This window comes from Metopolophium dirhodum, chromosome 6, assembly GCF_019925205.1.
Source record: "Metopolophium dirhodum isolate CAU chromosome 6, ASM1992520v1, whole genome shotgun sequence".
Classification (NCBI taxonomy): Eukaryota; Metazoa; Arthropoda; class Insecta; order Hemiptera; family Aphididae; genus Metopolophium; species Metopolophium dirhodum.
Window position 1 is genome coordinate 31,320,907 of NC_083565.1, and position 72,089 is coordinate 31,392,995.

At 28.5% G+C, this 72,089-nt stretch overlaps 6 protein-coding genes and 2 long non-coding RNA genes across 9 annotated transcripts; 2 read left to right on the forward strand and 6 right to left on the reverse strand.

Annotated features, from left to right (window-relative positions):
* Positions 1 to 4,954: 4,954 nt before the first annotated feature.
* LOC132947942 (sentrin-specific protease 2-like) lies at positions 4,955 to 10,279 on the reverse strand. Of its 2 annotated transcripts, XM_061018198.1 has the most exons (5): positions 10,144 to 10,279; positions 9,343 to 9,491; positions 6,715 to 6,791; positions 6,574 to 6,646; positions 4,955 to 5,685 (listed from the first exon to the last, which is right to left on the reverse strand). In XM_061018198.1, the coding sequence occupies exon 5, from the start codon at positions 5,670 to 5,672 to the stop codon at positions 5,088 to 5,090; it is 585 nt and encodes a 194-aa protein (XP_060874181.1). In that variant the 5' UTR covers positions 5,673 to 5,685; positions 6,574 to 6,646; positions 6,715 to 6,791; positions 9,343 to 9,491; positions 10,144 to 10,279; the 3' UTR covers positions 4,955 to 5,087. The 2 variants fall into 2 exon arrangements, with proteins under 2 accessions (XP_060874181.1, XP_060874182.1); XM_061018199.1 differs by lacking the exons at positions 9,343 to 9,491; positions 10,144 to 10,279 and having other exon boundaries at positions 6,574 to 6,719.
* A 2,958-nt stretch (positions 10,280 to 13,237) lies between these two features.
* On the reverse strand, positions 13,238 to 15,118 carry LOC132947686 (uncharacterized). Its single transcript, XM_061017948.1, has 4 exons — positions 14,581 to 15,118; positions 14,420 to 14,514; positions 13,475 to 13,677; positions 13,238 to 13,397 (listed from the first exon to the last, which is right to left on the reverse strand). Exons 1-4 carry the CDS (start codon positions 15,116 to 15,118, stop codon positions 13,238 to 13,240), a joined length of 996 nt encoding a protein of 331 aa, XP_060873931.1.
* Positions 15,119 to 15,713: 595 nt separating this feature from the next.
* LOC132947688 (uncharacterized) lies at positions 15,714 to 18,001 on the reverse strand. The gene is given in 7 exon segments (XM_061017949.1): positions 15,714 to 16,015; positions 16,118 to 16,340; positions 16,403 to 16,606; positions 16,608 to 17,040; positions 17,243 to 17,332; positions 17,613 to 17,702; positions 17,782 to 18,001. Coding segments are annotated over 7 exon segments (1,449 nt in total). The 5' UTR covers positions 17,889 to 18,001.
* A 9,018-nt stretch (positions 18,002 to 27,019) lies between these two features.
* LOC132947689 (putative uncharacterized protein DDB_G0286901) lies at positions 27,020 to 28,444 on the forward strand. The gene has a single exon (XM_061017950.1). It carries the CDS (start codon positions 27,020 to 27,022, stop codon positions 28,442 to 28,444), a length of 1,425 nt encoding a protein of 474 aa, XP_060873933.1.
* A 219-nt stretch (positions 28,445 to 28,663) lies between these two features.
* LOC132947840 (uncharacterized) lies at positions 28,664 to 29,612 on the reverse strand. Its single transcript, XM_061018076.1, has 2 exons — positions 28,769 to 29,612; positions 28,664 to 28,710 (listed from the first exon to the last, which is right to left on the reverse strand). The coding sequence occupies exons 1-2, from the start codon at positions 29,568 to 29,570 to the stop codon at positions 28,706 to 28,708; spliced, it is 807 nt and encodes a 268-aa protein (XP_060874059.1). The 5' UTR covers positions 29,571 to 29,612; the 3' UTR covers positions 28,664 to 28,705.
* A 9,016-nt stretch (positions 29,613 to 38,628) lies between these two features.
* LOC132946850 (kelch-like protein 3) lies at positions 38,629 to 43,286 on the forward strand. Its single transcript, XM_061016948.1, has 10 exons — positions 38,629 to 38,889; positions 38,957 to 39,185; positions 39,259 to 39,434; positions 39,521 to 39,617; positions 41,730 to 41,886; positions 41,958 to 42,064; positions 42,125 to 42,409; positions 42,476 to 42,619; positions 42,689 to 42,962; positions 43,029 to 43,286. Exons 1-10 carry the CDS (start codon positions 38,750 to 38,752, stop codon positions 43,229 to 43,231), a joined length of 1,812 nt encoding a protein of 603 aa, XP_060872931.1. The 5' UTR covers positions 38,629 to 38,749; the 3' UTR covers positions 43,232 to 43,286.
* An 8,392-nt stretch (positions 43,287 to 51,678) lies between these two features.
* On the reverse strand, positions 51,679 to 54,571 carry LOC132946931 (uncharacterized). The gene is made up of 7 exons (XR_009664806.1): positions 54,276 to 54,571; positions 53,963 to 54,135; positions 53,627 to 53,809; positions 53,484 to 53,539; positions 53,300 to 53,368; positions 52,020 to 52,109; positions 51,679 to 51,944 (listed from the first exon to the last, which is right to left on the reverse strand). It is a non-coding gene; the product is annotated as an uncharacterized LOC132946931 (long non-coding RNA).
* Positions 54,572 to 59,184: 4,613 nt separating this feature from the next.
* LOC132946930 (uncharacterized) lies at positions 59,185 to 62,574 on the reverse strand. Its single transcript, XR_009664805.1, has 7 exons — positions 62,493 to 62,574; positions 62,180 to 62,352; positions 61,842 to 62,026; positions 61,699 to 61,754; positions 61,515 to 61,583; positions 59,592 to 59,684; positions 59,185 to 59,516 (listed from the first exon to the last, which is right to left on the reverse strand). It is a non-coding gene; the product is annotated as an uncharacterized LOC132946930 (long non-coding RNA).
* Between the last annotated feature and the right edge of the window lie 9,515 nt (positions 62,575 to 72,089).

The window sequence follows — 72,089 nt, forward strand, 5'->3', positions numbered from 1 at the left end:
CTTTACCACTTATCGTTCTACGCTTACCTACCGCTTTCGATTCAACGGTCAATATAGCAAACTGGCTCTCATTTGTTCTTGGTCCTTCATTCAGGTAATACGCAGTGGCTTTTTCTATTGTAATTTTTGATATTTTCACGATGGATTGAATAATAGTATGTATTATATAATAATTATTATTATGTTTACGCCGTTACCGATCCTACGATTATTGCGGTTTTCGGCAACGACTCGCGTATTGCGTTGTGAATGGGAGCGGGAGGGGTTGCCTGAGGTGGCTACTGAGCACGATTAGTGACTTATTTTATAATATGAGCTGACGGCGACAGCTACTGGTGGTTGTTGGTCCCTCGCTGGAACGGCGACAGCGGACAGGATGAATGTCGACGTCTCGTAGTTATTTGCCAATAGTATACATATGTACGGACGGTCAACCGGAAAGTTGGAACTCATTTTAACTGTCTTATACAGTTTTTCTAATCGTTGGTGCACTTAACCTAATAATTATTTATTTATATAACATGCAGTACCTACTGGTGAGTTTTATAATCTTAGACCACTCGCGGATTGTGTTGGGGATGGGAGCGGGAAGGAATACCCAAATAATTAAATGAATTTATCTCGTAACGACACAACAATTATTTGAAGCTCCAATCGCATAATATATATTAAATCCATACAAAACAATAATTATGATAATAAGTGGGCGCCCTACAAAAATAAATAACTATCAGGCAGTATTGAGTAAAACTCGCTCAAGTGCCTACCAATTGAGGTATACATAATAATATTAAATAATAATTGAAAATGCTAATTACGTAAACATACAATTATATAATTTTAAAATGTGGCCATTGAGCACGATTAGGGACGAGTTTTATAATATGACCTGACGGCGACAGCTACTGGTGGTTGTTGGCCCCTTGCTGGAGCGGCGACAGCGGAAGGGAAGAATGTCTTCGTCGATGTATTAATAATATAGAGTTGGAGGCTTGGCTTGGTGCAGTGGCTGAAGTGAATCACGCGACGTGATTGAGAGTAACCAACGGCCGCTGCCACTAGTTCTCGGATGGGTGACCACCTCATAATAGGGTGCCTCTTTTAGAATTGTTATTCCGACTAAATTCCAATGGGCCCTGTTATGTCTCGTTACACTACAAGTCGATCCGTTTTTTTTTAAATTTGATTTTATTAGAAAAAGTTCTGTCCGTCCTACACCACCTTCGAAACCCTTTCACCGTGGCACCACGTGCATATCATAATAAACTTTATAATAGAATTTTTTTTTGCTTATTTTTGTCATTATTATAATTAATGCGTCTTTCTTTTGAGGCTACCAAATTTATCATATTGCATATTATAATAATTATAAAATAATAATAATATATTTCCGCGAACTCTGGCATGGGTTTTGAAATATTTAAATCTACAAGTCTGTATAGTATTGTAGAAATAACACTGTTATATTCGATTTTACGAACACTTTTAAATAAGGACACTGTAAAAAATGTTGTTAAATTTCAACTAACGTCACCATGTAAATTTTCCCATGATATGTAAGTTAATTAATTTTTCATATAAAAGTAGGTAAATTTATCACAAGTATTGAAGTACATACTATTCACGCTCATTTCTGTGTAAATATCGACTGAAAGTGTTATGTAATTATACAGGAGTTATCAAAATAAATTAATTTTGTGTGTAAAATGTTAGTAAATTTGTTACAACTACATATTATGTAAATGATGTTTGTATACATTTTTGTGTATATTTCAACTAGCAGTGCCATTAAATATACACAGGTAGGTAATCAATGTAAATTATTTATACGTAAAAACATTAGTAAATTTATCATAACTATAATATATAAATAAATTATGTTTACATACACTTCTGTGTAAATTTTAACTTCCGAAATACGGTGAAACTTCACCTAACAAAACCTCTAAATAGCGGACACCTCCAAATAGTGGACAAAATGAGCTAGTGACCTAGTGACCCTAGTGTCCGATATTTAGAGGTTTTACTGTATATGCTACATAATACATAATACCTATACAGGCTTGATTATATGCGTCGGAGGGTTCGATTTTTTCAGCGAATTTCACATATTCGACGTCCAAGGGCGGCTGAGCACGTCGTCCGCTATCCGACGCGGTCGGATCGCCCTTTCGAACGTCGAGAGCTCTTTCGGAAATCGAAGGGACGGAAAAACGGTTAAAGAGTCATAGATTTTACTTCATTCCTCAAATCGATATGTAGGTAGATTTTTAAAAATCTAGATAAAGATAAAAGATAATTGCTAGAATAGTTATCTAAATGAAGATAAAAGATACATAATAATTACACTAGGTTATATTATTATTATACTTATTATTAATAATTAATTAATAATAATTTATTTTGTGATCGTTTCAAATTTTAATTGCAGTATAATACTTCGATAATCTGGGAATGTGGGCATTCTGATTGTATTAGTTGTAGTATATTACAAGTAATACTGCAGTAATAGCACACTCGTTGTTATAGTGTTATAGTTCTATAGTGTTATATTATAGAGATTTATAAAACTATGGAAAACTATGAAATTATCCTATCAGAACTAGAGATGGGGATCTTACCGTGAAATATTTTTCGGTAAATTTACGTAAAATTTTTTATACTATATAATATTTTTAATTAGTAAATTTAATATGAACTCAATAACATTTTTATGACTAATATAACCATTATATTAGATAATTTGGGCATATTTTATACTTGATAATATATCAGATGGTGTCTTATTCAATATCTATTGACGTGTTTTCATTTTTATTCAGATGAATAGATAACTCTAATAAATTTGATTTTTTAAGCGAGTAGGTATCTAATATTAATTTACAAAACGCGTTAACTGTTCTAGAAATCGAAAAAGCGTCCTTGTATAATTATTGTATTTATAAATTAATATAATTTTATAGGTACTTTAAAAGTTTCAACTACCAACAAATAATATTTTTAAATTACAACAAAACTTAAAATAGTTGTTACACTTTGTTTAATTTTTTTTGTTTAATCTAGTTCTCATACAATTTATACTAAAAAAAGTACAATAAGCATAATGCATGTTTTTTTAAATTAAATTAAGTATAATAGTTTGAGTGTCTTGAAGGAAGAAACCATACAGTGAAGGTACTTCGACAAATTGTTTAAATTAAATATCGAATATTGCCCAAATTTTTACTTAAATTATCTATAAAAAGAACTGTGTATATATTTTTAGATTTTTTCTAGGTTTCTAGATTTACTCCAGGTGCGCAAAGAGTAATATTGCATTAACCTGGTTGCCTATCTGTCACATATCGGGCGCAAAATAATACAATAAATCAGATCACATATTATATTATAATATTATTATTATTATCGTTTAATCCGGTCAACAAACAAATATTTTTTACATCACTATCACACGGACTATCTTTAATAAATACTAATAATCACTTACTACGCACACATTTAGACCATGACAAAAAGAGTTTTTCATGATTTAGACGACCCACACTCGAAACCAGTGTTGAGCATAATAAGATAAATTTATCTAGATGAATTATCTAGATAAATAGTTAATTATCTCTTATCTTATCTAGATAAATTTAAAAATGTTCATTTGATGTGCCATCTTAGATAAATAAACTCATCATCTTAACCAAATTATCTAGATAAAAAAATGTCAAATATATATTTTATTTTAATTATCATTGATAATAAATATTTATTTATAATCAATGCAACTGTATATTGTACTATTATTTTTTTTTTTTGTACATTTTAGCACTGAAAAAGATGAAACTTCTGTCACTATGAGTCAAGGGGAAGGAATTCATACTGAAACATCTGGAACTACTAACCCATCTTCAAAACGCAAAAAAAAATAGTATGGTTACATAATAATAATATGTTTATTATGGATATAAAATTACTTTTATTATATTGTTAAAATATAAAATCTTGTAAAAGAAAGTTTATAAAATATGTATTATATTTATTAGTTTTTAAGTCTCAACCTAAATCATAATAGACTCTTAGACCTTGGCACTGTTATTTGAGAATTATAATACTAATGAGTATTAATATTAAACCAAATTGAGTGCTACGCCTACCTTCCAATTTAGAATCTTTACCCTCAACAATCAACATCAATCATCTGAAAGGTTTTTGTATTGAGTTGTGGTGATATTTTAATTGTCTCTGTCGTCAACAGTTAACACATTAATGCAGTTTACAACAATAATTGTTAATTAAGTTGAAATGTAAATACTAAAGCATAAGTTTGTTAGTTGAAATTTTAAGTTGGAATATATGTTACCATACGGTTTTGATTGTTAAAAGAGCTGTCTATCCCTAGACTTGGTTGAAAACTACCGTAATTAGTACAGTTCTATAATCGCTTAAAATTTTTAAGTATTTTTTAATTTGTAACAGGTTAAAACCGGTATAAACCACAACCGTAACCGCAACCTAAATTTCATATTTTTGAAATTTATAATTAAAACCGAAACCTTAAATATATTTTTTTGAAAAACCGAAACGAAACCGAAAAAAACATAAAGTTTACAATCCCTGAAATAAATAGTATATCAAAATAAGAACCTCAAATAGTAATACAAAAACAAAAATCAGTTAACAATAATTAAATTCCAAATAAAACTATATTATGAAGTATGTTTTTTTCACAATTATTTATTTATGAAATGTATTGTAAACACACAAACAAGGATTTGACATCCGACAATCTTATGTTTTCAAAAATACTATTATCTCCTTATATAACATATTTTCCACAAAAAAAAGTACACAATAAACATGAAACAATATAAAACAAATCAGTACTTATAATATTAACTTAACATTTAAAGAAACTAATTAACAAATATACATAAATACAATCAGTCAATAGCTTATGTCTGTTATATCTACAACTTTTTACATTGATATAATTAAATCTAAAAACTTAAGACTAATATTTTATTATTTACAAATAATAGGTGATAACTAAAAATTAAATTAATAGTTAATTCAAGATTAGCAACTATACGATAAATTTCTCATTCAATTAAATCTTCGCCAACATCTACTATGACGAGTTGTTGGTTTAACAGTTCATGTAATATTAATGCTCTAAAAGATGCCATATTGCTTTGATTAAAATTAAACGAAGCATCTCTAGCGAGATACTCCGCAATTACGCACACGAAAACCCCGCAGTCCCTTCCGTTAGACTGAACGGGGTTACAACCTTTTACAATTTTCCATTCTTGTAAAGGTAGAGGATTACCCAACTTTCTTTCATGCTCCTGCTGTAAGTATTCTAATATATTTATATGAATTTCGGGTTCGTAATGATTTACAAGACTATCATAATATATGACCTGTTTTTTCTCCATATCGGCTACTATAAGGATCCAGTGAGCAAAGTTTTTTCTTATAATATTGATAGGAAAAAATACTTTTCTTTTAGAAAAAATATTGATATTTTTTGTCCAACGCTCTACTGATTTGTATTTAGATTTCCCAAATCGCTCATAAAAATAGGTATCAAAGCAATAAACGCTCGGATTTTGATTTTCGATTAACTTAAAATAATCATTGATCACCCTATCATTCAAATACATGGAGGTGTCTGAATTCATACTTGTCGACAAACTAAAATCATAAAATATAATTATTAGACGCCATTTAATCGAAATCAGTTAGACATTTTAAAGTTAAGTAACTTGGTTACACCTTACTTTTCTAACTTATAACAAAATTGCATAATTTTCAAGTGACATAACATTAAAATACAACTAGTTCCAATGTTGGTTGTAACATTTTATAATAGATTCATGTAACATAATGTTCTTATATTAAGTTTACGTGTTCAATGCTCTAGCTAATTTAATTTATATTAACTCAACAAGATTTTATCAGGCAAAGTTTATTAAGGTAAATAGATTTTTAGGCAAAACCAGTTTTTGACAAAAGGGATTCAGTTTTTTTGGTATAACACAAAAACTTATAACTGTATATACTTTAAATTTTAACGAAATCTTTGCATGTCAATTTTCAAAATATTTTATCATATGAACTGTTTACTTTGATAGTATCAATGTGATTTGGAGGTAGGAAATATCGACTAATGTATTTTTTTCATTTGAAATAGCTAAATATAATATTTTGAAATAATGTTCTCAATTTATTAATTCTCAGAAATATCCAGAATATATTTTTTAATTTTGTATTAACTATTATATTTATATTATTTTATTAGGTAGTAGGTACATAAAATTAAATTAAAACTTTTTATTGTTCTGGAGCCCATATTATTTTAAACTGTTTATACATTATTTTTATCAGCCAAATTTCCTAATTGTCTAAAATCTAAATGATTGTACCGAAATGGTATTGCGTCAGATAGCCTTATTCATATGTCCGTTTTTAATTTTACAAATTATGAATATAAACTAGAAGAGTATTTACATTGACTAAAATAAATTATTCCTCAAATAAGTTATTATTTTATAAACATAAAACCAATTATAATCAGTATACCTTAGGTCTTGAAAATTTGAATAAATTAAAGAGTGTTGATGGAAAATAAGCTTTCAATAAAGCAACAGCAGTCCTAAAAAAAAAAAATCAGCTTAAAGTTGTATAATGCATGATATAAATATATTAATACAAATTACTTACAATCCAATCCAGGCAATAAATTGCAATCTGCGAAATTGTTCAGTGTTGTAAATAAATGTTTCGAAGCATCAAATTCTCTGTGAAAAATGTTTAATACTTAGATAATATTTCATAAAAATGTACATTTTCAATTTTTGTATATATCTTTTGTATGAGTGTTATGTATTAAACGATTAAACCTATAAACATGCATTTTTCTTAATGTAGGCACTAAAATATCTTTTTAAATAATTTTTCAACTTGTTTTAAGCATTAATAGATATTTTCAATTTTCAATTTTTTTAGTTTTTCTTTTTTATAAATATCAGTAAACATTTTTCATTCAGTTGAAATGATTGAAAATTGATGGATAAATGGATAAATCTCAAGTAGTTGATGGGGTAGAATAACCAGTGTTATTGGCATCAAGTTCATTATCTCCAGCAGAACAAAAATATTCTCAGTTACACAGATAAGCGCTGGAAATAGTATTTGAATCAAAAAAATTCCATAAATATATATATATATGGTTACAAATTCACATTATGTTCAGATGCTCAAGCGTTAAGAGAAATATTTAGTCCACAGAAAGGTACAGCAGTGGTTGCAGCGTCGAGATAACAGAGATGGACTGTGTTGTCATCTATGTATGAGAATGAAGTTCAGTTTAGACCAAGTAAACAAATGGTTCATGTTGATGCGTTAAGTAGATGATTATTAAATACAGGTACTGATATAGAAGATGATATTATTAGTAATTTATGTATAACAAATGAATTTAGTTTAAGATGTAGTAGAGGCGTTGAAAAAACCTAAAATGTTATTTAAAGTTTATAACTATGTATTATATTATTATATTATACAAGAATGGTCTACAAAAGTATAAAGTGAGATTGATTATTATTATAAGTTAAAAGATAATTTAAGTACACAGGAATATTGCTTATTTTTTGGTGATAGGATTGTAGTTCCAGAGGTATTAAAAACGAAAATTTTGAACATACTGCATAAAGATCATGAAGGTATAGTAAGAATGAAAATGGCAGCAAGTAGTGTTTTATGGTGGAAAAATATGAATACAAATATAGAAAAATTTAGTAAAGAATGTGAAATATGTGATCAGACTTCTAATGTAAGTAAAGAGAAAGTTATATCAAAGTGGCCTATGGTAGTTAAACCATGGCAAATAGTACATGTTGATTTATTTCATTTGGAAGGCAGTACGTTTTTGGTTGTGATTGATGCTTATAGCAAAAATATAGTAGTAAAACTATAAAAAAAAAAAAACAAATTTTGAATCGTTAAGCAGGGTATTACAGGAGCTGTTTGTATTTTTTGGGTTACCTGAAAAAAAAAGTATCAGACAATGGTCCTCCTTTTGGCTCATGGTTATTTAACAGCTATGGAAATCAAAGTAATATTGAAATAACATAAACACCTCCATTTCATAGTCAGTCCAACGGCTTGACTGAAACTGTTAACAAGTATATCTTAGATAGAGAATTAAGTAAATTGTCTATTAAGGAAAAAGTAGTAAGGTTCATTACAGCATATAATACTACGCTTTCAACAGTCACAACACAGTCTCCGGCTGATCGTATGTTTTCTTATAAGTTAAGGTCTATTACGTCATCAATATATCCAAAAAGTAAAGTTACACTAAAGGAAAATAAGATATTAAGTTTTAATCTTAAAAATAATGAGTATTATGAGGATGAAAACAGTGAAATTTGTTTAAAAAAAAATTATATAGTATTATATAGGAATCATTTTAAAAATTATTGTAAATGGTTATCAGCTAAAGTAGTAAGGAAGACTTAAACAGTAATACTAGAATAGTTCTTTTATTACTTAAAAAATATTAAATAACCTAAGCAATTCAGTATATAAATAATATATAATCACTTAATTTTAGGTAGATATTAAAATTGTAGTTTAATTCATTAAACCTTAAGAATTAATGATTTGGTCCATGGTACATGTATACCAATTTGGAAAGACTATATTTTTTTTAGACCTAAATACAAATTTTTGTAAGAATGGACTGCACCATTAAATTCTTAACAATAATTAACATATTATGTGTGATAAGAGGGAAACAAATAACATGATCTACATAATTTGGGGAAAGAAGCCACCCACTGATGACACACTGTAGGAGAATGTTACTATAAATTCATAAGTGGTTTCATTGTTCTAACTGTGGGTATATGGAACTAGTGACTATAATTACTTCCACAAATTAATTCGTTATCAATGATTTAGGAAGAAATAAACATTCAACCAAGGTACACAAGGGCCAAGTGAAGCAAAGCCAACTCAACTCTTCCTACACGAAAAAAAATGTATACATTTATTAATTTTATAAATTAAAATAGAGTTTGTATTGTAAAGATATTGCAATTAAAAACTATAATTATGATGGTTTTATTCTAGTACATGGTTTTTTATTAGGTATGTGCTTAAACCTTGTTTTAAATTAAAACCAAAACTTTTAAACATAACAATTCAGGTATATTAGTATAATATGAGACACAGCATAGTATAAAATGTAGATTTTACAAGAACCGAGGGAAGCAGTGTTGTAAATCAATAATAGATAAAGTTGTTTTCGAGGCGTTAATTGTCTTAGAACACTAGGCCGCTTACCTTGCACAACAGTCTATGAAATGGAACGCTGAATGCAAAACGAAATTTATGTCTGCCGTCGGTACTTCAACACTTTTCACACAATTGTTATCGTAGCGTTGGAAAGTGATCCGACAACAATTGACAAGGCGCAAATATTTTGCACAGACCTAGAACCGAGAGAAAATTATTGAAAACATGCAAATACAACTATGTTATAAATAATATTCAAATAACTCGTCTGCCGGCGTGCTACAAACATTTACTCGGACAACGGGCATATCTTTGATATCGCGTCGCAAGTACCTACATAAACCGTTGTCACCGAATTCGTGTTATGACGTGAGTTTCGAAAATCATTCGGTACGAAATATCTTAAGCATTTTATTATAATAGCAAGTAATACGTTTTTGCCAACAGACGGCTTTCGGATGGAATGCTTGCGTTTCGGAACGAACAATTCCCGTCGTTATACTTTTTGCGTACCTAACCCTACATAACGTTGTTTGGATGAAATAAGCGTACGCGGTGGATCCGATGGATAAAAAACATGTTTTGCGTCGAATACGCAGTGCCGATGTAAAATTTCGGATGATTTATGACGCGCAGACGTCGATTCGGCTAGTTTCAATCGCGTTTGGGGAATAAGTCGTATGGTGTCACGCATACGGTATCGGGCCGCGGTACCTCGAGCTTCTCGGTAGGCTCGGCGGCCGTATTTTGTTTGACCACTACGAACATATTTCGATGTTCACGAAAAAAGAAACGTAGTACGATCGCATTGCGCCGTTACCGATGTGTCGGATCGTTCGTTATACTTACGTGACGATAAAATGGCGATCCTTAGACTGATTTTCTCAATGCAATTGGCGTGAAAAAAATTTCGAACATAGGTGACGAGTACGCCTCGTAGTTGAAAAATAAAAATGGCGTCAGAAAACAACTGTATAGACGGATCCAATACCGTGTGGAAAATTATTTCGTATACGTGTCGTTACACTTATTATATAGTAGAATCGATGCATATGTGTGGCAAGTGCGTCGGTCGCAGTGTTGCCAACATTTGCCAGCAAAAATTGGTCAGAAACATAAAAAGCATCTCGATCACCAAAAAACGGCTAGATGGCCAACAAAATGTGTTTATTAAAATACATTTAAATAACAAGTATTATAAATATTGGTAATCATCTAAAAAAATATATTTTACATACATTTATTCTTCTTCGTCGGACATTCGGTCGGAAATAAAAAACGATGGAGGTCGACGGCGATCGCGCGTTTATGATAAATACAGAGGGGTGCGAGCTGACGACAGCTGGCGCGCTGATACCGCGGTTACTGTGATAATATTTGCACGGTCCTGTGGGGCGGTCTCTCGGCGGCGGTTATCAACGCTCCTTATCACTTTTCACGATTTTTTTCAAATTTTCGAATTTTACACCCCCCGGGGGTCCCCGGGCGGCCCTGTTCGACCTTATTCGCGTTCCCCGTCAAAATTAGAGTCCGCGCGCGGTCGCACTTTTTTCCCGGTGGGCCCGCCGTAGCCGAGACGACGCGCTTTACGTCCGCCGCCGCCACGCGCGTTTTTTGCCGTTTTTTTTCGACAATTCTAGTTTTAGCCCTTTTCGACGCGTCTGCCCTCCCCGTCGATGGCTTATTCGCGTTCCCCGCTAAATTTATAGGCCGCGCGTAGCCGCACCCCGTTCGTGGAGAGCGCCTCCGCGGAGAAATCCATCGCCGTGGTCGCGGAGTCGTCACGTTTTTGACGATTTTTCGAAAAGTTTCGCCGCGGGTCGCCTTAAACCCCCCTTTGGGACGCCGGACATCCCCGTCGATGACGTATTCGCGTTCCCCGCTAAATTTATATGCCGCGCGCGGCCGTACTTCCTCCGGGACGAGTCCCGGGGCCGCGGGACGACGCCGAGAGCCGCGTGCCGATATCGCCGCCGTCCAGTGGGTATTGTAACGAGCTGTGACTACGTATATAATAATAATAATAATATATATTCAATAATAGACATAAATGCTGCAGGGAGCACTTAACCCCGGGCGGCATACATCGATAAAACTAATAGTAGTAATATCAGTAATCCTCCTACATCGATAGGAGTACAGGACTAATAGTAATAACATAAACGGTACCGTACAACACGTGATAAGTATATGCACGCATTATCCATATTCTAGGAAAAACGAATAATATAATAAGCGTAAAAGATCATGACTTTGTACAAAATATATACTCCTAAAATAACATAATTATACGAATGACGTCTAAAGGTGACCTCAGGAGTACGCAGAGATATACCGTTTTATACTAAAATGCCATAGGAAGGAGCTATTAGGAATACCCGACGAGGTACGTCGATGGACAAGTGTCCATCAGACGACCACCAGCAGAGAAACCACCAAGTCAATTATTAAGTCACATCTCGTTTACCAAAGTTATTAGTTAATTATTTTGGACTTAGAATATTTACGTTAAATTACAAATAAATATACATAACTCGTACATTCAACTTGTTATTTATTTCAAAATACTTCCATTATTGAGCTGAAGTAGTTGGTTCGTTACAAAATTGTTGCTGTGGACAGGGTGTCTCAAAAGATACTAAGAAGAAAAGAAAAACAGTTAAAACATTTTTTGAAATTTTTCGAAAATTTTGAAAAAATTTTCCAATCTTCTTAAGAGGCCGTCCTGGTAGCAAAATTCGGCCGTAAAAACATGCTTTCGTACTTCAAGTTTTCCTCAGCTCTCATTAGTCGTAGAAACATAATTTTTGCACCAAAATAAACGTGAGAAGTTCTTCTAGATTTTGTCGTTCCAGATTTTCGAATTTTTAATTTAAACCGATTATATTTGCATTTGAAATTTAACAAAATTTTTAAATTTTTAAAAAATCTTTTAAAATTCACAAAAAAAGATATCAAAAATCTGGAACGACAAAATCTATAAGAACTTCTCACGTTTATATTGGTGCAAAAATTATGTTTCTACGACTACCCAAAGCTGAGAAAAACTTGAAGTACGAAAGCATGTTTTCGGCGGAAAAATTATAAATTTACGGCCGGCATGTGGTGCGCTCTGCTGACTTTAGCGGCAGCGTTCAGGAATAGTGTTCATACCACCGCCCCCGAGCGGCTGTATCCATACCGCACCATAGGTCAACTAGTTTTCATATCGCGACCGACTCGTCGTTTATAAATAGTCGGTTCGAACACAATAATGTTGATTACAGAATTGTTGTTTTATTATTTTCATTATACCCATATCGAAGTTTATATTTCGTATAATAGTATTCTGCTCACCGTATTTTACACTAATTAAAAATCTTTCGTCATAAAATTGTTATAAATCGTTTAAAAAAATTACGATTTAAATAATTATTTTTTTCATTTTGTAGACAATTTGAAGATAAACTTATTTTTTTTAACGTTGACCAAACAAATATGAAATTTAAATCTGTATAACAAAAAAACCTTACATACATGCAATTAAATAAAAAGCTGTTGAATAAAATTACCAGAGTAATTAATAATGTACGACGTAATTCGATAACTTATATAAATTATAGCAATTCGTCATTTTAATCCCTAGACCCTAATCATATGAATTATTTTTATAAAGCAGTCAAATACTGTAATTATTTATAATTAGTAAACAGTACATATAATATAAGAGATGATTATATTTTATTTATTTATTTATTGATAGTAAATTAATATATAAACGGATTGAACGTAATTCAAAATATGATAAAACAAATTACATTATCACATAATTATAGTTATTAGAGTAGTTTTTCAGACTATTATCATAATTTGATAGTCGGAATTTGTCACAATTACATATTATATAAAGTATGATAGTATATCATTGTATACTAATTATTGTAGTCGACATTTAGAAAAAGTTTCAATTTTTTTTTTCATTGATGAAATTTTGCTTATGCTGTTTTTGCTGTTTTGCTTTTATATTTTCCAAAATATGCTGAGGATCTAAAATGTCGTCTATCAACAGCCTCTTTCCGTACTGGGGATTGACTATTTCTGGAAGTAAGCATTCTGTATAAAATCTGAAAATATAATTGCATATGATTATATAATTACATAAAATTAAATTACTATAATTTAAAAATTAAAGTTCAATTACATTTTTAACTTTTCAATCATTTTGTCTTGCCAGAAAGCATCATCGAAAGTAATTATTTGTATTTCTATCCAACTTGCCGAATAAACGACGAAATAACAAAAATTTCGTTTTGAAATTCGCATTTGTCCCTGAACTTGATAATAGTAACTATGATCCACTTTTAATTCCATTTTACCGTTTTCACTGAGACGACAGAATGATAACTGAAATTAAATATTATAATTAGAACATTTGGAGCGATAAATGTATTGATTTATAACGAAGTGTGTTTTTTTTAATTTATTGTGTCTATCCACATAATAAATAATCGTAATAATGCTTTGATTTTCAAATACGAAAATTCTTGATAGTTTTCAAAAGTTTCGTGAAAAACAGAAAAAAATTTAATAAAAATTGTACTTTTTACACCATGGTAAATCCATGGTATATTTATTAATCTATTAGCATTTTCTATACACTATGACATTTTCATATTATCTTGACACTTTTGAAGCTACTCATAGGTATAAGAAAGTTTAATTCGTATTATTTTGTTTTTAAATTATTGGAGATGTGTAATTAAAAAAAAAAGTTGAGCGTAAATTCTTAATAATATTTTATGAGTTTCTGGAGTTCAAATTTTGACAAATTAATTTCCTATATTAAACTTATAAAATACTCAATTAGCTATAAGAAATGAAAATTTAAAACAAGGTTTCTCATAATTAGTTTATATTGTTAGTCTGTAAGAAATAAGTTTAAAAATTACATACAGTAGATATATATATTTTTTTTTAATAATTATTTTAAACGAAATTACTAATTATATATTATAACGGAGAATAACGGTTTTCTTAAATTCATTTACGTGGAAATCTGAAACTTTTAAGTATAATATCAAGTTAAATGTTATCAGAGAATCATTTTTTGTTCACATAATACACTTACTACACATAATACACTTACTTTTTTACTGTCTATAGCTTCTAAAAATGTTTTAGTGTCTTTTACTCCAAATGGACATTTAATTTCAACTATAAAATCATCATTGACAAGACCGTCTATAAAATATAAAAAAATAAATTAGTAATATTTATTGAATTAGTGATATAGGTAATATAGTTTACCAGGAGAAGCTGCTAAATAAGGAAAATCTTCATCAATAATAAGTCCACATTGATTCACTTTACAATTTAATTTTTTTTCCAAAGCGACGATAGCTTGTTGTTCGGTGGCTTTACCATAATCTGTTGCTTTCGAAGAAAATGTTCTATATATTATACTATAAACAGTATTTTTGCATGACGTAGTTGGCCGAAGTTTACAAACGCAGCCAAAATTTGACGCCGTAAGCCGATTTCTGCGTTCAATGTGCCAAATTTGAGAGTTTGCTTGTTCCCTTGTTTGTTCTTCAATGGCTAACCGTTCACGTCTGTCCAACTTCAATGCATTTATAAAATTTTCTTTTGTTTTTTCTAATACTTCCTTTGAAATATTATCGTCCGGTAATGGTTCAGCTAAACCATAATGTTGATCCGGGCCTTTATTACACCTTTTTTCTAGATTTCCGGAGAAAAGAAGTTTTTTAGATTTTGGTTGGCATCTTTTTTTTTCACTAGTTTTAAGGAATTTTTTTCCTATTTCTCCTATAGAAAAAATATGCATTTTGTGTAAATATTTCGTATAAATAACATTATAACAATATAACAATATCTTATACCTACCCAATACGTATAATAAATGTAATTAATAATACCATTATTATTATGTTAGGTAGATACAACAAATTGTTTAAAATAATAATAAATGTTGTATAGTATTCACCTGGACTTATTTCATTGATTATATTTTTATGCATCAACCGAAGAAATTGTCCACCTGAGTTACAGGATATAACCGCAGCTTCTACTCGAGCATTATATGAATTTCTTTGTGAATAATTTATTCTTTTACCAGCTAAATATTTATTAATTACACTATTGAATTGTTCACACACGTTATTGTCAACATTCATCAGTAAACTATCGATGTTTGCTACTAAGCGAGATATTATTTGGGATATATCGCTCACAAGCCCTGATTGCTCTGCGTCTTCGATCATATTTTTTTCATTTGGTTGCGGACCCTTACAAAAGTAAGACTCACATCGATCATGGGCACCCAAAATGTGTCGAAAACTGTTATTTATATCTTGCCGCAGTCCTTAAATAATATATGAATATATAATATTATAATACAATAGTTGTGTTAATATATAATGTTAGAAAAAAAAATAATATATCTGAATAATCAACTTGCCTACTGATTTTTGGTAATCTGTTTGATCTAGTAAACTATTGTGATATTCAATTGCCTTAGTTATTGAAAATCTAAAGCGTAATATATTTGATTTTATATGATTTCTTAACGAAATCGGGTACTTAGTATTTAACGTCATAGCTCTTAATTTTGTTCCATAGTTTCGCAATAAATGGTTGCGACATTCTATTTTTATTACTTGTAGTCTAGGGCCATAAGGCATTATGTCAGCTAATCTTTTTGTAACGCTAGAGTCTCCGTCTCCTAGAATTTGTATCATATTTATTAGGAATTTATTAAATTTATTAAAATTATATAGGTAGTTGAAAAAATATGCACGATTGAAAAACATATAGTGTAACTTACCTATTAGTTTATTGTACTTTAGACCATGCATATCTAAACTCTGTTTAAAGCCATCAGCAATACCATCAGCTTCCATACTTGTAGCGCCCTTTGTCCAATTTAAAAAACATGTATGTTCAAGAGGATGTATTTTTTTATTTTTCGCCCTCTGGCAAATTACACAAAACCGATTTCTAATACCCACGAACAAAATTTTTCTCGATCTATAACCAATTATTGTCGCCTGAAATTAAAAATAATATAAATTAAAATTCATAAAATTGATTTAATATGTACATTTCTTACTACTCCAGATAATGCATCATATTTAGTTTTGTAACTGCGCTTAGACCATTGTCCATCGGCGACAACTGTACACATCGGTATCCCATCAATATCTACAGATCCAGCTTCTATTGCTAAACGACGTTCTTCTTCACCGGCAATTTTCATTTGTGCTTCCGCTACATCGTGAATTCTTTTGTTGATAAATTCTTGAACTAATAAATAGATAAGTACACGACGCCATACATGGAACATCCATTGTCGCACACAATTCAGACAATTGCGTATATCCAATTCCAGCTGATATCGATCCACTGACACTGGCTTCGTTAATTGGCAAATAAGTTTCTGGTTTCGATTTTTCCGAGTCAATGAACGTAATAATATTACAAACATCACATTTAAACTTAAAAGTTGATCTGAATCCATGTTTTTTTTCAGAAATAAACGTCATGTTTAAAAATGAACAATCAAATGGCCCTTGGTGATTACTATTTTTAATTTGATAAAAAACGTAATTTATATCTACTATTCGTCTACCAGAGCTTTGATACTCAATATTCCGATTACTAGATATAGATTTTTCAGCCACCAAGTCATGTAAGGTTTCTTCAATACCCAAATCATTAATTTCAATGTCTCTCGAGTTGGTTATTTCACTACAAAACAGTTGAAAAGGCAATATATTACTATAAATCATTAAATAATATAATAAAAAACTAGTTAGTTGTTTTCATATAATCCATTAATCCATATAATAGTATATCAGATATACTTAATAGATATATTTAATTAATACTTAATTAAATAATTGTATATTAGATATACTATATCTAATATATAATTATTTAAAGTTTATACCTGATTGTTTCTCTTGACGAACATGGTGGTTGATTATCAGCACCTAAGAAAAAGGGTTCCACAATAGGTTCGATTACTTCGGGGTTGTACCTTAAATTAAAATTAAAAAAAATTACAATAAAATATGATTTAATGATTTATATTTTATTCAAATACTTAAAATACTACGACATATTTACCGAAAAATCAATAGTTCGATAGGTGCTTTATTTATCGATAAATAAATTAATTTACCTATAAACCTATTCATACTTCTTCACTAAAACAGTCTACGTCCTATTCTAGAACTAAGATTTTTTTTGTGACTTCTATGTTCCATATAATCCACATGGTAAACTATATTTAAGAGATATAAAATTTTAAACTATACCTGATTGTTTCCCTTGATGAACATGGTGGTCGATTATCAGCACCTAAGAAAAAGGGTTCTCCAACAGGTTCAATTACTTCGGGATTGTGCCTTAAAAATAAAAATAAATTGTGTTAAATTATATGATTATTTCACTTTTAATAAAATTATTTATGTTTTATTCAAATACTTGTTTTGGTTGCGTATTCCAAATAGGCACCTCATTCGTGAACTCAGATTTTTTTTATTTGATGGCTTCCTTGATTTATAAATTTTTTTATTTTCTGATGGATCCATTTTACGTTAAAAAATACGAGTACGTAATAAAACAAAAGTTTAGAGAAAAAAATTAAGTTTAAAATACGACGAAATAATAATATTATAACGCATGCAGTGGCTTATACTTTTCGGTTACAAGCACATGCTAAGATTAATACCAAACTAAAGAAATGTTTGTAATAAAACGACAAACATCATTCTTTACATGACATACTAATCATTTAATAATTTAGACTTGCGATAACAGCAACTAATTATTATACATAAATTAAATGTGTACTCTGTTCTTTCATCATGCTGGAAACATGACATATTATATTATTGACATTTATTTATGATGCGATTGCCAACGAACAGCATTTAATTTTTATTTACAATGATTATACGAATATGTTTAGTTTGTACAGATTATTTTTTTACAAATGAACATTATGAACCCATAAGTTTAGTTATCTGTAAAACATTAGGTTATTACAGCAATCAGGTAATATGCCCAAATTAAATTCATAATTTCAGTGATTCAAGCAATTATCATAAAAAATATTAATACGACGTCGTTAGACTACATTGAATCATTTTCAATAATATTATAATATAAAATGATGTAACGTATTAGTGTTAAATATCGTTTGATACTATAAATTATCATTTCAATAAATATTTAATTATACATGATGATATATAAATATGACTGCAGCAGTTCTTAGTGTCGTTAGTGTTCTTTCAAAATTTGAGCTCAACATTGAATCCACGTCGTTTTATAATAAAAACAAACAGAAACACTAAAAATAAGGTAAGATATTTTATACTTGTATTATAATGCAGTGGCTATTTTTTCTGATTTTGTGTAGTGCACATTTTAGATTCTGATATCGGAGCGATAAATGTATTGATTTTACAATGTTGTGTTTTTTTTGTGTGTGTGTGTACACGATAAGTTGTCGAAATAATGCTTCTATTTTCAAACTCAGTAGCTTTTCTGGTTGGAAAGTGAATCTATTTGATGCATTGGGGATTTTTTGAATTCAAAAGCACCAGGAAAAACCAAAAAAAAAATTAAGGAAAAACGGGAATTTTTACGCAAAATCAATTTTTTAAAAATCGATTTTAGATATTGTAACTCTAAAACAAATTATCGTAAAAACATGAAATTTTCACAAAATGTTTATAGTAGCATCTTTTATAAATAATACAATTTTCAAAACTTTTAAAGTTATTTATAGACATTTAAAATTTTCAATCTTTTTAGTTTTTTTTTCTATAAATGACAATACATTTTTATTCGTTGGTAAAAAAGCATCAAAATTTAATACATGGCTTCTAATATATTGTCACAACAGTAGTTAAAAATTATTAAAAATACATAGTCACAATTTTTTTTTTAATAAGCATTGAAAGTTCGAATTTTGACAAAATACGTAAAAATCACGTAAATTTGCAATTTATTTTGAGTTAGAAATTCATGAAATATTTTCTTTTTAAATCTAAGGTTTGAAAATTCTAAACAAGATTCTTCATGAGTTTGTCTTTGTACTTTTATCAAATAAAAAATGTCTACTGGAAAGTCAAATTAAATTTTTATGAGCATTTGAATTACAATATTAGATATTCACTCAATTTCTGTTGTACCGATATTCTTATTTTTATGTTATAACAGGCATGTTTTTTTTTATAACCATTTAAAGTTCAAATTTTGACAAAATTTATTTAATTGAAAATTTACAAATTCTTTAGTTGTTAAAAATTTATGAAGTATTTAACTTTTATAGCTAAGCGTTGAAAATTTGAAACAAGGTTCCACGTAACATAATAATTATAATTAATTATTAATCTAATTTGATTAATTTGGAATTTATTTTATAGGTACCTATTTTTTTTAAAAATAATAACAATAAAATTAATATTGTATAAAATATCCTAGACTGTCAACTTGTCTCCGATCAGAATCGTTTTTGGTATACAATGATATTATATTATTGAATTCAAATTTAATACCATCCATTACAGTAACCCATTTGTAACATACTGTACAGCAGAGCGACATCCACTTACTTACCCGCTTTTTTTTAATTAGAATTTGTAATTCCCCTTCAAATAACAAAAAACACATTACAATTTTCATAACTCGAAATTTGTAGTAAGTCAAATTATTTTTTTTTCCCGTGAGCTTTAAGTTACCGAGAGTACATTGTAATAGCATTTTCTATACATGATAAAATTTTCAAAATATTTTTATTTGTTTTAACTCGATTATTCTCGATAATATATAATAATTATAATTTTTATCAAAATTCTAACTTCAGACGCTCGTGAAGCTCATTCTGAATTTTATGAAATTTGAAATTAATATTTGTTATGTTTTTCAATAAAATAAATTCACAGCCCTGGTTATAACATTTTTTTTATACTTTGAATATTTATTACTTAAAATTGTGTATAATAATCATATTCTGTTATTATTATTTAGGTAATCAGTCAATATGTATTTTAACCAAGTACTATTTGTAGTCATTGCAAACATCATAAATTTCACTCTCGGATTTATTGCGTACGATTGTGGAGGGTCGAATCTAAATATCACTTCATTTGACAGCCTGGAAGTAGAAAAATGTGATATTCCAATACCAACAGAAACGCAACAGATACAACGAATACAATTATTACAAAAAATTGAAACATATCCAGTTATTTTTAAATCGTGTTTAATATCTGTGGATTATTTTATAACGAGATGCTCGGCGTTTGAAGATGCGCAAGTAGTGGAGGGCGGATACTTTTCTGACATTATCGAACTAGGAAGTGCTCGATGTTCAGAGGTTCATCAGAAACAATCCTATACATTTCCACTAAGAAGTGTAGTTACAGACTTAAAAATCAACGAAACAACATATGTTTCAAATACAATGGTAGGGTCACTAGATAAGTATGGCAATTGTAAAGGCGAACATTTTAAATCAAATAAAGGGGAATGGGAAAACGTCGTTGTCCAAGCAAAATTTAAAATATTGTTATCTGAAGGTATGGCAACAGCGAACACCAAAGATAACATTCTTATACTTCCAACAGGTACAAAACTTAAATTATCAGATAATTACGGCATTGATGCTTTTAAAGGTGAAACCATCTGGTCAAACAATAACATGAACTGCGAAGAACACGATTTCAGTGTCCTATATTATGATGGACCAGCGTCATTAGTTACGTCAAATACTATTGATGAAATTTCAAAGACATACACTTATATCGTGGAGACTGACAAAATAGTCTTTGCTTTAAAAAAAGTCAAAAAAACGTTTGCCTGCACAGGAATTCCAGTTATTCAGACTGAACATATGCAGTTATTAATTTTAACAGAACCTACATTTTTAAATTATTTTACACGAACAACTATAACTACTCAAAACACTGATTTGTTAGCCTACATAAATACAAAATTTGTTTATGTCGAAAATTTCTTTAAATCAACAATTACATCGTTGTATAACGATATAATACTAAAACAATGTGAGCTAGAAAGAAAATTACTAGAGCAACGACTCACATTAGCGTCTTCTAGTCTTTCGGAGTTTGCGTATTTAATGGGCGGTGGACCAGGGTTTACGGCAATAAAAGTCAGTGAAATTATTTACTTGATAAAATGCAAAAAAGTTAACGTAGAAATATCACAAAAAAATAATTGTTTTAATGAACTGCCGGTGTTATACAATAACAAAACATTATTTATGGCTCCCAAAACACATATTTTACAAAAATTTGGAACACAGGTAGACTGCAATGTACTTCTACCACCTGCATTCGAATTGGGCGGTGATTGGTTTGCCATTCTACCAAATATACAGGAAATTAAGAAACCACAAAAGCTTAAGCCAGCTACGTCCTGGACATGGTCGTACAAAAATCCGGATTTCCTAATGAATGCCGGTATATATACACAGGACACAATGAAAGCTTTTCAACAGCATATATTGTTCCCGCAAGAAGTGAAAGCTGCTACGAATAATATAATCAGACAATCTATGGGATATGATACGACTAACCAAGGTCTGCAATTCAAATATTTGATAGACGAAAACACGATCGGGAAAATGGTAGAAGATAAGTTATTTAAATTGTGGGGTTGGTTTACGACAGTTGGAACTTTTGTGTCTGGGCTAATGGGAATATTCTTTGTTGTAAAATTAATATTAACAATTGTTGACACAGGTATTAATATTACTTTTTTATATCAAACCTTTGGGTGGAGTACAAAACTTCTGGCAGGATTATTTTCTAGCATTACCCATAATTTAATACTCCGGTCTCATAAGCATAAATTCATGAAAAACCAAGAGTTTGATGAAGACTCTTTGGAAAGAAAAAATGTTCAGCGTTATACTAATAAAACCAATATTTACCCAAATATTCCGTTTGAAATGGTTTAAAACCACTAAAATTAAAAAATTAAAAAATATTTGTACCCATTTTTATTTAAAAAATAAGTTATGAAAATATTTGTATCATATGTATTTAATAATATATTAAATTATTTATTTTGTATACAAATTAATTTTTATGAGTGTAAATATTGTTACGGATGATTTTTTTTATTACAACGTAAAATAAATACGTAAAATGTTAATTGCATAATTTGTATTATGCAATTTTGTATTATATTTTATTTTATTATTATATATATATATATATAACTATGCCCTTTTTACATAGATAATATCATGTAAATATTATGACATTTCATAAAATAAAAGCATAGGCGAATTATAATATTATAGTATTATAATATTATAATATTATAGTTCGTCAGTTATCCATTATCTATGAACACTAGCATTAATTTAAGTGGTCAATTATAATAAATTGTCATTAATCCAAATGTTGTGTTTCTATTATTTGTTATATATCAGTACATGTGTTCTGTACATTTGAAGATACATACATAATTTAATTTTAATTTATATACATTATATGAACAATGAACATGTTTAGTTTATACAGATTATTTTTTTACATATGTACTGCAAATTGCAATAATATAAATAATTATAGTTATAATTAAAGGTATTTATTTACTAAATATTATGTGCAACAATCAACTTTATATTTTATGTAGGTATTATGTTTAAAATTAAAATAAGTAAATAACATCAATATTTACTAATCAAAACTATTTAAAATGTTGCTAAATGCTAATATTTATTTAGGAGATTAAATTATCGTACAAAAATTGCTTCATGTCACTTATAAGTTACAACGTAAAATACGCAACACTTTTACTAAAAAATCTATTTAATCGTAATGACAAATTAATATTTTACATGTATTTTAAAAAAGTAATTGGGTTAGAAATATAAATCGAGTTATGGTGTATAATAATTTGTATGCTTAATTTATTGGTTAAAATTTCTAAGTAAACAGGAGCTTTAATTAATAAATAGGGCGCGGCTCGTGATTTAGCAGCCACGTTTCACGCGCCAGTATACATATAAGAAATGCACGGGTGACAATTTATGCTACGACTCCAAACAACCTGAACGACGGTCTGTGTAATAATAATGTACCACTCCCGCGTCACTACGCGCGGACCGCGTCGCGTAGACTATGGGCGTGGTTACAGACTGCCGCGACGGCGGCGATACGGCGCACAACGCCATCTCTTGAGCGTTGTATGTTTTTCACTTTTACCAGGACGGCCTCTTAATTCAATCAAGGAGGAAAATTCTTCACTGGATCACCGTTGGGAGAATTGATCACCTTCCAGCAACTCCGAGAAAGAATCCTGTACAACTACGTAATATAGCCAACTACAATCAACCGTAACCAAATGGAAGCACCCGCTGTACCAGCTGCGTTGTTGTGAGTATGTAGTATAATTAATATCGGTGTTCGTCTCCTATGGTATAGTACTTGACCATAGTATATAATAATAAGTGAATAAAAATTAGTCGTGTTATATTAAATAGGAATTTTAGGTACTTTGAATTTTCGTTTCAATAAAACAAATTGTGTGAAAATTTACAATTGTTTAAATAAAATAAATCAATAGTTTTTCGAAGATTAAATTAAAATTACTTTTGAATAAAATAATAATTTATTTTGAAATAACGTAAATAATTATTTTAAATAAATTAAAAGTTATTCAAACCTTTAAATTAAATAAAATAATAATTTTATTTTCAGGAATTTTATGTTTCAATCAGTTTTAATAGTTAATAGAGTAAGCTAGATATTGTTCAGTACTTTAAGTTAATTCAAATAAATTAAAATAATAATTTAATTTAACTCAATATTTTTCATTCTAATAAAATAAAATAAAATTTTTATTTTACAATAAAATTATTCAAGCATTTAAATAATTTAAAATAATAAATTGATTTAACTTAGAATTTTCAATCATTAAATAAAATAAAATAATAATTTTATTTTACAATAAAATTATTCAATCATTTAAATAATTTAAAATAATAATTTAATTTAACTCAATATTTTTCATTCTAATAAAATAAAATAAAATTTTTATTTTACAATAAAATTATTCAAGCATTTAATTAATTTAAATTAATAAATTGATTTAACTAGAATTTTCAATCATTAAATAAAATAAAATAATAAGTTTATTTTCCAATAAAATTATTCAATCATTTAAATAATTTAAAATAATAATTTAATTTAACTCAATATTTTTCATTCTAATAAAATTAAATAAAAATTTTTATTTTACAATAAAATTATTCAACAGTTAAATAAAATTAAAATAAATTTTCAATCATTTGAATAAATTAAATTAATAATTTAATTTAAAATAATTTTAATCATTTAAGTAAATTAAAATAATAATTTAAATGTACAATAGATTTTCAATTGGTTTAATTCAAACAATTTAACTGTTCGGAATTTTAATTTTCATATTCAAATACAAATTTTTCTGATCGATTAATTATTGAACATTTATACCAAATAGTTAAAATTATTTAAGCTGAACAATTTCTATTTTACGTATCAGTTAATCGAATTCAATTGTGTTGTGCATTATAATAATTTGAGTTAAATAATAATTTTATAGATTAAATGAAATACTTTTAAAAAAAAAATAGATATTGAAGTACAACGGAAATTCAAATTAATTATTTAGTGAACAAATAATGAAAGGAATTGTTTTATTTTATTAATTATTTCAGAGAATAATTATTTTGAGAAACATTTTTATTTTTATTTTACTAAATTAATTAATTAATGTTTATGAATAAATAGTGTAATGATATGCTCACACACCATTATAATAAACTAAAATTGTACAGAATAATAAACAACGGCCAGGCTGTCGCTTGTAGAAATCGGTCGCATCAAATAAAACCATTGACAATGACAACTAAGATATTGACACGCACTCATAACAATATTACGTAGGATGTGTGTGACTTTATTTTATGCTGACGCCAAAGAATAATCTAGTTCCCAGGCCCACGATAATTTAGTGACAAAGCCACCCACCACTCTCTGGTCAGCATCCTCGTGTCCGTCCCTTAAATCAATGCATGAGCACCAACCACCGAAGTAACAACCTCTCAAGTATCAAAACCGATTTCAACGAGCGACAACTGGACTTCTTATGCAAGCAATAATCAGTGCGTTCGTTAATTCAATTTGTGTATTTGAAGTAGTACTTTATCTTATCTAAAACCTAAAACTCTTACAATATTGTCTACGAACAACTGCGAATCAAGTAAGGCATATAATATAATATTTTATGTGGATTGCAGTCAATACATTCTATGTGCTTTTTTCCATAAAATTATATTGTACGGTGTATTTGATATAATTCTCGAATACACGATCTCGAGAGCCCTCCGAACACCTGGAGGAAGGTAATAGCGTAATTTTACAATTCTAACTTTTACTATTTTAATATAACTATCGGCCGGAGCAGTATTTATATTTATATATTTATTTCTATTTTATTTTTTTTTACGTTATTACAATAGTTGAATTTATTTAAGAAGTTTATTAGGTAACAATTTCCAATTTTAGAGGTAATTAATTGAAATAATTCGTGCTAGTTATTATAATAACTTTAAGAATTATTATTAAATTTTATTTTAATAAAAGGGGGTTAAGTATTATTGTTGAATATATTGAATATATTTAATATATTTAATATATATTATTGTTGAATATATTGAGAATTTATTTGGAAGTTTTATTTAAAGGCCGTGAAGTAAGTCCTTATATTTTGTGATTTTATTGAGACAATTGATGTCTGTATTTGGAAATTTTATTTAAAGGCCAAGAAGTAAGTCCTTGTATTTTGTGAATTTATTTAGACAATTGTTGTCTGTGTTGAGATTTTATTGATTTTATATAGGCCGTGTTGTAAGTCCTTCTGTGTTATTTGAATTTTACGACAATTGATGTCGAGTTATTTTGTTGATTTTATATAGGCCGTGTTGTAAGTCCTTACGTGTTTTTGAGTTATTACAACAATTGAAGTCGATATTATTGAATTTTATAGGCCGTACAGTAAGTCCTGATATTTGTGAATTATCTGAAGACAGTGAGTCTATATTTTAAATTTTATTTGACAAGGCCGAAATAAGTCCTTACGTGTTGAAAAGAGTATGTTAAATTATAAAATGAAATACAAATAATTAATTCAATTAATACAGTTAATAAGAGTTACTATTTTTGAATAGATGTCATATTGGCTGATTAATCTGAATTAATGCAAAAAAAAAAAATTAAGAGTAACTATTTAAATTAAAGTTAATTTTAAATCGTATTAATTAATTTAATTAAATTAATTCTAAGTTAGACAAGTTAAGTCAAAATTCTTATTAATAATTAATTTACTTTAAATAAATCATTAAATAAGTAAATTTGAGTTGAATTATTGAAGCGGTCGGATTGATTGTGGATAACTAATAACAATTGTTGTTAATTATCTATAGTTAATCGTTTGCTAATTTGTTTGATTATTTGTTTATTTATTTAATAACTTAATTGTTATTATACGTACTGTAGATGTTGTTATTTGATTAAATTTCATTAGCGAGTTAATTATTACGTACGATTTAAATAATTTTATACTAGCGTGTCAATTAATTTTAATTCTGTTTTCGTTTGCGTTTGTTTAATTAAATGATTATGACTATTGATTAATGAGTCAAAAGGATAATAATACTAGTTTAACTGATAGTGAAACTGAAAGTGTACAATTAATAAATCAGGAAAGTAGAGAAGTCGTATTAATTAAATCAACGAGTTCTGAGACAATTAATAATAAAGATAGTGAATTAAGTAACCCAACATCTAGCCCTAAGGAAACCAAGAACGATACAAATAACGATATAACTATTATAGCTGATAATAAGGAACTATTAATTGACTTAAGTACAGAAGAAGGTTATCAATATTCCATAGATTTTGATAGGGAAAAATATTTAGGGGCTATCAGGGAAAAGAATTTATTAAATACAAGTATACGACCGATAATAGTCAGTGAAACTGAACTAAGACAAATAGGTACTCGTACTCAAAAAGGAATTATACACACACAGTTAGAACCAGTTAAACGAACTAGAAAAACCAAAATGCCTACCAAAATTCCGTTAGACAAAGCCACCCTTATGATCCCCACCTGTACCGGTGAAAGGGACGTTTACCAATTTATTAAAGCTTCCGATTTGGCTTGTTCAGCCGTGGAAAAAGATGACCTACCTATACTTATGAAATTTATTAACACCAAGTTATTCGATCAGGCGTTAAATGTATGTCGATATAGGGACACCAGTGATTGGGAGGGTATTAAGTTAATTCTGTTAGACCACATTTCATTTGAACCACAACAATCGACATCTTCATTGCAAGTAGCATTAAATTCTGTACGAATGAGAAACAATGAGGACGTAGGTGCATACGCGCGTAGAGTAGAACAATTATATTTCAATCTATGTGTAGCAAGCACTAAAGGAAAAACTACAGACCAAGCTGATACAATTCGCGATCAATTAAAAGAACAGACACTGGTAGTTTTTATTAAAGGGTTAATACCTAGCTTAAAGACCATCGTAAAATCCCAAAAACCTCCCACTTTAGAATTAGCTATCCAGGTTGCTAAGGACGAAGAGACCGAGATTAAGTCTGAGACCGACGCATATCAATATTATGGAGGCAATAGTTCAGGTAGACAAGTAAACAACTCCACCGCGAATACCAGCAATTCTAACGGGCAAAATAATAATTACAACGCTCCGAATATTAATAGACCTAATTATAACAGTAATAATTTATCTAGACCAAATTACAATCTGAGAGGAAATTTTAATCCAAATCCAAATTTTAATCGATCACAATATAATCGAAATACGAATTTAAATAGACCTGATATAAATCACGGTAATAGGAATAATGTTAATAGTAGTAATCAATATCAGCCTCGAGGTAATAATAACTTTAATCGCAATAATAATTATACACGTAATTATCAGAATAATAATCACGCAATGGCCACTATACAATGTTACCAATGCGGAGGAAATCATTTCGCTCGAGACTGTGTTCAAAATCGTCATACTAATAACTAGGGCAGAGAAGTTATAGGAGGTAAAATTGGAAAAATATGCATGCAAATATGCACATCAAAAATTGAAAATATGCATTCAAATTCATTTATGCAACATAATATGCACAAAAAAAATTGAATTATATTATATTAAAATAAAAAAATTAGATATAAAAGAAATATAAAAATCATTGTATTGCACAATTAATTTTGTTTTAAATATTTTCTACGTCGAATAATCGCCGATTGTTAGTATGGTTTTCTTCAATCTCGAATTTTTGATTTATCCTTAAAATAAATATTAAATATATTAATACAAAAATAGTTTTAAGAACATTTTTCTCACCTGATAAATTATTGCATTGCACAACTAATGTTTTTTTAATATTTTCCACGTCGAATGATCGCCGATTGTCGGCCAGTATGGTTTTATACCGAGAAAAACTTCTTTCGACGTCTGTTGATGTTACTGGTGCATATTTATAAAATGTTAAATCATTTCCCGTTAGGTCTTCTGGTAAACCATCCATCGATGAACTTTTTTCTCCATTCAAAATTTTTAAAATTTTTAATATTATTGCAAACCCAGAGTTTTTTTCTAAAACTTGGTTAAATTTTGTTTTTACTTTCATTCCAACGTCACCCGCTACTTCGTCCAATTTATTTTTTGTGAACATTACTGTTGTTACTGAATCAGTTAGTGATACACCTTGTGATTCTAATTTAGTTATGGTTGATGGTAAAAACCCATAATTTGAATCTATAAAAGTCAAATTTGGTTCCATTGAAATTTCATTTAGAAGGGCTTGAGATTCTTTTATAGATACAGCATCGTTAGAATCAAAATGTTGCATAACATCTCGTACTTGCTTAAAATATTGGCAGTAATAAGAAGTAGCTTCAATCCAAGAACCCCAACGTGTAAGTACAGGTTCGGGAGGAAGAGGGACTCCGGGAGCTTCTGTCTTAAAAAATAAAACACGTGAAGGTGCTTTTAAAAATACTTGCTTTCCTTTTGCCACTAATTTATCAACTCTAGGAAAATGACTCCGAATATTTTCTGCCACTCTATGTAATCCGTGTGCTATACAAGTAATATGGATCATCTTGGAGTACAAAGCCTTGATAGTTGTACCTGCTTTCTTCATGTATGGCGCAGCATCGCTTAAAAATAGGAGGACGTCATCATGACGAACACCGTCGGGCCACAGGAGAAACATTGAGCTGTCAAAAAGTTTGGTTATTGTAGAATAATTTACAAATGTTCTTGATCTTGATGAATTTTGTCAACATTTTAACTTTAAAAAAAAAAGTAAACTTTTTTTTGTTATCGCTAAAAACACTTAAGAGGAACTTTGTATTAAATTTTTGTTGTGAAGTAGATAGCCACGCATAGGTGGAACTTCATAATATATTAGCATTATAAATAGTAATTAATAAATAGTATTAACTAATTTTATTTAACTAACCCAACTATTGCAGTACATAAATGTTTTAAATAATTATTAAAATTTACATTATCTTATATGTGTAATAATAGTTATAAGCCCACTCATCTCGCCCACGATAATAAAATATAGGTACAATGTAACCATTATGTTGGATTACCTATTTAAAAAGTAACATGTTAATATGTATATAACTATAATAGAGCAGTATTTGGCAAGTTCCTTATAAAAAGGAATTCGTTCCGTTCCTTGCTCCTTATAAAAAAAAGAATTCGTTCCTTTGGAAAATGAACGAGTTCCTTTTTTAGTTCCAAATAAAATAAAAATTCTTATTTAATCACTTATGTTTTTTTTTTCATATGCATACTTCATTAATTTTTAATTATAATATATAACTATAAGTATAGGTAGGTACATATTTTATAATTCTATTTTGAGTTATTCTTCAAAATTAAATTGTTGGCTAACGTAGGCCGATTGTCTTAACGTCGATACTCGATAACGATCACTAATTAGCAATATACATTATACACATTAAAATAAAATCTTAATTTAAATTATTTACATAATTATCTGTGTAAATTATTGGAACTAGAAAAGAACGAACAATTTTGTTATTTTTCCTTGAAAAAAAGAACTAGTTCATTTCCTCGTTCTTTTTTTATAAAAAGGAATTCGTTCATCGTGCCGTTCTTTAAGAAGGAATTTGTTCCAGGAATCCTTTCCTTCCAAACACGGTAATAGAGCGTAGGCATAGACTATGAGTATTACACAAAAATATAATATTACGATATTCTATCATAATTTGTGTAAATGTCTTACAACAAAATTAAAATTTCCCGTGTTGAAATAGAGATATAAAATTGGTAGAGTTACTAGATTCCTATATAAGTTTTTATGTACAAATACAACAAAAGTTTCTGTTATAGTTTCATTTCCTTCTATATGTATCAATTTAGGAAAATATTGAATATGTTCATAGTTCGCCACAAAATATTACCTTATAATAATTAAAATATGCTCTAAACTAAACACTCAAAAATATAAAATATGTATTAGCAATAATTAAACACTATGAATGTTTCGAATTTTATTTGTTTTCGTATTGTGAAACGAATTTTGTGTTTAACTAGCATAAAATATAACCAGGAAAACATGGAAATGTATGAAAGTATTTTAGAGTAATTATTATTATGTACCGAATTGACGATTATTCGAAAAAATCAATTTTATAATGACAACGTCATTATTATCGAACGCATTTATCAGGAATCTGTTACCTATCTAGTTAAATATTCTTGGACAAAATGAATTCATATTAATAATAAATGTATACAATCATAATAAAATATTATATGATTTGTTGACGTGTTGTTTCTAGTGGTGGCATATCTACATGGAGACCAAATTGTGTACGTGTACAGAATACAACAAATATATAATAATATGAATATATGTGTTTACTGATATGTCTATTAAAATCTTTATATCCCCCTCCCGATGAATAACTCTCGTTACGCTACTGGTTACTAGATGGTTAGTTTAAATAGATATTTAAATTACATATTTGGTGGCATTTGCGGCATACATTATAATAATAATTATTAATTTATTAAAAAAATTCCAATTACAAAAATATTACACAAAAACAAAAAAGTTATCATTACAACTGAAGAGATGTAGTCACCTCCAAGCCATTATGGCTATCATGCTGAGATGAGAGTAGTTCTAATCAGTTAGGTTATGACTCATAACTATGGTAAATCAAATTAATATAACAATAAAAATATCTTAACAATTGTGTAAAATGGTATTATTACCATTAATTGGTAAATCATATTATTTATAATTTGCACTTTTTTTTCCTGTTGGTACTGAGTGGACCCGATATATTATATACATGGATAAAGTTTTTTCAAAAACTACAGTGATTACTCAGAAAAATAATTTGATTTATTTTAACAAACCATAGCTACAGTATAGTATACATTTAACTTTTGTATTGTCGAAAATGTTTAGAGGCCCTAGGTAATGCAAATGATATACGTAAAAATAATATTTAAATACCTATACGTATTTATTTTTACAAGTTAATCTTTCAGTTTAAAATTTTAATTTGATTTGATTCGTTGTATAAAAACATTATACCTAACACGATTTTAAAATGGATTATGTTTTACAGGTGAATCTTTAGGTAGTCTACTGGGTGGATTTTTATTCGGTTCATATGGTGGAGTGTGGTCGTTTCGATTTTTCGCCTACAGTTCTGCTATGTTGTGCTTTTTAAACATACTAAGCAACCGTTTTGGAATGACTAAAGATTTGAAAAATTATGATTTTGTCGCAGTGCCTATGACAGAAAATAACCAGAAAAATGATGACGTTGATATCGAAATCTAATTTATTGATTTCTTTATTTTTTTATTTTTTATAAAATTGTAAAAAAAAAAAATGGAATTTTACTATACAGAAAAATTCTAAAATAACGAATAATGTTTTATATAATAGTATATATTAGCTACTTTAGAAAATATTTAAATAATTCATTCGAACCGCGAACGTATAGTATAGCCTATTTGGCCTACATCACGTCTTTGTCGCACAAACTTCAACGACTAAGGGACCACCAAACAATATTGAAAATTGACTGTTGCTATTAAATTGCAGATTTTCTATTATTACATACAATTGTTTTTGAATAATTCTGAGCGGATTGATGAATACCTATATTGATTTTACAATGACGTGTGTTTTTTTTTTGTATGTACCTACACACGATAATTAATTAATCGAAATAATGCTCCGATTTTTAACCAGCGTAACACTAAAAAAGGTAGACTGTCCACTGTCTAAGAAATTAAAAATCAAGCTTAAGCTAATTGATAAACTAATAAAGAATTATTATTTCATTTTTATTAAAATGGCGGAAAAGTGGGTACCTACTTTTATAAATAATCTAATATTTAAAACCCACTGAATATCAAATATCGTGAAAAAGAACGTTAGGTTAGGTTAAAAAATAGATTGAGAAACTTTATGACTAACGATGATCTAGAATCAATGATGTTTAAATATTATATAGAAAAATCAATTTTGATGGAAATAGACAATGATATAATAATAAATGAACTGGAATGTACCTACTTGAAGTAATATTTTAAGTAATTTGTTATTGTAACTATTTTCATAATTATTATTTGTTAAACGCTGATTATGTTAACTGTTTCTTTAGGATAAGTTTTAACAGGGCCGGATTGGGTAGTCTCGGCACTTTGAGAAATATTTTTCAACCGGTCCATAATTTTCTATAGTGGCGCATATTGCCCAAATTTTAATATTAATAAATATGTACGTATTTAACTCATTTTACTCATATAATATTATGTTTTATTATTTATGCATATTGCGTACACACATTTTAAGCCACTACCTTCTTACATATTATGTGTGTACACACATGTAAATACATATAAACGTAATATATTATAATATAAGGATTTAATTATATAATTAATTAACTCGCCCTAATTCAACACTTGTCAGATATTCGATAAACGAAATAAGAAAAAATAGGTTTAATATTGAATTACTTATAACTTGACACTAATTAAGAATACAATTAATATAACTGAGATATTTTAAAAATTACATTTATTATTGACACACATTAAATATTATATGGCTCATTAGTATGAATGTCACCCAAGGCGTACGCAGGGAGAATGCTGTTTCAGTCCAGATCGGGCCGATGGTCGATGATGGGTGTCGTCCGAGCCGATTGAACAGTTTATTTAGATAAGGACATAACAATGAATATTGTCTATATTATAATATTAAACATCTGTGTATGTGCAATATTCATAGATAATAAAGTACTGGATAGGACATTACGGCTTATCGGTGATGAATTAAACTATACGAATCGAGGCCAAATAAATCTGTGCTGCACCTGACCTTTCAACCATCACGTTATTTTATTGGTTGAAATCATATAATTATTCATAAGGTAGATATTTCATAATTTATATATCTTCGTGAACTTAGTTGTCAATTGCAGAGTAAAGAAAATTACAATAATTACTGTAACGAAATAACAAATGCAGTAGCCGCTGTAATAATTTCATTTTAAATTCTGAGTGGAACGATGAATGTATTGATTTTACATTGATATGTATTTTAGATTCTAAACAAAGCGATGAATTATGTATTGATTTTACAATGATGTGTGTGTTTTTTTTTGTGTGTCTGTCATCACCTTTTAGGACAGTAAAAGAGCTTAGATTTTCTTCAACAGTAACTTTTATGATAGGAAAGTGAATCTAGTTGGTACTTTGGTGGGTCAAAAGTAAAAATTTCCCAGTAGTTTTCAAAAGCGACGTGAAAAACAAAAGAAAAATTAAGGATAAACGGGGAATTTTTACGCAAAATCTGTTTTCGAGAAAATCGATTTTGGTTTTTGGTGCAACTCTAAAACAATTGATCGTAGGTACATGAAATGTTGACTGAATGTTTATATTAGCATTTTCTATACACCGTAACATTTTCCAAATATTTTGACTTATTTTGAGCTGTTTACGGACATTTTCAGTTTCCTTTTTTTAAATTGTTTTTTTTCTATAAATATCAATAACATTTTATTTGTTGGTTAAAAAAGCTTGAGAATTTAATATAAGGCTCCTGATATATCGTTCTAATAGCAGTTGAAAAATATTAAAAATACATAGGCACAATTTTTTTTATAAGCATTTAAAGTTCAAATTTTGACAACATTTATCAAATTTATAATTTAATAATTATTTTGTAGTTAAAATTTATAAAATGTTCAACTTTTATAGCTAAGGATTGAAAATTGAAAACAATGCTCTTAGGCTCCACGTAAATAGGTTATATATAAATTACTTTATTCACAATAATATAAAAAATATACTTGGTAGGTCAGCCTATGATATGGCTGACTGTTTTCACTCAGAATCGTTTTTCTTATACAATGATATTATATCATTGAATTAATAAAGACCATCCATTACAGTGACCTACTTGTAACCTATTGTACAGCAGAGCGACATCCACTTACCCGGATTTTTTTTTATTCTTTTTTTTTGTCTGTCATCACGGTTTGGGGCTGTAAAACTGCATCGATTTTCTTCAACAGTACCTTGTTCGATGGGAAAGCGACGGGAATTTTTACGCAAAATAGGTTTTTGACAAAATCGATTTTGGTTTTTGGTATAATATTTAAACAAATGAACGTTTATACATGACATTTTCACTGGTCGTTTATATTTGCTTTTTCTATACACGATAAAATTTTAAAAATATTTTGATTTGTTTCGAACTGTTTAGGAACATTTTCTGTTTCCAATTTTATTAGTCTTTTTTTCTATGAATGCCAATAAAACTTTATTTGTTGTTTGATAAAGCTTGAAAATTTAATACAAGGCTCCTACTATTTTGTTACAATGACATTTGAAAAATATTAAAAACCCTTAGTCGCAATTTTTATTTATAAGCATTTAAAGTTCAAATATTGATAAAATACGGAAAAATCATGAAAATTATAGTAAATTATTTTGAGTTGGGAATTCATAAAAATGTTCTGTATAAATCTAAGATATGAAAATGTAATACAAGATTATCCATAAGTTTGTCTAACTTCATCAAAAACAAAATGTCTACAAGAAAGTCGAATTAAATTTTTATGAGCGTTTGAAATTCATATTTTTAAAACATTTCATATTCATTCGATTTCTCATGTAACGATTTTACTATTTTGTTGTTATTCAAAAACGAATAACTGTAGATACATGAAAATTTTACTAAATGTTTATATTTTCATTTTCTATACACCATACAATTTTGAAAATATTTTGGCTCTTTTTGGTCTGTTTACATACTTAAGACACAAGGGTGGGCAAGTTAATAATTTTTTTTTAACTCGGTTAAGTTAAGTTAATATGCACCATTAACAAAAAATTAAAAGTTAAAGTTAATTTAACTATAGGTTAACTCAGTTAAGTTAAAAGTTAATACACACTTTTTGTTAACTTTTTATTAAGTTAAAAATAAGTTAATTTGTTTATACAACGCTAGCGTACTTAATTTTATTCCAACCCAAATTAAATTACAGGATATACCTACTGTTTATACTTCATACAGTATTTCCATATAACCTAGATTCGATTTTTAACTTCAAACAATTTACGATACATGTTTTTTGACATAAAAACGAAATAGACTGAAATAGTGAAATATTATAAAATTAAAAATAAAATAAATTAACTTAACTTACTTTTTAAAATGAAAAATAACTAAATTTTTTTTTCAACCTAGTATATTTTCTATTATATTTCCATTGTTATTATTAATACGTTACCAATAAATTAAGTTAATAATATTATTTGTATATTATCGTATTTGTATAAAAAAATATACTTTAGAAGTTTCAAGTACCTACCCACGAATAGTATAATTTATTTAATAACACACAATTCACATCGTTCTTCTTCGTTTAAATATCTAATTTTGTCCGAGATTGAACTTCAAATAACTATTCAAAAACTGTGTTTATATAATTTTTAGATTTATTGGTTACAGTTTAAACTAATAACGTGGAAAATTGTTTTACATTTTTATTCCTAAGCTATACAAATTTATTAATAATTAGAAACATTTTGTCAGAATTTAAACTTTAACTGCATATAAATAAAATCTTGCGTAAATATTCTTCATATTTTATCAATGTGTGAGGAGCTTTGTATTAAATTTTCAAGCTTTAATACGCTTTTTTAGCTGTGGACTATAATATTAGGTAAACAAAAAGGTACATAGAAATAATTATTTTATTGGATTTAAAAGTACGATAATTAGTAATAATGAGTATAAAATTCAATAATTTGAAATCTCATACCTAAATTATTATGTAAACGTAATTTACATTTATTTATTATTATCATTGTATAGAGTGATAAGTAGTGTTTGTACCTAATGATTATTTTTTATTAAATTAATTATAGGTATTTGGAAAAGCCAAAAGGTTTATATTTTTTCTTATATTCTTTCGAACTTAGCACAGTGTTACCTACACTGTACATTTCGCCTATAAAGATATAATTCTTAAGTTATGTATAAATCATAATAATTACCAGACGGTTCATGTTGATTGTTGACTAGTGAGTGTATCGTGTTTTTCACAAGACGAGTTTAGCGGACGATGGAAAACTGACAAGTAATCTTCGAGTTGCTACTGTGATTGTTCGTCGACGTGTAGTGTCTTATAAACACGGTCCACGGACGGTTAGGTTAGGTTAGGATAAAGGTAGACAAACTTATGAGTAATCTTATAGTACATTTTCAAATCTTAGATTTAAAAAGAAAATTTTTTATGAATTCTCAACTCAAAATAATTTGCTAATTTTCGTGATTTTTCCGTATTTTGTCAAAATTTGAACTTAAAATGCTTATAAATAAAAACTGTGACTAAGGATTTTTAATTTTTTTCATCTGCCTTTGAAACAATAACCTAGGAGCCTTCTATTAAATATTCAAGCTTTTTTACTCAACAGATAAAATTTTATTGATATTTATAGAATAAAAAACTAAAAAAATTGAAAACTGACATTGGCCGTAAACAGCTCAAAAAGAGTCAAAATATATTGTAAATTTTATGGTGTATTGAAAATGCTAATATAAACATTCAGTCAAAATTTCATGTCTCTACGGTCATTTGTTTTAGAGTTACATTAAAAACCAAAATCTATTTTCTCGAAAACAGATTTTGCGTAAACATTCCCGTTTTTCCTTAATTTTTCTTTTGTTTTTCACGTCGCTTGTGAAAACTACTGGGAAATTTTTACTTTTGACCCACCAAAGTACCAACTAGATTCACTTTCCTATCAGAAAAGTTACTGTTGAAGAAAATCTAAGCTCTTTTACTGTCCTAAAAGGTGATGACAGACACACAAAAAAAAACACACACATCATTGTAAAATCAATACATAATTCATCGCTTTGTTTAGAATCTAAAATAAAATAATATAAATTGAGTTAAATTTTTTTGAATAAATTTGGAATAGCCTATTTGTGAATCTGATCATAAGAACGATTTGGATAATAAAGACATTTACCTAAATCAAGTAGGTAGTTTTTTTCTTAGATTTTTCTTAGAACATCAATATTTTTTTTATTAAATTAATTTGGAACGCAATAACTTTTTAAAAATATTATTTTCAGAAATTTGCTTTCATAGGTATATTTCATAAACAATTTACTAATCATATAAGTTTATCAATTTTTTTTGTTTTTTGGTTAGGTTAGGTTAGTTCATTCTGTAACTTGCTGTATGTTATGATTTCTTAAATAATAATAATTAATAGGTGTTGAGACGTGTTGAGACATCATTAATGACGAGTCGCATGGGATTTGGGCACGGATTAAAAGACAAGATCACGGATTAATCCGTTGATTAGGGTCTAGGTCTACGGCACTGATTTGTAGTGCGTATGCGTTTCAGTACTCGTCGCATACATAGATAATTCACATAAGAATATCCACATTCCACATGCACACAAGTGGCTCGCTCGGTACGCTGCGCTAGGACAAAAAACACGAAAAAATCTCCCGACTTGTTGTGCAACACCACCACAAGTTGGTCACAGGTTAACCGCCGTAGGTTAACATTCTCATCATTATCGGACAAGTGCTTATCACTCGATATAAATTGCGCGTGATAACGGTCGTACTAATAATCGCAATAATCGCATGCGTATTCCTGGCTCCAGAGTTCAAATTTCATTTCATAATTATTTATTTCACACAATAAAATATATTATATACAATTATTCACGTTTTTTTAATAATATTTCAAAATAGATATCCATAAAATGGCGGATGCCATACACAGTGCACCGAATTATGAAAGTGATCAAATGGATGTTTCGAAATCCAGTGAATGTGAATCAACAAACTATACGAATTGCTCTCACATTGTTAAAGTATTTGAAGTACTACAATCTTTACGCAAGTATGTTGTGACCTGTAACACATTCAATCCTAGTAGAATAAATATTAATAACAGGTGTTTGATTTAGAGATGAAGCTTTGTGTGATATTGCATTGAAAACGGATGATGGTACAACAATATTTGGTCATAGGATTGTATTAATGTCTGCTAGTCAATATTTTCTGGCAATGTTCAGTAATTTCAATGAAAGCAAAAAAGATGTTGTTAATATAAAAGAGTTAGATTCAACCGTTTTGCAACTGTTGGTGGATTATATTTACACTGGCCAAATTATGATAAGCAAAGAAAATGTACAGGTAATAATAAATATTTGATTTGTGGTAGACATTCATCAATATGATTGAAATGCATTATTGTTATGTTCTCAAGGTTCTGTTACCAGCAGCAAATTTCTTTCAGTTAGACTTTGTAAAAATCGCGTGTATTGAGTTTTTACAAACACAACTAGATCCTCAACATTGTATTGGTATTAGAGCATTTGCTGACTTACATAACTGTTTAGAATTGTTGTCAAGTTCTGAAGCATACATTAGAAAAAAGTTTCTGTATGATAAATTTAATTTGATTATCTAGTTTTGTTAATAATTTGTATAAATAATAGTATATTAATATGAATGGTTATGATTTTCAGAGATGTGGTTAAAGGTAAAGAATTTCTATCTTTATCTACTGAAGAAGTGATTGAGCTTATCTCCAGTAATGTTCTTAATGCCCCATCTGAAGAAAAAGTAAGTAAACTAAAATTCATAATAGTATGTGTATAGTACATTATTATATTAAATGGAATATCAATTTACTTACATATTATATTAACCTGTTCACTGATGGGTTGGATATTTTTATCTCAAGAAATATATGTATTGGCGGTTGTACACTTATACCATGTTAGAAAATATGATAAACTTATCACGTTAAATAATAAATAGAGACTTTAAATCGCACAATTAAAAAAAAAAATAATAATCTATGTACATTATTTCATCCTTAAAGATTGATTATTATATCTCTATTAGCCACAATGTATATCGTACTTATAATATTTTTATTTCTTACAATAAACTGTAGTAGATTAAGGTCTGTAACTGAGTAACAAATTATAAAACTAAATAAATTAAACCACCTATAACAATTATTATTCATTAAGAGGACGCTACACAGACACTTGTTGTCTCCATCTTCCTAGTCTGTAAAATACAGCAAATTTTACGCTCAGCAGATCACGTTTAGCTCCGTTAGTTTAAAAATTAGAGTGAATTGACATCTTATACAATTTAAAGGTAAAATTATTATCTAGGGCATATCATAGGTTTTATTATATTTTAAATGAGAATTTTAAAATTGTTAACCTGTTTGTACATCTTAAAATGCTCATAACTCGCTTTAAAGTTAAAATAAAACATAAAGCCTATGAAACTCCCTATACTCTGTTCAAAATAAGAAGATGACCTGGCAGCAACCAATTTTTATTCTGCAACGGTCAGGCGCCGTTCTCACTACGGCGACATGGAACAAAGCCACGCTCATGCGCACAACTAGGGCGCCGGGTCTTATTTTGAACTGAGTATTGATCATTATATTACCTTTATAAAACAAAAGAGAACAATTCACTTTAATTTTTAAACTAACGGAACTAAATGTGATCTGCTGAGCGTAAAATGTGCTTTGTACTTGTGCTACTTGTAAGACGAGACAACAAATATCTGTGTAGCGTCCTCTTAACAATATTTCAATTTAAAATATATTACAATGAGTTGTTATCCATATATTATATTAAAAATTGATTTAAAACCTTAAAAAAAAAAATTATTTTTTGTCTTATTATACAAAGAGCATTTAAATAGCTTACCAGGTCAAAATAATGGTATTAGTTAAGTTATCATCAAATTTTCACCAAGGAAATATCTATTTTTGAGTGGTTTAATAAATAAATATATACTTACGCAAGACTTAGCAAAAAAAAAGATTGAGCTGCCTGATTGATGTCATTACTACATTTTAAAGAACAAATCATCACTAATATTTTTGATTTTAAGTTTATTGGTGTATTATAGTAGTCCAAATAATGAAAAACTTTTGTTAAAATTCAAAATTAAAAAAATGATTTTTCAACGAGATAGTTAGAGTTGATGAATGGCCGCGTGACGTTATAGAGCCGACAAATGAGCAGCCACCCATGTTTTACATGTAAAAGTAGTTTGATTTACACAATGACTTTAATGACTAACAATAGTATTTCAAAATTTTTTCTATTATTCTTAGTATATTTATGTTCTTAAGACAATGGTATGATTTAAAATTTAATATATCTTGTTAATGTATACATATTATAAATTATAATTAAGTAAAAATATTGGTTCGCGAATCACGTTGTATTGCTGTGTAAACCAAATTATACAAAATTTACTATAATAGTTTTATCTAATATAAAAAAACTAGAAAGTATATAAAAACTATAAACACACAAAATACTTAAGGTTACATAAAAAAATAAAATTAAGTTAATCTAGACACTTTTACACATAAAATATACACCACCATTCCGATTTCAGCTCTATGACGTCACACGCATATTTTCAAACGCCTGTATCTCATTGAATAATTGGTATCTATAAATTTAATCTATTTAATTTTTTTTGTGGTACTCAAAAAAGAATATTTATATTAAAACTTTCCTTATATGGTAACATTTTCGAAATATTTTGACTTTTTGAGATTATTATAGCCTTGAGAACTTTTTCAAATTTTGAAAAAAAAAATTTTGATTGTTCTTGATAAAATCTTTTTTACTTTCTAAAATTCATATAACTAAATTTGAATTTTATTGTATTTATTTGTTTTAGGTTTATGAATGTGTCATTAAATGGGTAAACTATAAACTAAATGATAGATATGATAGTTTGCCTAAATTAATGGAACATGTACGTTTGCCACTAGCATCTTTAGACTACATATCAACTAATGTAGTTGTAGAACCTCTTCTTAAAAACAGTCTTAAATGTATGTTTTTTCCCCATAAATATGGGTTTATTATAAATTTAATCTTATATATCTGATAATAATATTTTTAGGTAAAGATTATATAATAGAAGCTTTTCAATTACATGCACTTAAGACACAACAGCTTGTAACTATTCCACAAACTATTCGAAATACACCTAGAAAGTCTGGACAAAAGGTATGATTCTATTTTGATTAATTTAACTTTACAATAATGTTATTTATTTAATCTTATCAGGTTATTCTAGTGTTCAGTCATCATGAAGAAAATGATTTTTGGGAAATCCACTGGTATGACCCAACAACTAGCTTGTGGCAATTTTCAACAAAAATTAATTTGGATTATCATTTTTGTCATGGTTTAGCCTTAATTAAAGATAACTTTGTGTTTGCTATGTGTAATGAGTCATGCGTTTTAATGCTTGATTTATCTTTACAATCCTCTAGTTTGGTATCTATAAATGACTTGTCAGTCGAAAGATGTGATTACGGATTTGGTGTTTTAGACGACTGTTTATATGTAGTAAGTTTCTTATACATAATCAACTTATTTTATATTTTAAATATATTTTGTAATATAAAATGTTAGGTTGGCGGATTCAGTTTGAGTATTGGATGTTTGAATAGTGCAGAAGTCTTTGATATGAATTATCAAGAATGGAGAATGATATCTAATATGGATACCAAGAGATATGATATGGGTGTCGGAGTACTCAATAACCTTTTATATGTGGTAGATTACTATTTTATTAGATATTTTGTTTTAAGTTTATAATATATTTTAATATTCAATCGTGTATAGATAGGAGGATGTTCTCATGATGTTGATGATGGTAGTATTTCATATTTGAAATCTGTCGAATGTTATGATCCCACTCTTGACACATGGACATCAGTTGTTGAAATGTCAGTATGTCGCAGTAATGTTTCGGTGGGTGTTTTGGATGGTTTTTTGTATGCTGTTGGAGGTAGAAATGAATCAGGATGTCTTAGAAGTGTAGAAGTCTACAAACCTGGTTCTAGAGCTTGGACATATATTGCTGATATGCATTTGCCTCACTACAGTTATATATTAAGTAGGATCAATATTTTTTTGAAAATATCTTTTAACTGTATTGAATTAAAATTAATTTTTAATCTAGGTGTATTAGATGGCTTGCTGTATGTTATTGCTGGATTTAATGATCTGTCAGAAGAGCAGTTGGGTTCTATAGAAATATACAATCCCAACACCAATACCTGGTCCATAGAAAAATTGCCGAAAAGTAACTATGATTATGTTGATGGAGTAATCGTAGATAAAACAGTAGTCACCAAATTTCATAATTATTTTTCCCATTGTTAGTATACTATGGATCATACACAATGATACATTGATGTACATTATTTTGTGTTATTTATTATAAACCATTTATTAAAATTTTAACAATTTGTAATTGTTTGATCTAAATGTTTTTATATTTTTAAACTAATATATTATATTTGTTCAAATAAAAATGCTCATTATAGCTGAATATAATATGTTAATGTTTTATCATAATATGTATAATTAGAACGAGTATTCTTATGCACTAAAAAGTATCAAAATTGTGAAAATATGCAAGAAATAACTTTAAATTGTGTAATATCTAATATGGTAAATACATTTACAATTTTAATTTGATAATTACCTATTTTTACTAGTTTATAAATTGATGACTTTATCTACTTTAAAATAAACTAAATAACTTTAATTATAATTACTTAATAACCAAAAAAAAATGTAATTCTATAATTTATAATTTAATATTATTAAAATTCATTTAGTGCCTACAACATTTATTATTAATTTTCTGCTTGACAAAAAATTATTTTATACATTTTTTTGTAGAAAAAACTGCACTCTATGTGTAAAATTATCTTTGAATATGCCAGCTGTCTTCTGTTACTGGTTAGAGTAGACAAGTAAATTAAATTCACTCTAGCTATCCACATTTATTGATTAATCAGTTTTAGATTCTGAGCGAAGCAATGAATGTATTGATTCTACAATGATGTGTGTTTTTTTTTTTATTTTTTTTTTTATTTTTTTATTTTTTTTTTTTATTTTTTTTATTTTTGTGTCTGTCATCACCTTTTAGGACAGTAAAAGTGCTTGGATTTTCTTCAATAGTAACTTTTCTGATAGGAAAGTGAATCTAGTTGGTACTTTGGGGGGTCAAAAGTAAAAATTTCACAGTAGTTTTCACAAGCGACGTGAAAAACAAAAGAAAAATTAAGGAAAAACGGGAATTTTTACGCAAAATCTGTTTTCGAGAAAATCGATTTTGGTTTTTGGTGTAACTCTAAAACAAATGACCGTAGGGCATTTTTGGGTATTTTTTAGGTCATTAAAATCCTAGCTCTACTCATTAGTATGAATGTTAGCCAAGGCGTACGCAGGGAGAATGCTGTTTCAGTCCAGATCGGGCCGAGGGTCGATGATGGGTGTCGTCCGAGCCGATTGAACAGTTTATTTAGATGAGGACATAACAATGAATATTGTCTATATTATAATATTAAACATCTGTGTATGTGCAATATTCATAGATAATAAAGTACTGGATAGGACATTACGGCTTATCGGTGATGAATTAAACTATACGAATCGAGGCCAAATAAATCTGTGCTGCACCTGACTTTCAACCACCACGTTATTTTATTGGTTAAAATCATATAATTATTCATAAGGTAGATATTTTATAATTTATATATCTTCATAAACTTAGTTGTCAATTGCAGAGTAAAGAAAATTACAATTACTACTGTAACGAAATAACTAATGCAGTAGCCAGTAACGCTGTAATAATTGCATTTTAGATTCTGAGTGGAACGATGAATGTATTGATTTTACATTGATATGTATTTTAGATTCTAAACAAAGCGATGAATTATGTATTAATTTTACAATGATGTGTGTTTTTTTTTTATTTTTTTTTTTTGTGTCTGTCATCACCTTTTAGGACAGTAAAAGAGCTTAGATTTTCTTCGACAGTAACTTTTCTGATAGGAAAGTGAATCTAGTTGGTACTTTGGTGGGTCAAAAGTAAAAATTTCCCAGTAGTTTTCACAAGCGACGTGAAAAACAAAAGAAAAATTAAGGAAAAACGGGAATTTTTACGCAAAATCTGTTTTCGAGAAAATCGATTTTGGTTTTTGGGGTAACTCTAAAACAAATGACCGTAGGGACATGAAATTTTGACTGAATGTTTATATTAGCATTTTCTATACACCATAAAATTTTCCAAATATTTTGACTCTTTTTGAGCTGTTTACAGCCATTGTCAGTTTTCAATTTTTTTAGTTTTTTTTTTTCTATAAATATCAATAAAATTTTATCTATTGAGTAAAAAAGCTTGAAAATTTAATAGAAGGCTCCTAGTTTATTGTTTCAAAGGCAGATGAAAAAAATTAAAAATCCTTAGTCACAGTTTTTAATTATAAGCATTTAAAGTTCAAATTTTGACAAAATACGGAAAAATCACGAAAAATAGCAAATTATTTTGATGAGAATTCATAAAAATTTTTCTTTTTAAATCTAAGATTTGAAAATGTAATATAAGATTACTCATAAGTTTGTCTACCTTTATCAAAAAAAAAATGTCTAGAAGAAACTTAAATTAAATTTTTATGAGCGTCTGAAATTTATATTTTTACAACATTTGATATTTACTCGATTTCTCATGTAACAATTTTTTTATTTTATTGTAATTAAAAAACGAATGACTGTAGATACTTGAAAATTTCACTGAATGTTTATATTAGCATTTTCTATACACCATAAAATGTTGAAAATATTTTGACTCTTTTTGAGCTGTTTACGGACATTGTCAGTTTTCAATTTTTTTAGTTTTTTTTTCTATAAATAACAATAAATTTTTATTTGTTGGGTAAAAAAGCGTGAAAATTTAATATTAGACTCCTGATATATCGTTTTAATAGCAGTTGAAAAATATTAAAAATACATTTGCACAATTTTTTTTTATAAGCATTTAAAGTTCAAATTTTGACAACATTTATCAAATTTATAATTTATTAATTATTTTGTGGTTAAAAATTTATAAAATGTTTAACTTTTATGGCTAAGGATTGAAAATTTAAAACAAGGCTCCACGTTAATAGGTTATATATAAATTACTTTATTCACAATAATATCATCAAATATACTTGGTAATATCATAGGGTGACTGACCGTTTTCGCTCAGAATCGTTTTTCTTATACAATGATATTATATCATTGAATTCAAATTTAACACCATCCATTACAGTGACCCACTTGTAACCTACTGTACAGCAGAGCGACATCCACTTATCCACCTTTTTGTATTATCATTATATTAAATCTGATTGACCTTATTGCATTTATCGCTCAACGCGTTTGCCACTAACGGTCAACAGACTGTATAATAATACTAGTAATATATGTGCGTTTAATGGATTCTAGTTGTTTATTATCAAACTTCTTCCACTAATTAATATCCATATTTTGAATAATCTATACAATTCGAAGATAGGCGAGTAAGTGGGTGTCGATTTGCTGTACAGTAGGTTACAAGTGGGTCATTGAAATGGATGGTGTTAAATTTGAATTCAATTGTATTACATCATTGTATAAAAAAGACGATCAGCCTATAATATTACCAAGTATAATTGATGATATTCTTGTGATTAAAGGGATCGCCGCACACGTATTTTTCATAAGTTTTAGACCAAAAAGCGGTGTTAAATTAAACATACTTTGGAATGTCCGATTTAAATTTTTATACATTCATAAACTCTGAAAAAATGTCTAGGTTTTAAGGAATTTTAAAGAATTTTAAATTTTTCAGACCTTAAAGTTAATATTTTTTTCTTCAAAAATCTCATGAAATAATTGCTTCAAATTTTATCATTTATACCACAGCACTAACAGGCGTAATAATAATAATCTCTTTACCAAATTTCATAAAAATCTGTCCAGCCGTTTACATTAATTTCTATATATTATCAATATAATATGAATATATAATAATTTCAATTTGTTATTGAAACTTTATACGCTGGTACAGCCAACTATAGTATACATTAAAATATACTTAATTTAAGCAAAACGTATACGGAATTACGGGAAAATACGACAAGCTACAAGCTGATATTAATAGTATCCCGACCATAGCTTAAGATAAATCTTAAGCCATGATCCCGACTCGACGTAGGGCGAAAGATACAAATATCTTATAATCTATATTTTTTGACATACACAACATTTACGACTTTTCATTACGGATAACAATGATACAGAACTTGATTTTGGTTTGATAATCTTATAATCGGTTTTGTTTTGTACCCAACATTATCATCCATCAACGTTTCTTTTGCGGACTGTATAACCGAAATTAAAAAAGTTTGATGGCAATCGATTAAAGTGCGTCATACGAAGGAACGCGCATTTTGACCGGTTTAGTGTGAGTGTGTTTACGCGTTTCAATTATTGGTGCCTATTTTTGTTATGCGAGAAAAACGCATTTTATATTGTAGTCGGTCAATAAGCTATCCATTTTGATAACGTATGTGAAAACTTAGTTGCGATATTTATTTGAATAATTAAATTCATAAAATAATAAATAAATTATATAATAGCCATAATTTTTTAAAGTGAGTACAGTATTTATTTTTGAGTTTCTAATTGACTGTTAATGAATGGTATGTTCAATTTACTTGTTATTTGATAATTATTTATATTTAAAATGAGTAAAAAAGGCTACAAATTATTACATTTATTTATTTGTAAATACATAGGTACCTACGCGTTTTAATTATGTTAACCTTATTTTGTATGAGTAAAAACTCAAAATTCCAAAGTATGTTTTCAAATTTGGAAAAATTAATTTTACAATAGTCAATGGATTAATTTTTCAATTTTCAAAAGTAAGGGAGGGGGCCCATTCATTTTATTTACACACGGGCCCAAATTGGCGTAGTTGCGGCACTGGGGCTGAAGCCCCCCCCCCATTTCCGTATAATACTACTTAAAAAAAAATATTTATCAATAAGTTTCAACTGTCGTCAACTATAGTAAGCAAGACGTAAATTTCATATACATCTGACCAGAATGAATTCATTTTTGAAAAAACATTGTATATTTGCATACCAATTTTCCTAAAATTATCTGTAATTACTTGAATGAAAGACCTTGTATTAAATTGTCTAGCCATACAAATTAACTGTGGTTTTTACGAAATTTGAACTTTAAATGCTTATAAAAAATAACCATGATACCTATGTATCGTTAATATATTACCTATAATAAAACCTTACGTATTACATTTTTAAGCTTTTTGACCGGATAAATAATTTTTTATTGACATTTATGGAAAAGAAATTTAAACCAATCAAATAGAATCCAAGTGAGGATGGTTACCAAACAATTTTAATAAATTTTCATTTTTTTTTCTCCAATTATTTTAAAAATCGCTGAGCATTTTTAATTTTGACCTGCTAAAAGTACCAACTAGTTCCAATTTGATTCCAAAAACATACATTGGGCACCGAAGATTATGATCAAAGCATTTTTTCTACCAGAAAAGTTGAAAAGTTACAAACATTTTAAGATACCTCGAATAAACGCTTGAAATCATTGTACTGGACAAAACAAAAATAAAATTGTAACTAATTTTCAAGACCCCCCCCCCCCCCTCATTGAAAAATCCTGCGTACGCCACTGTACATTTTTTAACCTTTTCCGACGTGTAGGAACTAACGTATGTATTTTTTGTACCCGCTACTCTCGTGTAGGAACTAAATCTGAAACTTACATTCGCCCTTAATACCGGCGGAGTTTCCATAAACCCATTACAGGTAAGAAAATAAAACTGGCGGAGTATGCATTAGACCTTTTCACTGCCTTTTTATGTGACCGGTATTCTGGCGGAGTTTACAATAGCCCCTAAACAATATAGTACACACACAATAGTTATTTGTGTCTATCGAATTATCTTCATAGGCGGTCCCAGGATTTTACTTCGGGTGCCGCATAGAAGGCTAATTTCTAAATGTTAGGGGTGTCGGGAATGTGTACGAAGTTAGATTTACTGAGTGAACCATAATTTACTTTAGACTTTTATATATAATTTTTTTTTTTTTAATTGATCATTTAAGTCCGGCAATTATGGCCATTAGCTGTTTGTTTGTTTATTTGTAGGGGAGGATACAGTTGGTTGGTAAACACGTGTGTGTAGTTTTTGGCAGATTTTCAAGAAGGCACCCGTAGGTATCTGCCATGCCCGGGTGGGGGATGGCAGCACTTGTTCTCCGGACACCGTGACTTGTCCGAAGAAAAATGCCGCCCATGGCCGAGGAATTAAACTCGGGTCGGCTGCGTCGCACTCGGCCACTCCGTCCCCCTATATAATATAATTGTTGAAACTAGTAAACTAGTAATTTCCTTTCCTCCGAACTTGGTTTTTCTTCATATTATGATAATTTGATAGCTGTGATCGTGACTATATAAATACCGCTGTCAGCCTAGGGTCTTAATCCTGGCTTGATCATCAGAACTACTAACAATAAATTATCCCAAGTGTTGGGTAAATTATACTTTCGATAAGAAACTCAATTATGTTACTCATTACACTAATAATTTTTATTTAAATTACATTCGCGTTACCCGACATTATCATTAACTACACACACAAAGACGATCAGTAATCGAAGGAACGAAATAATTGCCTCAACACGACTCCTTAGAAATGACACATTTGCAGGGGCCTTAACGTCTTTATATTATTGTATAATTTTTTACTACACAAAATATATACAGAGTGATGTATCCTATTGTCATTGTACGTGGTTTTTTTTTTTTACAATTATCGATCGATGATATTAGTTTCGTTAAAATGAAAAAAAAGACGCGTTTCTTTATTTTTAAAATGCAATTTTTTTATAACATTTTCAAAATTTTTAAACACACAGTATTGTATGCCAATAATAAAATCGACTTTATTTTTTCAAATGGTATAATCACTATATATTTTTTGTTGGATTCCGGTAAAGCTTTTTTCCTGAACATTTTGACAGTCAAATAATCAATTTTCGTTCGCTAGGATATTAACTATGGTCCTCTAAAATTTAGTATAAGAATATATGCGTTACTAATTTTAACTGAAATACCTAATTTACAAGAGCTAAATATATTTTTTTTTTTTTGAAAACTGTTAAAACTATTGAAAAACTGCTATACTTTGTGCGTAGACCGTTCAGAAGGGACCACTTGCGTTATTACGTGTCCACGAGTCGCGACAGTTTATAGTTTAAAAAAAAATTAAAATTATCTTAGCCACGCCGCATCGATTCTCGTTAAATTATAACAATTTATTGTAGGTATTTAATAATTATAATATCCGCGTATCGATGCTTTTTGGAGGGGAAAAGTGCCGTTATTCGTTCTACGTATTCGCGATTATAGGTATATAGTGGCCAGGCACTGATCCAGAGCAAAGATCTGGGGGGGGGGGGGAGGAATTTTTTTACAACACAAATACAATTATATTAAAATATTATACTTTATTCTTAATTTAAAAATGTTGTCATAATAGTAAGTAGGTATAGGTAATCAATGTGATAAATAAATTATTGATTATTATTAATATATAAAGCGACAATGTGAAAAGATGTTTAGAATTTGTTTAATTGTTATTTAATATAATTTATAATATTTATATTTGTAAAAAATATGTCTAGGGGGGCCTGGATCCTAGCCCCCCCCCCCCCCCCCCATGGATCCGTCCTGATAGTGGCCGATGGCCACGGAGATATTTGAACAATTAATAAATTGATATATTATTTTTATTGGTTCTTCCATTGTAACATACCTATTCTCTGTGGCGAAGGAGAAGGGGGGCCGAGGGGGCAATTGACCACTCAGATATAATCTGCAAAAGTCCCCCCAACTACATTAAAACTAATGGGTATACAATCGTAGATTACGTTTAAATTATTGTAGTATACGTATTCAAAATTGGTCTAATTTTCATGAATGTATGAATGTGCGTAATATTGTTATTATTATTACTATCAATTTATTATTTATTATTATGACACTACAATACATAGTTAACATATTGAGTAATTTTTATTTATATATTTTTACTTTTTACTTTTACAGATATAAAGTAAGTAGGTATGTTTTATGTTTTGTATCACTATATAAATGTATAAATACCAGATACCTATAACATATTTATATTTATATATATTATACTGCCTACATAATTATATCATATCAATACATTTATATAATTCTTATACTAAAATATACTACCTGCATTAAAATTATAAAATATTAAAAAACGTTTTCTGTTATAAATCACAAATAAATATATTATAATAGTTATTGTTACGTATTTTATGTTTTGCCCCCCCCCCCCTCATGGAAAATAGTTAAATAGTTGTATTTTTGCTACATATTTATTTTATTTGTATTATCAAAATAAAGTTGATCACATAAATAAAAATGTAATATTTAAAGTAAAAAAAAAAAATAAAATATAAATATATGTGTTTAAATTATGATAGCGGCAAGTTAAATCGTATCATTTGACATGCCAATCTTAACTAATTTATATAAGTAATAAATTAGTGTTAATGGTATTATAGTTATAACCAGGGCTTGGGAATTGTAGTCCTTAACATCATTAAAATAAGCGCTTAAAAACATCATTATAAGAACTCAAATAAGCATGTGAAAAACTTAAATTTAAGTAAAAATATTTAATCTAAAAAAAAAAGCTGATTGGGTATCATTAATTGGTATTTATTTTTATTTTTATATTTTTCCAGTTTGAAGCGACAGCGGCGGAGGGTTTGATTGCACAATACTACTCCTCAGCAGCATCCATTGGTATTGGCAAAGCAGAACGTACTAATACTTTTACTGTTTGAATTGACCCATTTACTAATAATTTTGGATGTAAAATATCTTCAATTCTGAAGTGTCATTGACACACATTACTGTTTACGGTCAACTGGCAACCTAATGATAAACTCCAACCATATACATTTTCCTACAAAATAAGAAAAAAAGAATAGACATTAACAATTATTTTAAAACAATATTTATGAATGTTTATAAAACCTACTGTTGAAGGTTGGAAAAAGTTGATATCTTCTTTCTCTTCTACATCAGTATTAGTTATACATCCTGGTACAGCACAATGAGGATCAAAATCCTAAATTAATAAAATAAAATAAATTTAATTTATGTATGTATCATTATACAAAAATTACAAATCTTTAATTTAAAAGAACTAATACTAATTATTACGTTGACAATAGTATATATATTATACTTTCAACACTGAATTACTAAAAAAGTGTTTCAACTTTTTTTTTTATAAATACTGAAAACAAATTCAAAGATTAGTCAAAAATCTTGAAAACTTAATACTTGTTGCTCATAAATTGTTCTTTACAAAGGCAAATTTTTTTTTTAATTTCATAGTAATTTGAAGTTTGACAACATTTTTCATACTGAAACAAATTTAAAAATAATGAGAAGTTCTCTGCTGTGGATGTTGAGTGTATCTTGTGATTGAGTAAGTAACTGTAATGTATGAGTTTAATTTAAATTCAATGATAAGTCATTGCATGCAACAAATGATTTTGAGTGGAGATAGTCTGCCGTCTTATATTAATAAGTCATTTCATTTTACTATTAGTGAAACAGTTAGCAAAGGTTGTAGAAAAATAATCTAAATAATAATTTTAATATTATGTCATTGTGTTATTTTTGATTTCCAACAAAATAACATACATTGCTACAATTTTGACAATATTTAAGCTTCCAAAAAACTACGAGTAAAATATTGTTTATTTATTGATAGATATTGGGATTTGACAAGAACTACTTATGAGGAACCTTGTACTAAATGTCGGATATAATGAATTTAATTGTTTTATTCTGATTTACAATATATTATAGTAAAGTTAATTGACTTTTAACTGAATTTGTGTTCCATAACTAGTCTACAAATTAACTAGATTATATATGTTTTTGTAACAAAGCAAGTAAATAATTGAATAAAATGTGCACATACAGTTTCCCCCTAAAAATCGAACATACAAACGTTATATAATAATATATTTTACTTTAGCTGTGTAAAATATTTGAAAATAATTATTGATAATACCTCGGATAGTACACAGCATTTAAAACTCATTAATACACAAAATGAAAACTAAGAATTTGATTAATAATTCTTAAAGTTTAAGTGTAACCTTCTAGTTTTATTAAATTAAAGATTGGGAACAAATGATTTATTTTTATAGTTTTCAGTAGGTACACCATTATTATAGATCAACAAAATATATAAGTTTATAAAAACAGATGATTTATCTGCATAAATAATATTATAATTACCATTATATGTCCGTTCAGTGGTTACAAGTGCAAATTAATCATATAATCAGCAGCCTCGAATGGTAAATACTAAAATCAAATAATATAATACTATCATAGTTATAGGTACATGTAAGCATTAGAGAAGTTTCAAAATGAAATTTGAAATTATTAAAATATTATTTTACATAATATCATATTTTACCTTTTACACCACTAAATCGTAATGTAGGTAGGTATTCCCAAAATGAAATTCTGAATCTGAAACATTTTTTAAATATAATAATATCTTACACAATAAAAAATAAGTTTCAAACACTTTCATTAATTAAATAAAAAAATTTTTACATTTAACGTAATGTAGATTATCAAAAAATATGTTTTCTTTTGAATCGAAACCATGACCATCAAACGCACGCAGTGCTAAGGCAAACAGCAAACTGCACTCTGCTCAGAATTCTGCAACAGCCACTTGTTATCACAAGTTAGTAGTTAGTATAGTATAGACGAGATATGCAATCGTAGTTATCCCTGAAAAATATTATTGCCATGACAAAATAAAGTATAAACCTTGTTTACAAACAAAACACAAACTCATTGAATGTATCATCACAAGTCTAACTCAATTAGATAACAATAAATGATTTAAGAAATGTCGAATAATAAAAATTATTAATTAGGTACCTGCATCGAAATCATGAACATCAAAACATCAGACGCTCACAGTGGAAAAGCAAACAGCGAGGTGTACTCTGCTCGGAATTCTGCAGCAGCCACTAGTTGAGTAGTCACAAGTCAGTAGGTAGTCAGTATATAGCGGAAGAAGCGACGTGCAGATATACAAATCCTAGTTATTCCTGAAAAATATTATCGTCATGAACATTGTTTATAAACGTAACACGAAATCATTAAAATTTGTATCGTCACAAGTCTAACTTAATTGGATAACAATAAAATACGATTAAAGAAATGTGAAATAATAAAATAAATAAATTACCTTCATGTAAAAAGATGTAACCAATTACACAGAATAAGACAATGCCAATTATTTGTTTATTATCTAAATGTGTTGGTTATTAGAAGTGATGGACTCTATCGAATAATGACTATCGAATTATTCGATAGTATTTCAAATATTGGATAGTTCTGAAGTATTCGAATAATCGAATTATTCAATAGTTCTGAATTATTCGAATTTTCGATAGTTCTGAAAAAATTCGGTGTATTCGAACAGTTTTTAAATTGAAAACTATTCGGTCATATAAAAAAACATTCGAATGATACATTCGATAGTACAGCATTACTATTCGATAGTGCCCATCACTAGTTTGTAGTACCTATGGAGCCGTATCGTCGTTATCACGGCTTACCCAATCGGCGGTGTCGGACGACGTTTGCCCGGAAATGATGAGGCCCCACCGTAGATATAATATTCAACAACTATATAGATAGCCGTCTCCTTTTTGTCATCGAAGTCGGCCGCCATTTACAAAGCAGGCGATGTTTACAAAATAATATTATTATAGTATATATTATTATGTATGGATAAATATATAATATGCATATAAATAAATGTAAAACAAATGTACCTAAACATTGCCTGCTTTATAAATGGCGACCGACTTCAAACTTGGTCACAACTGTAAAGACGGATATCTAGTTGTTGTATATACTTGTACATATTATCTATGGGCCTCACTACCACAATTTTTTTTGTCAAAATTTTCTGTTTCTAATTCCAACGATACGTGTCGACAATTATTAGGACTTTCATTCTAAAAAAAATGTTCGGATCGTCCGTAATAATATAAACAAGGGGAGCAGCATTTTTAATTTTTGTGATTTAAATTGCAATAAAAATTGTATAATATTCAAAAAAATCCAGAATTTCCAACTTAAATATTTAATTAACTAAACACAATTTTAAAATTGTGCCTCGATCGATCCTCGTACATGTTGGGAAAAAAAAGAATATTTTGTAGACTGCATATCGAGACAATCGTTGTGACGTATTGTTGGAGTTAGAATCGTATGTTTGAGTGAAAAATAAACATATTTCATGATCACAATATTACATACTGATAGTGACGTGTGCGTGCGTGGGCGGCGAGAGCACTCCGTACCGCTAAAATTTCACGTTTAGAGTTTATCTCCAAAGTATGCCACAAAAATATACGTAAATGATTATGACTTAGTATTGTTTTATTGAATTTTTTATTATTTTTTTCAAAAAAAGTTTGTTTTAATCGTAAATGATAATGATTATTGTTTTATTAACATTTTTATTATATTTTCAAACCATTTTATGTTAATATATTGCAGGACTGATATTTTTACAGCAATACGGTATTAATTTTTTGTAGGAGTTAACACTATCTATTATAGGAGTTAACACTATCTTTTGTAGGAGTTAACACTATCTTTTGTAGGAGATAACACTACATTTGTAGGAGTTTACCATTTCCCCTAAAATCGACCCTCATGGACGCCACACACGCTAATAATCATTTACGACCAACACAAAGATCTCGGGTGGCAACGGCGAGATGAGAAATTGCCTAAATAATTCCCCTTAAATGTTAAATACTGTTAACTCCAATTAACAAGGCTGGGCATTAACGAGTTCATAAGTAATAAGTTAAGTTAATTTGAACTCATTAACTTAACTTATAAGTTTGCTGTTTTAATTACCTAACTCAACTTTATTTTAACTCATTTTTATCTATGTTAACTTAAAATCAATTTAAATTATTTTTAATACTACCAATCAAGTTAATTTTGAACTAACAGAAATTTTTCTGAAAAACATTATTTATTTAATTTATCGTTCGTAGAATAAAGAAAATATTATCAGAAAAAAAGGTATACTTGCGAAGAGTTTTGTATATTGATTTATAAATAAAAACCAATATCAGTAATATGTTGTATTAATTAGGAAATAATTAATAATAATATAGGGGTAATTATTATGTATCTAACACTACCTGTCCGTATATAAAGACATCAATAGGTACGAGCTCTCGGAGCTATGATTTATAATACCTATTTATGAGGTATTTGTTAGTTATTACTTATTAATTTATTTTGTAATATAATTATTTTATTACAAAAATACCTTCCTACTTATACTGGTGTATTATACATTTATACATTATTATAGTTCATACCACGGTTTTCTAATCTCACGGTTATCAGATTCAAATAATGATTATAAACTCTTCTTTTTGACAATACTTTGTCTAACACAAATATTAAATCTCCTTCAGAATAATTACTAAATACACTTAAAGAAATATAATATTAAGTATAATACTGCCATCCCTTCATCTGCAAATGTTGAGCGGCTTTTTAGTGCTGGAGGACAGTTACTAAATAAGAGAAGAGGATCAATGGCAGATCAAAATGTTTAGATGGCATTACTATTAAAATTTAATAGATATTTTAAATAAAAATATAGCAGTTTTTTTTATAATTTTTAAACGATTGAGTAATTTATTTTTTGAAAAAATAAATGTTACAATACAGTACCTAAGCACATTCACGCTAAAATTTAAATTTAAATGAACCAAGAGTGAAATATAGATTTCTAAAATGATATGTATCTTTATTAATAGGTATATTTATATCCAAGTGATTAACATATCGTATTGGTTATTTTAATATACGTTTTCAATGCATTTTTTTACTTATTAATTGAAGTTAAGTTAAGTTAACATTATTTGTTAACTTAATTTAAACTTAATTGATGTTTTAAAAATGTCGATTAACTTAACTTTTAACTTAATTGAAAAAAAAATACTTTACTTATAACGAGTTAAAAAATATCATTAACTTGCCCAGCCTTGCCAATTAATAAGTGAAGTTATTTTAATTTAATTTAAAAATGCATTAATAAGGTATTAAAATAAGTTATCATCACTTGTTTAGTATTATACCTATCAAAGTTGAAAGTATCAACCTATGGATATAATATCTTAATTCGTGGTCCCTGCAGTTATCTTATCTACGGTGGAACCTTTTTGTGGCCGTCCTCGGACCATCGCCAACCATATCGTTTCCAGTCCATTATATCGTAAAACAACCACAGCCTTTTTTTTTTCTATAATACTACGATGGTGGTGGGAAAATGTGTTGATTGGCTGATAGTGTGAGTTATCACGTTTGTCCACACGACGCAAGCATAACGCATTAAGAAGAGAAGATTTATAGAACATTATCTTTCAGAAAAGATGCTATACTTGATACTTTTGAGCAAGTTTAGAGGGAGAAAAGGGTTTACAGAATAAAAAAGAAAAAGAAATAAATATCATTGTAAAACCATTACATTCATACATCTAAAAATAATTAATATAAAATTAAATATAAAACAAAATAAAAATTAAATTAATAAATATTAAAATACTTGTGCCATGTCCCTCAGAAACGCGTTAAATGTCAGTTTTATTCATATTTCTCCACCATGTTTCAAGAAGATACCTGTAATAGTTATTATATTATTATATATACTTAGGTTTTATAACTATATTATAATATTTATTATTATACCTTGCCACTTTAGAACCCAACCCTGAACAGCCATCGGAATGTAATGTAAACCCAACAATAACCTCTCTTTGTATAATTTCATGCAATGTGTTTTTGTCCTTTTTTTGGACGACAAAATACCTTCATTTATACTACCCATATAATTATATCAATACATTTATATAATTCTTACACTACCCATATAAACATAAAAATAATAAAATATGAAGAAAGAATCACAAATAAATATTATATAGGAGTTGTTAGGTGTTTATGTTTTGCCCCCCCCCCCCCCTCATGGAAAATAGTTCCTGCGCCACTGCCTATTCTGCATTCTGCCAAAAGTAGGTATTTCATTAAAATATGTTCATTCGCTGACGTCTATTGTAAATACCTACTTAGGTAGGTAACTTAAAACATATTGTTTAAAAATAAATCAACCAATTCAAATATTAGGCTAGGTAAAACTACTTAGATAAAACTTTAAACTAGTTTATAATAATATAATCTATACACACTGCACTGTATTTATATACTAGCCAACTAGCTGTGTAAGAACTAAAGTACCTAATTGCCATCATACCCCTGGTCGAATTTACTCTTACCTATACTATAACGGGATAAAATATCTTATGGCCGCCAGCCGGACATAACTGAAAAATAAGGTTGTAAACTATTGTCACTTCACTTTTACGTTGATATAAGAATATTTTTAACAAATTAACACCTACATTTATGATGGATATAGTATAAGTAAACAGATACTACCTAATTTCTTTTTATGTTAACCATACATATTATGTAAATTGTTTTTCAATACAATAAATCATAGTGTATTAAGTATACGATATTTTAAATTGTAAAATATACATGCAAACATTTGAAACATGCACTACAAAAGTACAAAATAGGCAAGAAAAGTTTGCCTAACACACACTGATTGGATATTATGATTTTAGACTTGTAATTTATGTTTGGCCAACACAACCCCACAGGCTGCAAATACCCGTGTTAAAAATCTGTACAGTTAACATTTAACAGAGTTTGAAAAAGGTGAAATCTGGGGGCAATGTAGGTCATTTAAATGCAATTTTGCTACATATTTATTTTATTTGTTTTATCAAAATAAAGTTGATCACATAAATAAAAATGTAATATTTAAAGTAAAAAAAAAAAAATAAAATATAAATATATGTGTTTAAATTATGATAGCGGCAAGTTAAATCGTATCTTCTCATTTGATATGCCAATCTTAACTAATGTATATAAGTAATAAAGTAGTGTTAATAGTATTATAGTTATAACCAGGGCTTGGGAATTGTAGTCCTTAACATCATTAAAATAAGCGCTTAAAAACATCATTATAAAAACTCAAATAAGCATGTAAAAAACTTTAAGTAAAATTTAAGTAAAAATATTTAATCCAAAAATAAAAGCTGATTGGGTATCATTAATTGGTATTTATTTTTATTTGTATGTTTATCCAGTTTGAAGCGACAGCGGAGGGGGGTTTGTTTGCACAATACTACTCCTCAGCAGCATCCATTGGTATTGGCAAAGTAGAACGGTCTAATGCTTTTACTATTATAATTGAACCATCTACCAATACTCTTCCATAAATAATATCTTCACTTCTGAAGTGTCGTTGACACACCACACAACTGTTTACGGTCAACTGGCAACCTAATGATAAACTCCAATCATATAATTTTTCCTACAAAATAAGAAAAAAAGAACGGACATCAACAATTATTTTAAAACAATAATTATGAATGTTTATAAAACCTACTATTGACGTTGGTCGGAACAAGCTGATATTTTCATTCTCCTCTACATCAGTATTAGTTAGACATCCTGGTACAGCACAATGAGGATCAAAATCCTAAATTAATAAAATAAAATAAATTTAATTTATGTATGTATCATTATATATAAATTACAAATCTTTAATGTAAAAGAACTAATACTAATTATCACGTATATTATATTTTTGAATTCCAACAAAATAACTTACATTGCTACAATGTTGTCAATATTTAAACTTCAAAAAAAACTATGAGTAAAATATAGTTTATTTATTGATACATTTTTGGGATTTGGCAAGAACTACTTATGAGGAACCTTTTACTAAATGTTCGAGCATTAGCTATAAAAATTTAATATTTTATAAACTGAATTAATATTACTATCTACAAAATAATTTACTAATGTTTTTAATTTAGGAAAATTGTGTCAAAATTTAAACTTAATGGACTAAAAAAAAATGCTATGAGAACAACTTCTGCAGGTTCTTGCAATATATTTAACTCAATTTTCTATCTTTAACAAATATGAGAAAAACCATATCATTCTAAAATCAATTTATCTATCACTCAGCTAATGATCTAACAATATCTAATGCAAAACAGGTCATAAACTGTATTGTTCTCGTTGAAGTTTTATTAATTAATTTTAAACAAAAACAAAACATTTCTGATAAGATAAATAATTGTTTGTTTCAAGGTTATAAGACAAAATACATTTAGAGGTAGACTACTTTAATGAAGTAGCTCAAGATATAGTGAAATGGAATGAAGTTTGTTTAGGGCATTTGTTGACTCCGTGTTATAAACATACAACATTGTAAATTTTACGTTCACGACAACACATTTTTCTCTTTAATTTCTAAAATTAAAATGAATTTACCTCTTATTCAATTTAAAAGTAAGAATATTAACCACAGCGTTTCCGAGGATTTTATTGATATTGATATTTTTAAGTGAGTTCTAAAAAATGTCATGACTGCCTTATTAGTTCTAAGGAAAAATATCACTAAAAGCCTCGAGACGCCCTTCTTACCATTAAATTTTATAAGAGGTAAATTAATTCTAAATTTAGAAACAACAGAGTAAAATATATTATTGTGAACGTCAAATTTCCTATGCTGTACGTTTGCAAGACGAAGACAACAAATCCCAGTGTAGCGTCCTCTTATAATGTACAAAAAAAAAATGCACACATGGTTAACTTAAACGTAGCATTGTGAAACTAAACTATTGATAAAACCAATGACCAGATGCAAAACCATAATGTATGTGTTTTGAAATGGAGACATAATAGGTATAAAATAATATAATATTTATCTAATTATAAAATATCTTAATTAACATTTCTATGATGACTAAATATTACTTTATTAAAATTACTCATCATGCTACTACAGTCAATGTATTCATTGTCAACAATATGAATTTAATTGTTTTATTCTGATATACAATATATAGTAAAGTTAATTGACTTTTAACTGAATTTGTGTTTCATAACTAGTCTACAAATTAACTAGGTTATATATTTTTTTGTAACAAAGCAAGTAAATAATTGAATAAAATGTGCACATACAGTTTCCCCCCTAAAAATCAAACATACAAACGTTATATAATAATATATTTGTTGTTACTTTAGCTGTGTAAAAATATTTGAAAATAATTATTGATAATACCTCGGATAGTACACAGCATTTAAAACTCATTAATACACAAAATGAAAACTAAGAATTTGATTAATAATTCTTAAAGTTTCAGTGTAACCTTCTTGTTTTATTAAATTAAAGATTGGGAACAAATGATTTATTTTTATAGTTTTCAGTAGGTACACCATTATTATAGCTCAACAAATATAAGTATATAAACAAAAGATGATTTATCTGCATAACTAATAATAATATTATAATTACCATTATACGTCCGTTCTTTGGTTAGAAGTGCAAATTAATCATATAATCAGCAGCCTCGAATGGTAAATACTAAAATCAAATAATACAATACTATCATAGTTATAGGTGCATGTAAGGATTTGAGAAGTTTCAAAATGAAATTTGAAATTATTAAAATATTATCTAACATAATATCATATTTTACCTTTTATACCACTAAATCGTAATGTAGGTAGGTATTCCCAAAATGAAATTCTGAATCTGAAACATTTTTTAAATATAATAATATCTTACACAATAAAAAATAAGTTTCAAACACTTTAATTAATTTAATAAAAAATTTTTTACATTTAACGTAATGTAGATTATCAAAAAATATTTGTTTTCTTTTGAATCGAAACCATGAACATCAAACGCACACAGTGCTAAGGCAAACAGCAAGCTGCACTCTGCTCAGAATTCTGCAACAGCCACTTGTTATCACAAGTTAGTAGTTAGTATAGTATAGACGAGATATGCAATCGTAGTTATCCCTGAAAAATATTATTGCCATGACAAAATAAAGTATAAACCTTGTTTACAAACAAAACACAAACTCATTGAATGTATCATCACAAGTCTAACTCAATTAGATAACAATAAATGATTTAAGAAATGTCGAATAATAAAAATTATTAATTAGGTACCTGCATCGAAATCATGAACATCAAAACATCAGACGCTCACAGTGGAAAAGCAAACAGCGAGGTGTACTCTGCTCGGAATTCTGCAGCAGCCACTAGTTGAGTAGTCACAAGTCAGTAGGTAGTCAGTATATAGCGGAAGAAGCGACGTGCAGATATACAAATCCTAGTTATTCCTGAAAAATATTATCGTCATGAACATTGTTTATAAACGTAACACGAAATCATTAAAATTTGTATCGTCACAAGTCTAACTTAATTGGATAACAATAAAATACGATTAAAGAAATGTGAAATAATAAAATAAATAAATTACCTTCATGTAAAAAGATGTAACCAATTACACAGAATAAGACAATGCCAATTATTTGTTTATTATCTAAATGTGTTGGTTATTAGAAGTGATGGACTCTATCGAATAATGACTATCGAATTATTCGATAGTATTTCAAATATTGGATAGTTCTGAAGTATTCGAATAATCGAATTATTCGAATATTCGATAGTTCTGAAAAAAATCGGTGTATTCGAACAGTTTTTATTCGGTCTATTCGAATAGTTTTTAAATTGAAAACTATTCGGTCATATAAAAAAACATTCGAATGATACATTCGATAGTACAGCGTTACTATTCGATAGTGCCCATCACTAGTTTGTAGTACCTATGGAGCGGTATCGTCGTTATCACGGCTTACCCAATCGGCGGTGTCGGACGACGCTCGCCCGGAAATGAAGAGGCCCCACCTTAGATATAATATTCACGAATGGATCATAGCAGGAAAAATGTCTCACTGTCCATGACGTCATTACGCCGTATTGCCGTTTATCATTGTTGATAACAGTAGACAAGCATAATATAATACAAAACGCGTTTGCGGCATTTTTAAAAAAATGTTTTTGAATAGTAAGTTTTTTTTTCTGTCTAAATAAGAAATTATTTAGTAAAGGTAGCTGATATATTCATGCTTTTTTGTAGAATATGTGATATTATAATCCCTCTTAATGTTATGCACATCTTTTTTTTCTAACAAATGAATTCGTTTTAAGTCTCCTTGAATTGTTGATGCTCTTATATCTTCTAATACTCTGTTGACAGGAACACCCATTGCCAATTTTCCTAAAAATAAATCATTGCAATATTATACAGACCAAAATTATATAAATTAATATAATATAATATAATTAATATAATTTTATAAATTATAAAATTATATTTAAAAAAAACTTACTATTCAAATACATTTTTTTAAAAATGCCGCAAACGCGTTTTGTATAATATGCTTGTCTACTGTTATCAACAATGATAAACGGCAATACAGCGTAATGACGTCATGGACAGTGAGACATTTTTCCTGCTATGATCCATTCGTTAATATTCAACAACTAGATAGCCGTCTCCTTTTAGTCATCGAAGTCGGCCGCCATTTACAAAGCGGGCAATGTTTACAAAATAATATTATTACAGTATATATTATTATGTATGGATAAATACATAATATGCATATAAATAAATGTAAAACAAATGTAAACATTGCCTGCTTTTATAAATGGCGACAGACTTCAAAATTGATCACAACTGTAGAGTAAAGACGGCTATCTAGTTGTTGTATATACTTGTATATATTATCTATGGGCCTCACTACCACATCTTTTTTTGTCAAAAACTTCTGTTTCTAATTCGAACGATACGTGTCAACAATTATCAGGACTTTCATTCTGAAAAAAAAAAATTCGGATCGTCCGTAATAATATATACAAGGGGACGATCGAGCCGCATTTTTAATTTTTATAATTTAAATTGCAATAAAAATTGTATAATATTAAAAAAATATCAGAATTTCCAACTTAAATATTTAATTAACTAAACACAATTTTAAAAATGTGCCTCGATCGATCCTCGTACATGTTGGGGAAAAAAAGAACATTTTGTAAACTGCATATCGAGATAATTGTTGCGACGTATTGTTGGAATTAAAATCGTAAGTTTGAGGGAAAAATAAACCTTTTTTTCATGACCAAAATATTACATACTGACATGTGAGTGCGCGTGCGTCCTGTATTGTGCTTCAATGCAACACGAAAAGCGTAAATCTATGGCCAAAACGGGAGTAAGAAAAACATATATGTTATGTAAAATATAATATTATATACAAAATTACATAAACAAAAATGTATTCAATTTGCATAAATGTTTGTACAAATTATCATGATTTCTACAATAAAATTGCTTAAAATTAAACTAATTGACTACATAATTGCATTCTTTGTATTCAAATAAATTCACAAAAATTGTATATTTAAAACACTAAATCTATATACCTACATGGCTACATTTTACAATTTAACTATATCAAATTACATTATTTTGATGTGGACATCAACTCATACATATTGCACATTCACTAGTTTTCGATCCCGAAACACAAGCTATTGCACACAATCCAGCACACATTTCTTCACGAGTGCCTGGCTTTCCATCACGGTTAGTCGACACAAGTTTTCTTTTTCTATTATAAGAACAGAAAACTTTTATTGGATTTTCTGATGCAGATGGATCACTGTTTACATTTCCGTCTCCATTCTGGTTAGGTCCATATCCATTCTGACTTTTTATACAAGAAGAGCAATTATTATTTTCTATACTAGTGTATTGACATTTATTACTATTACAATATAATTTATGTATCAATAATAATAAGTGCAATTATTGGGAGCTTGGATGAGCTAAAGGAAAGAAACAATCGTTGCCCCTTTTTATCTAATCCTTCAGGGACATAAAAACGCAATATGTAAACTATGATATCTCCCCTCCCCCAAATTTAAAACTCAAATTACGCCTATGGTCTCAATGATAAGACATAAGTCATAATATATTTCATATTCAATTGTTAAATAGTTCTTTTATTGTTTAAATATGACATAGGAAATTTTTATTAGCATAATTTAAGTGCACGCATTAAAAACCAATAAAAAGGTTACGTTACATTGACCCTTTTAACACAAGTAACAATATAAGACAATTTTAATGACATTGGACAAATTATCTCAATTTTGTCAAAATGTGACATTTGCCCTTCTTGCACCAAGCCACAAAGTTATTCACAAATCAGTTGGTGTGTACCGAAGTATTTCTATAACTCGACAGGCTTTAATTATATTGTTAATTCCTGGCTCAGTAACCAAGAAACTACAAATTTAAAAAAATATGATGCAAATAAAGATGTAAAAACGATTTGTACGCAATTTGTGGACAATAATTTGATTTCAATTAATAAGTGCATTATATTCATTGAGGTTATTCATAGGTATAATATGACAAAGAACTATAAAACACGGAAAAAAAATAGTTATAAAATAAATAGTTATAAGTAATAAGTAAAACTTCAGTGTATAAATAGGAAAATAAACATTATATAAATGTACGGAAATAAAGCAAATATTTTATAAAAATGTCCTGTATTTTGAAGGAGTAGGTTATACTACTTACTCCTCAAGTTCTTGGTCGCTACTGTGCTTTAAGTCATGATTCATGTCTGCATTGTGCGATTCAATGTTTTCCGGTGCACCCAGTGAGTAACTGACAAATTCAATAACCAAAACGATTGACTAGAAAAGAAAAAAATGAATTTAAATCACAAATGTATTAGTCCTTCAATTTAGTCAATATAGTAGTATTTATAAGTTATGAAATTTTAAAACAAATGAACGTATGTACATGAAATTTTCACTGGTCGTTTATATTTGCATTTTCTATACACGATAAAATTTTCAAAATATTTTGACTTGTTTGAACTGTTTAGGAACATTTTCCGTTTTAAATTTTATTAGCCTTTTTTTTCTATGAATGTCAATAAAACATTTTTTTATTTGGTAAAAGGTTGAAAATGTATTATACAAGGCTTCTACTACACTGTTACAATGACATTTCAAAAATATTAAAAATCCTTAGTTACAGTTTTTATTTATAAGTATTTAAAGTTCAATGGACGGAAAAATCAAGAAAATTATAAAATTATTTTGAGTTGAGAATTCATAAAAATTATTTCTTTTTTAAATCCAAGATTTGAAAATGTAATACAATTCGTCATAAGTTTGTCTACCTTTATTAAAATAAAGTCTAAATGAAAATCAAATTAAATTTTTATGATCATTTGAAATTCATATTTTTACATCAAGTGCCACTAGTGGGTGGCTTCTTATCACGTACTCATGTATTATTGTAACCCTTATCAAATATGCTTATTGTGCATCAATGTACAGATTCTATATATTATTGTGTAAGATAAAAAATTAATATTTTAACAAAATTGGATTTGGATATTCATTCGATTTCCCATGTAGTAGTTTTGTTATTTTATTGTTATGTAAAAATGAATAACTGTTGATACATGAAAATTTTACTGAATGTTTATATTTTCATTTTCTATACACCATAAGACTTTGAAAATATTTTGACTCTTTATGAGCTGTTTACAGGCATAGTCAGTTTTCAATTTTTTTTTACTTTTTTTTCTATAAATATCAATAAAATATTATGTGTCGAGTAAAAAAGCGTGGAAATGTAATGCAAGGCTCCTGATATATTTGTTACAATAGTAGTTGAAAATTATTAAAAATACATACGCACAATTTTATTTTATAAGTATTTAAAGTACGCATTTTGACAAAATTTATCAATTTTAAAATTTAATAATTATTTTGTAGTTATAAATGTATCAAATTTCAACTTTTATAGCTAAGGATTGAAAATTTAAAACGAGGTTCCACGTAAATAGGTAAATATATAAATTACTTTATTTACAGTAATATCATCAAATATACTTAGTATATCTTAGGCTAACTGACCGTTTTTCCTCAGAATCGTTTTTCTTATACAATGATATTATATCATTGAATTCAAATTTAAAACCATCCATTACAGTGACCCACTTGTGACCTACTGTACAGCAGAGCGACATCCACTTATACACCTTTTTTTAGTTTATTAAATACCCACGAGCCGCCACTGTAACACAGTTAACACAGCCTCCAGTATAGTATTATTGTAATACGTAATTATTATTGTTTTTATGAAATATTATACCTTTTTACTGTCGTTATTGGACCAAATGTAAGCTCCTAACCTTTTTACCTGAAAATCAAAGATAATGTAATCTCTTACATAGACATTTTCACCTGAAAAAAATAGGGTTATATCCTACACTCCAACATTTTATTTGAAATTTTGAACACACGATTTTTGGTTAATGATTTATTTTAATTTGATTATTGTTTAAGTTTTTATTGATATAGGTAGCTAAATTGATTTTGTATAATATTAATAAATGTATTGCAAGACAGACATTTTATTTTCAATGTCGAAAATACAGAGACATTCTACTGATTTCAATAAATGTATTGCAAGACAGACATTTTATTTTCAATGTCGAAAATACAGAGACATTCTACTGATTTCTTTTTTAACATAATTTTGATGTTTTTTCTTGTATAAGTAATTTGGTTTTTATTATTTAATAATAATGGTAATTAATTAATTAAATGGTTAAATTTGAAGGAAATCATTAAATTTGATGATTTATATAAGTATGCTAGGAGGAGACAACAGCGGTAAAAGCGGTAGTCACTTGTCCGCCTTTAAAAAAATTAATTTGACTTTTTTTAAAAACTTACCACCTATTATTTTTGCCATCGTTTGTAGGAGTCAACATTACGCCCATGTAGGAGATTACCTACATTTGTAGGAGTTTACTATTTCCCCTTTATCGACACACCTGAAAGATTTTTAGTTAAATTATTTATTTGTTTTTAGTGTCACCTTAACCAGCCACCAGTGGACAACGCGAGTACCGAAGTCTGTAAATTGAGTCCCAGACACAGGTAAACGATTTTTTTCCTACCTTTTCTGTGTTCCGATTGCGTCCTATTGTATAGTAGGTAAGCGTTAATTATACACCTAATATATTTGTCTTATATGGTGTTTATTAAATAAACACGAATTGGTTTTTACTTGATGAGTTAACGAACATTTTATCTTAAGGATAGGTCTTATCGATTTACGATCACGTAGCGATTTAGTACGTCAAGTGACTTAAGAGTCGAGAGATACTTTGAAGTTTATAGTTTATATTGAAAATTCAAAATGATTACCATTTTTAGTGAAAAAATAAAGAAATCCGTATTATTGATAAGTTTAAATATCGTTTCCACAAAATGTTGGACAATGATGTCGAGCATTGGAGTTTTTTTTTCAAAAATTCAAATTTTCCCCTAAAATGTGGGCAGATTGGCTAAAACGAGCAGTAAAATGCAGCGTACTACAAACACTTTTGAAAGCTTTCATTCAAAATTTAACTCTTTTTTTCTACACATTGCATCCCAATATTCATTGATTTCTAAATATTTTAAAACAATGCCAAACTGATACTTACATAAAGATAACGTCATAATTTAACACCTGTAAAACGCAGAGCAAATAATTCGAAAAAAAACAGACATTTATTGATAAAAAAATAAACAAATTAATAATGAAATGATAACACCTTTACAATACCTTAAAACTATTTCAGTTAAAACTTAAAAGCCTTTTTTAAAATGACATATTCACGGACTAAAAATGTATTATTTAAATTATTTAATAATAACAAAATAATTGCTAATTATGACTATTAATTTTCCAATATATCAATCCTAGAACTGGGGGGGGTGGAGTGGCCGAGCGGACGCACACCGACGCTAGTTCAAAACCTCGACCGCGGGTGGCATTTTTCTTCGGGCAAGTCACGGTGTCCGGAGAGAAGTGCCGACATCCCATACCTGGGCATGGCAGATGCCTACGGCCGGTGCCCACTAACCAATCTGCCAAACTGTGTAAACGTGTTTAAAATGTACAGTACCCAAGTAAAAACTACCCAATAGGCTAAGTTGCCGCGGGTTAATTAATAAAAAGTAAAAAAAAATTAAAATTCTAGAACTACGAATATATTAAATAGTCATTACTAAGATCATATTAAAATAGTGTAATTAAATACAATAGGACGGAAGCGAAAGATAAAAACGTAAGAAACAATAATTTACCTATCCAACTTGTGGACGCAATCGACATGCTGAAAAGGTATAAAATGTTGAAACGGGACGCAATCGAATGTCGCCCGCGAGTATGAGTCTAGTGCCGGTGATTTTAAGGTATTGCGGGCCCGTAGACATTGGTACCCATTCTAGCTTTATTTTAAATCAGGATTTTTTATAAAATAGTTAAATTAGGTTATTCTTATCCTTTTTTTTATTATAATGTGTTAACACAAAATTATTTACAAATAATAAAATAATACGTGTGTGTTGAATAGATAGGTTAACAAATTCGTGGGGGACTAATTTTTTTTTTATTTTATATTTATTTTAATAATTACAACTAAAATAAACCATCAATTAAAAAAAAAAAATAAATTCATCGAAATGTTTGAATGAAATAATAAATTGTTTAATATCCAAGTACGTGGCGGCGGTAGACAATAAAATACAATAAATTAAAACTTATCCTGATACACTAGATACGCACACAGTAGATACATGTTATTATTTAATACGGCTATACTATAAACTATATAAATTGTAATAATAATTTCATAAAATTGAATGAAAACTTACTTTTATGATAATATTATGCAGAAACTGTTGAAAAAATACTGTAAGGTACAAAGCGGATTGCAGTCAAATACTCAAATGTTATTAATTATCGTAGGCCCTATAGGCACAGTACATTTAGTGCATAAACGCTGCATAGTCACTGCAGTGTCCAGTGTTTAAATAGTTAAGAAACCATCTGTTTGGGAGGGGGAATGTCAAATCTTAGAGTTAATCTTTTAAAAATAAAATATTTACAGCATAAAAATCAAGTCTAAAATTGTATTACTTTTTATATTATGATAACAATTTTAACATACCTTCAAAACAATTCATTTTACTCCTAATATGGACAGTTAAATTGTCAAAAACCATAAAAAACAGCTTATTTTATACCATTTTGCATATTTCTTTATTGAGTATAATACAAAAGATAATTGTAACAAAAAAAAAAAAAAAAAAATAGGTGAGCAAGTGGGCAGTGTCGTATAAAGATAATTTTTTAAATATCTAGATAAAGATAAAAAAAAAGATAACATTTTTTTTAATATGTACCTACTTACCTATGTATTACACACCTAAGGTGAATAAAGTATATTAGATAATGTATAATATTATGAAACACATCTTAATTTCATAACAGTTGTGAATTATGTAACTTTATAAGTCAATTAAATGTTATTCCAAAAAATATGTTTTTCAAATTAAGTAAAGGGCAATTTTCAAAACACCATAAAATTTGACGTCAATAAAACAAAACTTTAAAATTTTCTTTATACCTACATATATTATGTTTTTTTAATAATTCATTATTGTTTTACCTAATGAACACAATTAAAATAAATTAAAAATACAAATCAAATGTATCGTTTCTTTTTTAATAGAAATAAATAATAGTTATGATATTTACATAAATATTTAAATAATTTATAGGAAAGTAGGAACGTAGTGATGTCAGGTGAAATGAGCATACATTCAACACGATGTAATAAGATGATACGTAGTGCACAATAAATACGCGGGGTTGATGACCTGCTTCAACGGGCAAAGGGGCGCGTCTGGTGAGACCTGTTGCCTGCGTCCTTCGGAGAAATGACGGTTCAATAACCCCCGCTACGACGTTGGTGGTTGACAATGTGTTGTAGTAGGTTTATTTTTATTAGTAAGAGGGATTGTGGGCATGTGTAAATGTGTTTGGGTGTGTGTGTACGTATTTGGAAATCGTGTAAAATTATTACGTTATTATATCGCTACGTTATTATAATATATTATGTCAAACCACTTACCTCGTGCGTGGGTTGTGATGATTGCCTTCTGCGATTGGACTGTAAATTATATTAGTTTTTATTTGTAAATCGCAGTGCAGTGTGATTATTATTTAATTATCTTAATATTATGGAAGTTAAGTCTATAGTTTTCTTTTAAATCCGTTACGTCCGACGTCACCGTAATATAGGACCTTTTGCGGACATTGATAACTACTCGAACGTAATTTATCCTATTAACTGCTAACATACTATGATTTTATACCTTAGAAATTTGTTGTATTCGCCGTCACCATATAGGACCTCTTACAGACATTGATAACGACCCGAATACAACCTAACCTATGAACTGTTATAGCACCAATATAATATAGTGTAATTATAATTTTAATATTCTAATCACACTACACCAGCAATCGATCATTTAAATTGGAGATATGATGAAATAATCAACAATATATTTGATCTGGCCATATGAGACAAATAACTCAACGACCATACCTGAATATTCGAATGATACAATATGCATATAAGTTTATAACGCAAAAAGTAATGTATGAGCATATACGGATAATGTGCAGGTGTGTCGCGATGTCGACTGGCGTGGACAATGTGTATTGAGACTTCACTGGAATAACACTGACGACGAGTTGATTCCGTATGGTCCTTATATAATATTATGATTTTGGTGTGATCCCTGTCTCGCTGGAGACTCCTTTCTGTGCGTAAGAAATCACCGTTAAAAACAGCACACAAATGACGATAGTGAGACTATTATACATTAAGTTTCGTAATTGCGCTCGGACCTCTCACTCGCACGCGTTGGTTGTATGCGGAGTGCGAGAGAGACAGAGATAAGAACTGCAGTTTTATGATTCTCATTTTTCGTTCCGTGGATCCTGGTACCGTCTTATCTGCGGTTAACGGTCGACGGTCGTCGGCTATTGTTTGCAGGTATATTTGAAAGGTAACAGGTACCTTTAATATAGGATTTAAATATGTATATATTTCTACATACGTGCGGTGTG

Bases quoted from the DNA above. Each gene is read 5' to 3' on its own strand.
- LOC132946850 (XM_061016948.1), top strand. From the start codon at position 38,750: ATGGCGGATGCCATACACAGTGCACCGAATTATGAAAGTGATCAAATG. The intron at 39,435-39,520 runs GTATGATAAATT...TATGATTTTCAG, and splicing joins TACATTAGAAAAAAGTTTCT to AGATGTGGTTAAAGGTAAAG. The intron at 42,620-42,688 runs GTAGATTACTAT...AATCGTGTATAG, and splicing joins TCAATAACCTTTTATATGTG to ATAGGAGGATGTTCTCATGA.
- LOC132947942 (XM_061018198.1), bottom strand. From the start codon at position 5,672: ATGAATTCAGACACCTCCATGTATTTGAATGATAGGGTGATCAATGAT.
- LOC132947686 (XM_061017948.1), bottom strand. From the start codon at position 15,118: ATGCATATTTTTTCTATAGGAGAAATAGGAAAAAAATTCCTTAAAACT. The intron at 14,515-14,580 runs GTAAACTATATT...TATATTTTATAG, and splicing joins TTATTTAGCAGCTTCTCCTG to ACGGTCTTGTCAATGATGAT. The intron at 13,678-14,419 runs GTAAGTGTATTA...ATTTAATTTCAG, and splicing joins AAGCTATAGACAGTAAAAAA to TTATCATTCTGTCGTCTCAG.
- LOC132947689 (XM_061017950.1), top strand. From the start codon at position 27,020: ATGAGTCAAAAGGATAATAATACTAGTTTAACTGATAGTGAAACTGAA.
- LOC132947840 (XM_061018076.1), bottom strand. From the start codon at position 29,570: ATGAAGAAAGCAGGTACAACTATCAAGGCTTTGTACTCCAAGATGATC.